General features: G+C 39.3%; 6 protein-coding genes across 14 annotated transcripts; 1 reads left to right on the top strand and 5 right to left on the bottom strand.

Moving 5' to 3' along the window:
* The first annotated feature begins 1,491 nt into the window (after window positions 1-1,491).
* LOC131336588 (peptidyl-prolyl cis-trans isomerase CYP40-like) lies at window positions 1,492-12,888 on the top strand. 2 transcript variants are annotated; one of them, XR_009202884.1, is made up of 10 exons: window positions 1,492-1,934; window positions 3,974-4,477; window positions 4,778-4,865; window positions 4,984-5,036; window positions 8,039-8,143; window positions 9,896-9,971; window positions 10,783-10,820; window positions 10,940-11,020; window positions 11,104-11,204; window positions 12,629-12,888. XR_009202884.1 is itself a non-coding variant. In XM_058372483.1 (9 exons), exons 1-8 carry the CDS (start codon window positions 1,764-1,766, stop codon window positions 10,991-10,993), a joined length of 1,089 nt encoding a protein of 362 aa, XP_058228466.1. In that variant the 5' UTR covers window positions 1,547-1,763; the 3' UTR covers window positions 10,994-11,020; window positions 11,104-11,276. The 2 variants fall into 2 exon arrangements, 1 of the variants encoding a protein (XP_058228466.1); XM_058372483.1 differs by lacking the exon at window positions 12,629-12,888 and having other exon boundaries at window positions 1,547-1,934; window positions 11,104-11,276.
* Window positions 12,759-16,040, bottom strand: LOC131336586 (patatin-like protein 2). 2 transcript variants are annotated; one of them, XM_058372477.1, is made up of 7 exons: window positions 15,754-16,040; window positions 15,630-15,714; window positions 15,344-15,525; window positions 14,766-14,958; window positions 14,493-14,654; window positions 14,096-14,398; window positions 12,759-13,804 (listed from the first exon to the last, which is right to left on the bottom strand). In XM_058372477.1, exons 1-7 carry the CDS (start codon window positions 15,780-15,782, stop codon window positions 13,580-13,582), a joined length of 1,179 nt encoding a protein of 392 aa, XP_058228460.1. In that variant the 5' UTR covers window positions 15,783-16,040; the 3' UTR covers window positions 12,759-13,579. The 2 variants fall into 2 exon arrangements, with proteins under 2 accessions (XP_058228460.1, XP_058228459.1); XM_058372476.1 differs by having other exon boundaries at window positions 15,630-16,040.
* Window positions 16,041-17,818: 1,778 nt separating this feature from the next.
* Window positions 17,819-24,010, bottom strand: LOC131336587 (patatin-like protein 2). 5 transcript variants are annotated; one of them, XM_058372479.1, is made up of 7 exons: window positions 23,857-24,010; window positions 20,403-20,506; window positions 20,116-20,297; window positions 19,180-19,372; window positions 18,907-19,068; window positions 18,510-18,812; window positions 17,819-18,263 (listed from the first exon to the last, which is right to left on the bottom strand). In XM_058372479.1, the coding sequence occupies exons 2-7, from the start codon at window positions 20,487-20,489 to the stop codon at window positions 18,039-18,041; spliced, it is 1,152 nt and encodes a 383-aa protein (XP_058228462.1). In that variant the 5' UTR covers window positions 20,490-20,506; window positions 23,857-24,010; the 3' UTR covers window positions 17,819-18,038. The 5 variants fall into 5 exon arrangements, with proteins under 5 accessions (XP_058228462.1, XP_058228461.1, XP_058228463.1 ...); XM_058372478.1 differs by having other exon boundaries at window positions 20,403-20,560; window positions 23,857-24,003; XM_058372480.1 differs by having other exon boundaries at window positions 23,698-23,975.
* Window positions 24,011-31,078: 7,068 nt separating this feature from the next.
* On the bottom strand, window positions 31,079-32,473 carry LOC131298545 (uncharacterized). Its single transcript, XM_058324028.1, has 2 exons — window positions 31,633-32,473; window positions 31,079-31,494 (listed from the first exon to the last, which is right to left on the bottom strand). Exons 1-2 carry the CDS (start codon window positions 32,471-32,473, stop codon window positions 31,079-31,081), a joined length of 1,257 nt encoding a protein of 418 aa, XP_058180011.1.
* Window positions 32,474-34,380: 1,907 nt separating this feature from the next.
* Window positions 34,381-36,012, bottom strand: LOC131298543 (uncharacterized). The gene has a single exon (XM_058324027.1). It carries the CDS (start codon window positions 36,010-36,012, stop codon window positions 34,381-34,383), a length of 1,632 nt encoding a protein of 543 aa, XP_058180010.1.
* A 3,093-nt stretch (window positions 36,013-39,105) lies between these two features.
* LOC131336583 (patatin-like protein 2) lies at window positions 39,106-41,849 on the bottom strand. 3 transcript variants are annotated; one of them, XM_058372474.1, is made up of 6 exons: window positions 41,514-41,845; window positions 41,219-41,400; window positions 40,658-40,850; window positions 40,377-40,538; window positions 39,980-40,282; window positions 39,106-39,701 (listed from the first exon to the last, which is right to left on the bottom strand). In XM_058372474.1, exons 1-6 carry the CDS (start codon window positions 41,691-41,693, stop codon window positions 39,645-39,647), a joined length of 1,077 nt encoding a protein of 358 aa, XP_058228457.1. In that variant the 5' UTR covers window positions 41,694-41,845; the 3' UTR covers window positions 39,106-39,644. The 3 variants fall into 3 exon arrangements, with proteins under 3 accessions (XP_058228457.1, XP_058228456.1, XP_058228458.1); XM_058372473.1 differs by having other exon boundaries at window positions 39,106-39,735; window positions 41,514-41,843; XM_058372475.1 differs by lacking the exon at window positions 39,980-40,282 and having other exon boundaries at window positions 39,106-39,735; window positions 41,514-41,849.
* Window positions 41,850-60,948: the final 19,099 nt, after the last annotated feature.

Below are 60,948 nucleotides of genomic sequence, written 5' to 3'. Positions count from 1 at the left end.
GCTGGCACAAATTGTTCCATAAATATTATCCATTGCCTCCATTGTCTCGGCTATCCAAAATATTTGGTACTTTTTTAATGATTTTGAATCATTTACTTTTAATGTTACTAATAAAAAAGTTTGGAGTCCATTATTGTCCTATGAAAATTGAAGTTGGATACTATTTGTAAGAGTGGGGCGCACATGCATCTTTTTATTGAATATCGTGGGTCCCATTTTCTAGTGTAGTATTCTATTGTAGATCCACAAAATAACAAGAACAAAAAATAAAGGTTAAAGAAAAATCAAGGCAAAGTAAAAAACTTTTGATCGGCAAAAATAACATTTTATTTAGAAGAAAGAGAAAAGGAATTCCAATCAAGGGTTAAAAAGTATAGCCAGTTGGGACAAAGCCCAAACACATCTAAAAGGCCGAACACCTGATGATCTAAAAGTCCAAATATTACAATAAGCACAATACAAAAAACATAATACACCAAAGTGGATTAGGCCCAACCCAAGAAAACTCAAAACAAAAACCCTAATACTTTGAGAGCCTTTTGCCCTTGTTGCCCCACCACCGCCGACCAACAATCAGATTGCAATAACCAACCACCACCGCACAGTCTCCTTCAGCATCCATCACACCGCCATTAGCCACCCTAGTAGAAAAGATAGTCTGATACATCCGACCACAGCCGTGGGAGCTCACACTAGTATATGAATTTAACGAATGATAGCTAGTTACTGAATTTTATGTTTATATATTTTTTCCCTAGATTAATGATGCTGGTTTTTCTCTATGGCTTTCAATTAGCCCTTTTATTTTGAAACTTAAAAATGAGCTTTAACTTAAGCTTAAAAGCTCAAAACTTTACGAGCTTAAGCCCATGCTTGAAAGCTTGAGACTGGCTTGTATATTTCATGAGTCAAGTCAAATTTATCAAGAACAAAAAACTTCAAGCTCGAGCCAAGCTTAAACAATTAATCTCAAAAAGTTCTCAAACTTGAGCTAAGCTTGAACATATATACTAAAGAGTCAAGCTAAGCCAAGCCTAAGCAATATTGTGTTTGGCTTGATTAACAGCCCTAATGTAATCATGTACTTCTATTTTTGTTCCAACTCAAATATCAATCACTACTGCATGGTGCGCACGACGTCAGTACCGGACGGTACCAATGGATACCAGATAGTACTAGACTACTTTAACTTTATTTTTCTCTTTCTATACTTGGAGGTTAATACCTGTCGATATCGGTTCAGTAACCTTCTTCTTTGCTGTTAAATTCCTACCGGACCAATACTGCCATTAGTCAAGATGTGGCTCTTAACCCATTTAATTGTACTTCTTTTACCATGCATTCTTGCAAGAGAGAGGTGGGGGGTTTGGTGGGGGTTGAGTTTTATATCGAGAGACATTGAATGACAAACACCCTTGATTTTTACTAACACGTTAATTTTCAGCTAACCCACCGATGTGTACAATATTGGAGAAAGGAAAGACAAAAAACACTGCCACCAGTCAACTCTGAACGGAGAATGTCGTCGTTTTCCATTTCTCTCTCTCACTGTGTCCAAACCAGTAGCCCAGTACCCTACGCCTTCTGTCTGTTGTTATTGTGGAGTACAAAACAAAACAAAAAACAAATGCGCACTGCGTATCTTAGCATCAGCCCCTGCGATTCGTATCCCAGGCCTTTTCATTTCAAAACGGAAACAGGGGTTTAGGGTTTTACACTGTTTTCGTTGCTTCATCCTTTATCGAGAGAGAGAGAGAGAGAGAATGGTGAACCCGAGGTGCTTCCTGGACATAAGCATTGGAGGAGAGGTGGAAGGGAGGATAGTGGTGGAGCTTTACAAAGATGTCGTCCCCAAAACGGCCGAGAACTTCAGGGCTCTCTGTACCGGTGAGAAGGGCATTGGCCCTAACACCGCCGCTCCCCTCCATTTCAAGGTCCCCTTTCTTTCTCCTTCCTCTAGATATACGTGCATTGTGTCCTAGGTATCCACGTATGCGTAATGTATTTGTGTTTGCTCGTGTTTGATTTCTTTCGCTTAGAATGTATTCCTGTGTTTGCGTCTGTGCTTTTTTTTGCTCTCGCTCTTGCTTTCTGGACTGATACTGTCAAATCAAGTGTTGTAATCTTGTTTGAACTCTATAAAAGAACTTTGATTCAGTCAGTGAGTGACGTTTTTGCATGTATAATTAGTCACTTTAGTAGAAGGGAAAAGTAATTAGTCTTGGTAATGCCCATTGTCACGAGTGTAAACAGTGGAAGCAGGATTTGTGTCTAGCTGGGGCTCAAATCACATGTATTTTCATATTGATAATAAAATAGATACTATTTTATAAGTACATATTGCTACTCGCAAGGTCCAAAGAATAGATGATAAAATGAGTATGTGCGCATGTAACCTAAAAAATGTTTGATAACTTGAAATTTTGGGGACTTTTACCCCACACATATAGAAATATAAAGAAATGTTTTTCACTCAAAGGACTTGCAGGAGCTAATCCATAGAATTTTTACTAGTTAAGCTAAAGATTAGTATAATGCGCAAGATAATTTGGAGCTGTACAGGGCCGGGTCCCCCCTTGGAACTGCCCCAGAGTGTAAACGTAGTATAAATCCTGAAGTGGCACGGGGAGAAAGAACAAGAATCCGGCAATGCTGATTTTTTTGTGATACAGAAAGAGGAGAAGAAGACTATAGGAATCCAAAACAAACTCCCTAATAGTTACACCAAGGCAAGTTTGCACATAGTATCTTATAGACTAAAGCATAAGATATTTTTGGTACTTTGGAATAAAGCTAGGATGGAGTGTTCCTTCCCTTCAAATGCTCGATTAAATGCTTGGTTTGCTAAAGAGGAATTACATTTCAAATGGTTATTGTCATTCAGGAATTTAGGTAAATAGCAATCTATTGGTGGCTAAGAAATTACCATCCATTCCTTTCTGGAATCATTCTAGCGAGTCAAACTTTAGCCAGGTATTAATAGCTAGATTCTAGGAATCCCTTGCCCTAGAAATTGCCTGAGCAAGATATGCACAAAATATCACATTAAACTTCAAGTTTCTCGAACAAATTCCCAAAATAGTATGTTGAATTGAATACAAGGATTCTAGTTGTGTTCTAAGGTTTCTGCTTCTCCCTTTCTTTGAACATATAGTGAGAGGCATTGTTAGGCCTGTAGCATCACTGCTTTTGGAGTCGGACCTACTTTTCTTGTCTAATGCAGGTCCATATACGGCAACAATGCACTCTATTCAGGCATCTCTGTGCATACGTAGGTCTATACTTAGGGCGATGTTCCTTCCTGCAGAAAATTGTTTATTCAACTTGTATTTCTAGTAAGCTCTCAACTTTGCATATTGTGAGTGTTAAATGACATGATTCCTCTAAATGATGGGCCACAGCCCAAAAGACATCTTCATGATCTTTTTAAGTTAGAAAAAATGAATTTCTTATTTTCAAAAGCGTTATGCATCCTATCATGACTCCCGATATTATGTTTGGTGCTATGGTGCACCCTTGTGTATCCATAACGGGAGGGAGTGCATATTCTGCCAAAGGGATGGAGTCCACAAATCATATTTTCCCACACTCATCCATTGTATGTGCAATGAGATATGACGCCTGAACAAGTGCATGTTTCTTGGTTCATCTTTGCTTATTGTCCTATTTGGCTGCTGCTCTTCTCCCACTTCCGTTCCTTTCCAAGATGCACAAAATTGGGAGTTTTCTTTGCAGACACGAAACAGGTTATGTGTTTGACTACATGGAATGCTCCATAAATACTGCTGCTCTCGATAATGTAGATTCATTATTTCTAGCTCCTGAAATTGTTAGATCCTTTTTTACTTCAGTTGTAGCTAATTACCTTGTTTCATTGGAGCAAAACTTTAATACTGCATTACTGCTAAATTATATTTGTCTTGCTGAGCTTTCTGTTTGCTAAATGCTAAGCATAGCTCAGTATTCCTTGCAGGGTTCCTGTTTTCATCGCATCATAAAAGGCTTCATGATACATGGTGGAGACATATCTGCTGGGAATGGCACCGGTGGAGAATCCATCTATGGCCTGAAATTTGAAGATGAAAATTTTGAGCTAAAGCATGAAAGAAAAGGAATGCTCTCAATGGCTAATGATGACAGTCCAAATACCAATGGATCTCAGTTTTTTATTACTACCACTCGAACTTCTCATTTGGATGGAAAGCATGTTGTTTTTGGGAAGGTAATCAAAGGGATGGGGGTGGTTCGTTTGATTGAGCATGTAACTACGGGTGAATATTATTATCCAACTCTTGACGTTGTAATAGCGAATTGTGGAGAAATTGCTGAGGGGGCGGATGATGGGATCTCTAACTTCTTTAAAGATGGTGATGTGTACCCTGATTGGCCAGCTGACCTTGATGTCAAGACAGATAAAATTTCTTGGTGGATGACTGCTGTAGACTCCATTAAAGCTTTTGGAAATGAACATTTCAAGGTAGATGTCAAAAACGTTTTATTAATGATTTAATGTGAACTTTTTCTTCTCTCTTCCTCTCTTCAAAACAGGAGAAAATCCCCAATGCATGTGTTGGCAATGACTCATGAGCTCACTCCAGTAAAGTATACAATTGATGTGTGTAACAGTAATACATTTCTGCGAGTGACATTCCAAATTATTAGTCTTCGCTTTTTTCCTCTTCTTGATATGGATACCAGTGTTAAATGCTTATCCAATTCTTTTGTATGGTGATTCCATTTGTCAATGGATACTATTCTAACTGTTTTTCATATGCAGAAACAAGATTATAAAATGGCTCTTAGGAAGTATCGTAAGGCTCTGAACTTCTTAGATGTATGCTGGGATATGGAAGACATGGATCAAGGTTATCCGTATACTTTATTCATATGATCTTTTACTTTGTAATTCTTTCAACTAGTATTACTGATGCTGATACATACCTTTTAATCTTCTCTCTAATGAAAGTCTTGATGATTGTATAGAGAAAAGCTCATCTTTGAGGAAGACAAAGTCTCAGATATTTACAAATAGCTCTGTAAGTTTCATAAACTCTTTCAATTCATGAAGGTAGTGCGGATTCCGTTAAAGGAACATATTAATATTGGGGGCAGCTTTCTTATCTCAACGTTTTCATCATTGTTTGATATGCTTTCATGATAACAGATATAATACTTTTGGACCATAGTCCATACAGGCTCTTTTTTTTTTGGTCCATCTTCACCATTAAGTCAGAGGGTAATGTCTTAACAAGTTTGTACTCATCTACTTCATCGGGGAAACTGTGTACTTATCCAATCTGACTGTCTTGTGAGTTAACTGGTACTGCCCACCTTGACTTCTGTTATCCTGCCCTTAAATTTGTGCAAGTTTTCTCACTTTGATTTGCTTGAGAATCCAAAAGTTTGTCTCTGGCTCCAATTTGACCCAATGCATACTGGATGAGAAAATCCCTTTCTAACTTTTTAGTAAAGCCTAAACATCCTTATTGAAACCTAAATCACTAACGTTTTCAGGAGGAAATCAACTTTCTTGAGTGGTTCATTCTTGTTGTGTTTGGACCATTTGTGATTATGCTTTCAACTTTGTAACTCTCTTAATACTAAGTAGAGAGGCCATTATTGGTGCAATGTAAAAGCTTGGACTCTCAAACATGTGGAAGGTCCAGTCTTCGCAAAGCTCCTCTCAGTGTTCTAAATGGCGGCCTCGGCGGCACCTAGGCGCTCGGCGGCAGGTCGGTGCCATGATTTCACCCTCAGCAGCTCATTCAGCGGATTTGGAGATTTGGCGGAGCTTGGCAGCTTGGAGAGATTTGGCAGAGCTAGGCAGCGTCTTGGCGGAGGATAATTGCCTTAATAATATTAAAAATATATATTTTGAAAAAAAACACCGAATCGCTCGGCGGAGCCTAGGCGCTTGGTGGCGGGTCGCCGCCCGACAATCGCCATTTAGAACACTTGCTCCTCTACCATCTACCACGGTGGCCAGCTTTGGGGGCGCCGGCTAACCTCATTGGCAGAACTAATACTAGTAAAATACTTTTCCTGTTCATCTGTAATTGAACAATAATAATAAATGTGACACTTTGGCTATTGAGTTTCTCTCAAATTTCAATGTGACAAGTCTTCCTAAAGGGTTTGGTGGTAAACACATAATACACATTTCATTTGGTCCTGTAGAAGGACACACTTGCATCAATTTTATCAAGGGAAAACTTGGGGTAGGTTAAGCATATAATCATTACTCTTCAAGCCAGTAGGAGCAATGACATGGGATCCATCATAGATTAAATATGATGGTTTATGGAGATTCCTAACTTTCCAGTGTTTTTTTTTTATTCTACGTACATGTACCCCAGCTTGATCAGCTTATTTTGCAGTAACTTGTCATTTAGTAGCCATCATCATTTTCTGCTCTTTTCCTTGTTTGATCCAATGAAGTGGCATTTGGTAAAACTTATTACATGTTAGGTTAATTATCAGCTACGGTGCTGTTCAATTCCGATGTTAACCTATGTTACATGGACTAGGGTGCGAGTATTGGGTGCGGGTGCAAGTTCAAGCGTCGGACCTTCCTAGACTGAAATCTTAGGATACTCGGAGATGTGTCCCCAAATTGAGTATGGGTACGGGGATACATCTTGAACACTTGTTTGTGGTATATATTGCATAATTTTTCTAGGATTATGCACCGAAAGGGGCTTAGAAAAAACCAGAGGATCCGAGTGTACAAAATGGATCCAGGTGTTGGACACATCGATATGGGTACTTGAGCCAAAATGAAGGATCCATGTAACATAGATGTTAACCGGTAGAGTAGTTGTCCCACATTGCTTGGGTGTGCAATGAGAGAGCACTTAATAAAATTTGGGACCTCTCCGCTCATTGCCAATTGGTTGAGTAAGACATAAAGTTTCCATATGATATTAGAGCGGGTCCATTCCATCCCAAATTTTATAATAAAAATAAAATCAAGCCCACACCCCATGATGACGGACCCCAAAAAAAAATTGCACGATGATAGGACCCAAAAAGTGGCCACACAGACTAAAATGCGGCTGCACCTGAGGGGGGTGTTAGAGTAGTTGTCCCAGATTGCTTGGGTATGCAATGGGAGATCACTTAAGAACATTTGGGAGGCATTCGTTGCCAATTGGTTTTGAGTTGGATATAAAATTCCCACATTAACCATATCGATTGGCCTACAAATTTGAAGATATCTTTGGGTAGCATGTCTCTAGCTCTACACTACAGAAAATTGTGCTTTCTTAAGACTTTAGTTTGTGTCTCCTAGATATATGGTTGTAAAAAATCGCTACTATTGTATCACATTTTTGTTGAACCAATATCCTGCCTCCATTGGAAATTGGATCAACAATTAAGCACCCATCAGTACTTTTCCTTTCTGGCGATTGTCATTTCTCCCATATCAATATCAGTAAGGAGTTATTATCATTAAGTCTTGTTATATCTTGTTTAGCAAAGTTAATCTCCATGAACTCATTTTTTATTTTGTCATTTCTTTTATTATCTCTTCAGTTCTTTTTCGCTTAGTAGCATTTAAAACGGATTAGAACCAGATATAAGAGAAGCTCCCCATGGTTCCTATGTAGCAATTATAATAGGAGTATTTTTTTAGTACCATCCATGTGGAGCTTAATAAATCAATTAAGCACACTTTTAGAAGCTTTCCTATAGAGATTTTGTAAGCTAAGCATTTCTCTTGTTTTGAATCTGCAATTTTACCCTTTGATTCTTAGTAGCTTGCAGGCTTACTGAAGAATTCAAAAGGTGGCTGAACCTGTAATTATGCATTAGGGATGTCGTTATTTGTTCCGTATTATCAACCCTTGAAGTTTGTGTTTGAGTACATGCTGTTGTTTTAACAAAAAGAAAAAAGGTGGAAATTGGTCTTAGTTGCTTCCTGCATTTTGTCTTCTAGTGTGCTTTCCTTGAGTAATCACTTGTCACTAATTCACTGCCTATTATCGATGTGGTGTTTCCTTTGTCTACCTAATGATGCATTACATTCCTGCTTCAGGCCTGCAAATTGAAATTAGGAGATTTAGAAGGAGCATTATTGGACACGGACTTCGCATTGCGTGATGCAGATGATAATGTGAAAGCTTTGTTCCGCCAAGGCCAGGTTGGTATTCTCGATAAATAAGAATTATAAACGACCGCAGACCCATCTTTACAGCTAAATTTACAAACGAACAATTTCCATTTCAAAAATCTTGTGTGTTTTTCATTCCCTCTTAGCCTCTGTTTGTTTCACGAGTTTTGTACTGCCTTCATGACTGCAGTTTGCTAGTATACTAAATACAGTAGCACCCGCATAGGTATTCGCATATACTATGTTCAACATTTAAAACTAGGTATTACTACTGAATTAAGCAGGTTTTTGGAGTGGGAATTACCCAAGCATGTACAGTTGAATAATCCTCCATGCACGAAATTAAATAATCTTCAATAAGTGGTGGGCATGTTGAAGAAATGTTGGATTCTTGTGCTGTGAGTAATAGCAGTGCATGTCATGTTAATGCTATTTGTGAAGTTACTTTAAACATGTGTTATGTGTTGTTGGTCATCCCTTTATCAACAAACTAATTACTTTCTAAACAGTGATCTTGAACAAATCAGCTTATTAATCCAAAAGTGCATATATCTTTTTTGAAGTTTTTATATTATTGCTAACTTGCACCTACATTTCATTTATTATTTTCTGGTAACTCCAGTTCCCTTTTTTTCTTTTTCTTTTTTCCGGTCAAACAGAAATTCTCCAGTTCCCCTTATTGCCTCTTAAGAAATGTTGCAAACCTTTGTTGTGGGTTCTTTTGGATTATTCTACCCATCAAATCGTTTGAAATGCCTCCTGTAGACCACTAGCCAAGTAACTTGTGGAATCTAAAACCATCGCCCAAAATGCTTGAGCCCAAGTTATAGTAGCTTACAAGGTTGATTTTATTTTCAAGATCACCCATGTAGACTTCCAATGGGATGGGATGTTACAAACTCCCCACGTTTATACTCGCATCCCCGCAAGGTTGAGCACTAGAGTCTCCCAACTTTACCCGGGTCTTTTCAGACTGGCCATAGTCACCATAGCCTAACCTGAGCCTTATCCATGGGCTTCACCTTGGTCTCCCCACAGCTGCCAGGCTATGGAACTTCCTTGAACCCACATCCTTGTGTAGAGTAGATCACTAGCCCACTAACTCGCTGGGGCTTAACAACATGGCCCCAAATGTTGTCGCCCAAGTTATTAGTAGAGTAGCTTACATGGTTGATTATATTTCCAAGATCACCCATGTAGACTTCTGATGTGGGACGGAGTGTTACATTATCTCGATACGTTGGTGTGCATCGCCAAATTTTCTGTTTGAAGTGGATAGCTTTGCTAACATTTTGGAATACAGCTCTTTTTAAGCAGTTTCGTACAGCACTGACTGCATAAATCTGAAGCATGCTGAAATATTGTTCAAGGACGGTATCATCTTTCCTTTATCTATTTGTTAGTGTGAGAATACAACAACAGAACCCATGTTGAAACTTTGAAACTTGAACCCAAAATTTAACAGTTGCAGTATAACCGGTAACATTTGAAACTTTGCGTCACTAGGTGCATACTATCTCATTATTCCATCTTAAATTGTACTGATTTTGTCCATCTTGAAATATATTATTTGTCACCTTTTAGTCCTAGACCCAGTGTAAGTTTCAGCACAGCATTTTATATCTTGTAGTACAGTTTGCCCCTACACCATCCCATCACGCATACCTTTGAGACAAAGGAAAGTATCTATTGCCTCTGTCTGTGCAATCTATGGTAAATTTCTTGGTTGTGTCTTGAAGTTCTTCTTTAATGTTTGATGATTGCATTTCTGCTAATTGTCAGGCATACATGGCACTTAATGATGTGGATGCTGCAGTCGAAAGTTTCAAAAAAGCATTGGAGTTGGAGCCAAATGATGGTAATTCAATTTGTAATCAGGATTATTAATTTATTAGCAACATGTTTTGGATTGCTGGCTTGGGGTTCAGATTACCTAAATAAGGACGGAATTAGCTTGGCGCTGTCTATGGCCTCTTGGATGGATAATAAAAAATACTTGGAACTTTTTTTGTTAAACCGCTTGCGTTTGTTGTGGAGCTCCTGTAATTAGGCCTTGCTAGTTATGTTTTTGAACCTGATGCTTTTAAGATGTGGAGTTTAGGAAAGCTAGAAGAAAAGGAAGAGGGAAGAAAGCAAAATATCTGGTTTCCTATATACTTCCTCTCTCTGATAAACTTTTCTGAAGTTCTGAGGAACTGAAAGCATATGAAGAGAAAGAGATGGAAAAATGGCAACTGGAAAATTAATCTTGTCTCCTCGTACTCTCTTTTGCCCTTCCGTGGTGACCAAACAAGAAAAAGTGTTTTCCTTACATTTCCTTCCCAGTTCCCAAGGCCTTCACGAATAGAAGACCAACTGTACTGTGTTGCAATTAGTGCTCAGGAAACCAGAAGCCTATCTATGTTTTATCCAGCCTTTGCCCCACTATCAACTGCACACCCGATGAAAAATCATGCTGTTGTTGGGCTTTTAGTCAGTTAACTAAGAAGCACATGTAAGGATGTATCCCAACCCACGAACTAAAAGGAAAAAGTAACAACTGTTTTAGGAGTAAAATTCACTCATTCATGTGTAGGCAGGAAAAATAGGGAGAGATATAGGTGAAGACCTCCGATATTGATACAACGTTAGGAATGATTGTGTACTTACTTTCTAATTCTATATTTCAGGTGGTATAAAGAAAGAGCTCACTGCTGCAAAGAAGAGAGTCAGTGACATCCTTTGATATGCAATTCTGTTTCATTCTGTTTTTTTCCTTCATCTTCTGTGCCTGTTTTTCGCTTAGTTTTCTTGAGTCCATTTTGATATTTCGAAAAAATGTCACAGATTGTTGATAGACGTGACCAGGAGAAAAAAGCTTACTCAAAAATGTTTCAGTAGAGTTCATGCAGTAACATGGTATATTGGGTACGTTTTGGTGAGCTTTTATTCCTGTAGGAATCAATTTTGGCTCTCCATTTTTCCTCTTTAACTTCTGGCTGGTCTTGCAGGAATGGTCTAATTTTCAACCTTTAGGTCACATGCTACATCAGATAGGCTCGGCTTCAGGCTTTTTCATATGGAGACTTTGATTGGCTTTAAGAGGCCAAAGGTGTGTACTGGGATCAAACCTCTTGTTAATGAGGTTAAACATTCGTAGATCTTGTGGTGTTTCATTATTTACTAACAGAATGGTTGCCCATAGCTTCAAGTTGAGATTGTTTATATTTTGGTCTCAGTGATTGCAATCTACGAAGCACACAGACAAACACACACTCACGTCATTTTTTATAAAAATTAGGATTATGAAAATTAGGACACAATTACGCTCAATATGAAATAAGGAAAATGCTAAGCACAGCCCTTAATGTGGTGGATAATGTGCAAATAGTGGATCAATGTCCAAGAAAGTGTATGATATCTGTCAACGTATATATTGATGTCGGTGAGATTTGTATTGGAATACGAAATTGTTTGACATTATATGCACATTATCCATTGCCTGGTTGGCGGTGGTTAGCAAGGCCAATGAAATAAAAGAAGTTTCCTATTTCTATTGGTATGGTTATATGTTATAAATGCTTGAAAAGAGAAGAAATATTTCGAAATTGTATTAGGCATATATGACACAATTTATAACCGAAAGATCTTGTAACAACAATGAGTATCAAATACTAAATAGCTACATATGGCAATTTGGACCATGCCTGAACTTTTTAAAATTTCATTTGAACCTCCTAGTGTGTTCTAGCCTACGAAGCTTGGCTACTTCCAAAACCCTATCGCTACACGTACCTATAATGTACCGGGTACCGGTACTTTGCATGGTACTTCTAAACACCTATCGGGTACATGGAACACGTACTGAAAATGTTCTTAATGGCTTTTGTCGTACCCCACTATATATCAAGCCGTACCTAACACAGAGATGAAGCTAAGTTGATAAGACTTTTTTGTTCTATGCTTAGCATAATTATAGGACAAGGATTTTGGTCCATAGGTTCTTTAGTATAATGCCGACCCCAAGTGATTGGGACACAAGGCTCGGTTTGGTTTGGTTTGGTTTTAGGTTCTTTAGTATAATGGTATTAAACTCTGTTTTGAATCTTAAGTTTGGTGGTCAACAATTATTGATGTTGGACTCTTAATCCCCCGACTTTTAGATCTTCCCTTATTTTGAAGTGTAATCATGACGTGTAGTGCGTTGCCCTAAATTATAAAAATGCATTTGTTAGTCATACCCCAACCCTACCCGTACCCTACATTTTTTAGGTTTTGCCTCATTGATGTACCCATACACGTTTCTCAGGTTCTAGCATATCCATAACATGCTCCTTGCCTATCAAACTCGAAACCTATAATGAAAAAGGTTGACGTTATTTGGAGTGTCCAACCGTGTCCTTACTTAGATTGGAATAAGGTGATGATATCAATGCTTATGATAGGAAGTCTCTGGATCATTATATCTGAGCCAAAGATACTCTCTTTGGAGTCTATCTGACTGTTTTTTGTTTTTCCTTTTGTATAATTCCCCAGGTTTTGTTGGAAAGCAAAGAAACCTTATGGCGTTATCAGATAGTTGAACGGCAACTGTGGTAGGCTTAAAGCTCGAATCACATAGTGTCCTGAACATTTTTGTTACTCCTAAAGATAGTTGTAGCACTTCATTAAATTCCATTACAAGCTGAAATTAGTTAATATCTGATTGATTATATCTGTATCATCCAAACAGTCTTGTTATCTACCATACTAGAAAAGTTCAGATGCAAGCAAGAATGGATGGTTTCAAGAAGTAATTTTCGGTTGCTACTTATTGATCTTCTCACTTGTTGTAGGGGGTTACCTTGACTAGAGTCGCTTTTAACATGGCTCGAGCTTTAGGGATATTACGCGACTCACTTGAGCTCCCACCCTTAGCCTTGAATCTTATTCTTTGACATCTTATTGTACATTTCCTACAAATTTCTTTTTCTTTCTTCTTTTCCTTAACATTTTGTCACTCTGATTATTTCAACCTTCTTAGAGCCAATTCTCTACTTGCCTCAACCACGAGCCTTTGTCTCCGCGGACACTGAAACTCACACCATTCCTCGAGTGAAGTCTCCTCTTCGGCTCTTCTTGTTAATGCCAGAATATCATTATGATTTCCCCGCACGTCTCTTTCTTTATAAGAGTTCCACATTCTTGTGTGATGATGGGACTCCATTTGCTAGCTTTTGTTGAAAATCTAACAGCAGATAACTCCTTTCAAAGTTGTCCACGACTTCGGTTCCTGTTCGCATTGTGAAATCTCTCTTTGTGCGGGTGAATCAGCTGGCGATTGGCGATTGGTGGATAAGGTGGTTTAGGTCATCAAACACATTGCATGTATAAGAAAAGAAGCATTGTGGGTGCCTTTCTTGCCCTCTCTTATTGACAAATAATGGGAACCACGCAGATAGATTAAAAACGTTTTCATGGCAAAAGCCTGATCCTGAAATGGCGTTTTTAATTGGCTTGCCGGAGCTTCTTTTCTTCGGAAAGCAGCTTTGCAAAGCGGATAAGAGCTGCTTCATTCGTACCTTCTCCTTGAACCTCATCAAACCTGCCCGTCTCCAAATTCACCCTGGAGACCGGCTTCTTTAACAGGTCGTTTCCGATTTGCACAAGCTTCTGAAGATTCTCTGTGGTAGCAAAATCTACTGAAGATGCATCACCAATTAATGTGTCGTCCTGTCCATCAAACATAAAGACTTTATTAGCATATACTGTTTTGGATATGTGCGTCAAACATTGACATTAGTATGATCTACCGAAGATGTACTCATTCTCTTTTGTTCCGATGCATTTCAACAGTACGATTGTACTTCCAAAATTCAGACTTTGTATATTTTGAGATTCTCGCCACATTGTGTGTACTTCCAAAATTCAGACTTTGTATATTTTGAGATTCTCGCCACATTGTGTTGCTAAAAGCGCGTTGAAACTGAGTTCTGGTGGAATAAGGATTCACAATCATTGTACCTGAATTCGAAGGTAGTTCTTTTTGCAATGGAGCGATTGAAAGAGAGTGGAAACGTGAATATCGACCATATCTGAGCTTGCTTCGCCGTATACATCAAACATTGGCGTCGCGCCATTGTCATAAACCCAACAGAACCGACCCCATTTGGAGGCTTTAGCTGCACTATACTTTCCTGCTAGCTTGGGCGCTCCTGTACCCAATGATAGCACTAACATTCTGCTACTCTCCATGGGTTTCATGTCAACGAACTTAAATTTTCCCATCAGGATTTTTTTGGAAATGTGAGTTATGGCCATTAAAGTCTGTGAGTTTTGTCAGCATCATCTTGTTAGTTACGTTCTAGAAAGCAAATTGGTGATTTTTTAACACTATAAAATCAAGTACTCCTTAACTCACAGGGTTATTTGCTGCTACCCCGCCATCGATAAGATCAAAACTTTGAGTCTTTCCATCTCCATCCTTAGTCTCAAAGTAATGTGCCGGAAGAAATGTGGGAGCTGCAGAAGTGCCGAGGCAAATATCTGATAATAGAGCATTCTTCAAAACATTTTCCTTTCCCTGTCGAGACAACTCAAATTATTTTAGACTATACTAATTTCATAATTGTAGCTTTTGTGAAATTCCAAAGATAATGTACAAAACTTGATTTTTTGGTTACTAGGATCATACATCGTCAGTGGAGAAGATTACTGGTTGAAGCCATTTGATGTCAAAAGCTGGTATGATCACGTCAGTTAGGGTTTGATTTATGGTGATATTGCCAAGTAGCTCCTTTGTCAATGACCTTAGGTACTTCCCGTCATATTTGGGCCCGGTTACCGCACCAAACAAGCTTTTAACCTTGGCAATGAAGTTGTTTCGGCTAATCAATCAAGAAACACCAGTTACTCATTCATTCACCAAAAAACACATGATAACTTGTATTGATTTAGAAAAGGATATCACTTATTACTTAATCAAAAAGGTCATCCATAGACCAGGGATCAGGTCAGTAGGTCACCAAGTTCGATCATAGTCATTGTGGGCTCACTCCGAGCACAACAGTGATCAATAACCATTCATATTTTAGGCCGCCCAAAATAAGTAGTATGTTCCTTTGAAACTAAATTGATCGGACAACAAGCTCAAAACTTGACCAAGCTGGACCCATTAGTGCGAGGAAAATGAAACTTTGCAGGGACAAAGAAACTTTTCAGGAGGAACAATTCATAAATAAATATCTTTAAATACAAAGTTGTTATATTCACCTGCTTTGTGGGAAGATCTTGGGACAGTTCTCCAAGTAGAAGTTGTTGATATCCTTGGCGGCGTACATCGGACGGTTATCCTTGTTTGGAGCAGTAATCATGGTGGTCACTAGACCACCGGTGCTAGTTCCAGCAATTACGTCGAAATAGTTTGCAAGTCTTGCATTGGCTCCATCCAATTCCTAGAAAAAGTCGATTTACAAAAACCGGAAACAGAAACAATTTTGACAAAGTCCATAAAAGAGAAATCAAATTGAGCTACAAATGTTTGATGAACTAATAGTACCTGAAGCTTTGTTTCAAGAAAGCCAAGAATGGTGCCTGGAATCATTCCTCTAATACCCCCTCCATCTATACTTAACACTGTCGCCATTTCTCCTTTAGGAAGCACTGAAGCCATTTGAGCTGCCTTTTTTCCTTTAGCAAGCCCCGAAGCCATTTGAGGTTGTAAGAAAAACTGAAGGGGTACTGCTAGAAAAGTTATTGCAATGAAGAAATTTGTCTGTTGATTATTATGCAATTTTCAAGATGATGGACTGATCAAGAATTTATAGTCAGATAGAATGGAGAAGAAGAGATCTGTAGCCTGTTGACCAATATGGGCCAGTCACCGAAGGGACATCGTGATTTCCGTGTATGTACAAATTTGTGTTTTGGGAAGTACTGTAAGCACACCGTTATTGATCAATTTGGTCCAGCTATCTTTTCTCTTTTTGTAGAATTGACTTGGGAACTTTGTCTGCTATTTCGTGAGTTGTTAGAACAGAAAACATTCCTTGGCTTTTGTTTGAAGTTTAGTGTGAAATGAAGATTGGTTCAACTCTAAAGAATGAGTTTAAAGGTTACAAAAGTTAGTATGGAAGACTACAAAGACTAGAGATTTTTTTTTTGATCCGCTACAAAGACTAGAGATTGACTTTGGCAAATGGAGTACTCGATAAGAGAAAGTATAGTAACACAATAACGGGTAGAATATGCACAACATGCCTATGTGGCAGTGGATCATTGGTACCTCGGTGGATTGCTAGTTTTCAACTACCAAGGAGATACTGTCACATAGACATATTAAGCAAAATGTTGTCCCGCGGACACTGAAACTCACACCATTCCTCGAGTGAAGTCTCCTCTTCGGCTCTTCTTGTTAATGCCAGAATATCATTATGATTTCCCCGCACGTCTCTTTCTTTATAAGAGTTCCTCATTCTTGTGTGATGATAGGACTCCATTTGCTACCTTTTGTTGAAAATCTAACAGCAGATAACTGCTTTCGAAGTTGTCCACGACTTCGGTTCCTGTTCGCATTGCGATCTCTCTCTTTGTTCGGTGGTGTTTAGTTAATGTTAGAGATTTTCAAAATAAAAGAGTCGTCATTTTTGGTTTTGTAAATTTTCTTTGTTTCCTTAGAATGCTTGTTTTCCTCTTTGTGAGCTTTGTCCCACATTAGTTAGCTGAGAGATGTTGGAGTGGTATATATTAGGAAACATTCCTAATATAAGTAACTAATGATCTAGTGTGGTGCAGCCACCATACTGGCAGAGCCGGTACACACACGCGCGCGGCGTGGGTTGTGGCGCTTTAGCGGCGCACTTTGCACGTCAGCGCTAGGCGCCTTGTGGGCGCCATTTCTTATTGCAAGTTGGCAGTAAGGTGACGCTGACTTGGATGCCGCGTGTCACACGCGTGGCAGGTGAGTCACACGAAGCGGTTCCGATCGGGTGCAACTCGAGCCTACGGGTGCGTTGGTTCGTAGAGAATCCGATTGGGTGTGAATGAAACAGTACACCAATTCGGTGTGACTGGTCGATCAAGACCGTAGGATCTGATCCAACGGTCAATCTAGATCGGGTGCATACCCATTCTTAATGGGTACGTAGTAGCCTATAAATAGACCACTACTTGACAGAATTCGTACACACAAAAAGAATCCGAATTTCTTCCACATCTCTTTCTCTATACTTCCTAGCATTCATTCTGCATTTTGTTTGCTGCAGAAAACAGAACGCAGTGGTTCTTGGTTCTCATTTCCGTTCAGCAGATATTCTGTCCGTTTCGTTAGTGCAAACGCAAACGGAAACAACTTCGAGTTCGGGCTTCGATTTATCTTGAAGGCAGATTGCTGTAACCCTTTGCATACCGGTATTGGTGGGGGCAAATACTGTCTTTAGGAAAGCAACATAGTCGTGACTCGAAGCGTATTTCAACATTTGTGAAGGTTTCGCCAACAGTTCAGAATTTGCAGCAGCCAATTTTCCAACAGTTAACATTGAGGTACGTGCCAAGATTGTTCGAACATCCTATCATGATTTATTATGTTCATGCCGCATCGTATAGAAATGCATGTTTCATCCGTTGTTAGACTGGTTCAGATGCCTTTTGAATGGAGAATTTACTGGGTGCTCTTGGGACATTGTTTTGTGGTGTTCAATTTAAACGCCGCTCTATAATTTGTGCTGGTATTTTCTCCATAACGGCGGATGAATCAACTGGCGATTGGTGTATAGCACGCAAATACATTTTTGGAACCCTAAGAAAAATATCCGGATAAGGTGGTTTAGGGCATCAAACACATTACATATATAAGAAAAGATGCATTGTGGGTGCCTTTATTGCCCTCCTCTTATTGACAAATAATGGGAACCACGCAGATAGATTAAAAACGTTTTCATGGCAAAAGCCTAATCCTGAAATGGCGTTTTCAATCGGCTTGCCGGAGCATCTTTTCTTTGGAAAGCAGCTTCGCAAAGCGGATAAGAGCCGCTTCATTCGTACCTTCTCCTTGAACCTCATCAAACCTGCCCGTCTCCAAATTCACCCTGGAGACCGGCTTCTTTAACAGGTCATTTCCAATTTGCACAAGCTTCTGTAGATTCTCCGTGGTAGCAAAATCTACTGAAGATGCATCACCGGTTAATGTGTCGTCCTGTCCATCAAACATGCATAAAGACTTTATTAGCATATAGTGTTTTGGATATGTGCATCAAACATCGACATTAGTATGATCTAACGAAGATGTACTCATTGTCTCTTTTGTTCCAATGCACTTTCATCAGCACGATTGTGCCTCAGAAATTCAGAATTTGCATATTTCGAGACTCTTGCCACATTGTGTTGCTGAAAGCATGTTGAAATTGAGTTCTGGTGGAATAAGGATCCACAATCATTGTACCTGAATTCGAAGGTAGTTAGTTTTGCAGTGGAGCGATTGGAAGAGAGTGGAAATGTGAATATCAACCATATCTGAGCTTGCATCGCCGTATATATCAACCATTGGCGTCGCGCCATTGTCATAAACCCAACTGAGCAGACCCCATTTGGAGGCTTCAGCTGCACTATACTTTTCTGCTAGCTTGGGCGCTCCAGTACCCAATGATAGCACTAACATCCTGCTGCTCTCCATGGGTTTCATGTCAGCAAACTTGAATTTTCCCATCAGGATTTGTTTGGAAATGTGAGTTATGGCCATTAAAGTCTGTGAATTTTGTCAGCATCATCTTGTTAGTTATGTACTAGAAAGCAAATTGGTGATTTTGTAACACTATAAAATCAAGTACTCCTTAACTCACAGGATTATTTGCCGCTACCCCGCCATCGATAAGGTCAAAACTTCGAGTCTTTCCATCTCCATCCTTAGTCTCAAAGTAATGTGCCGGAAGAAACGTGGGAGCTGCAGAAGTGCCGAGGCAAATATCTGATAGCAGAGCATTCTTCAAAATATTTTCCTTTCCCTGTCGAGACATCTCAAATTAATTTGGACTATACTAATTTCATAATTGTAGCTTTCGCAAAATTCCAAAGATCATGTACAAAACTTGTTTTTTTGGTTAATAGGATCATACATCGTGGGTAGAGAAGATTACTGGTTGAAGTCGTTTGATGTCGAAAGTTGGTATGATCACATCAGTTAGGGTTTGATTTATGGTGATGCTGCCTAGTAACTCCTCTGTCAACGACCTCAGGTACTTTCCGTCATATTTGGGCCCGGCTACCGTACCAATTAAGCTTTTAACCTTGGCGATGAAGTTGTTTCGGCTAATCAATCAAGAAACACCAGTGGCTCATTCATTCACCAAAAAACACATGGTAACTTGTATTGATTTAGAAAAGGATATCACTTAGGAGTATTACTTAATCAAACAGGTCATCCATGGACCAGGGATCCGGTCAGTGGGTCACCAAGTTCGATCATAGTCATTGTGGGCTCACTCCGAGCAGACAACGGTAATGAGAACCACTCATATTTTAGGTCGCTCAAGATAACTATGTTCCTTCAAAACTAAATTGATCGGACAATAAGCTCAAAACTTGACCAAGCTGGACCCTCAATTACATGGAGGACTAGGGTCTTCCCTGTTTGATAAACGGGAACAAAACAAAAAAGAAAAACATCAGTGAGAACCTTTTTCCTGTGGTCCTGTGCATCAGTGGGTTACACCCTTTTCTCGCCAAAAAATTAGGAAAATTCCACAACAATAAAAAAAACAAAGATAGAAAGAAAGAAGATAGTTTCATGCAAAATAAAGTACATGTTTGTTATGTTATTGATTGAACTTAGTTTCTTTTTCAAACAAAATAAATTATATATTTTAGTTTAAAATGTAGAATAATGAATAAAAATATTAAAATTTGAGAAAATTCCATGTAGGAGAGATAGTTAAGGTGAAAGCTTTCTTTTATTTTAGGTAACTACATTTTTATAGAATATAGTATTGATAAATATAACTTTTCAGGAGGAACAATTCATAAATTTCTTTAAATACAAAGTTGTTATTCACCTGCTTTGTGGGAAGATCTTGGGACAGTTCTCCAAGTAGAAGTTGTTGATATCCTTGGCGGCGTACATCGGACGGTTGTCCTTGTTTGGAGCAGTAATCATGGTGGTCACTAGACCACCGGTGCTAGTTCCGGCAATCACATCGAAATAGTCTGCAAGTCTTACATTGGCTCCGTCCAATTCCTAGAAAAAGTCGATTAACAAAACATCAGAAACAGAAACAATTTCGACGAAGTCCGTGAAACAAAAATCAAACTGAGCTACAAATGTCTGATGACCTAATAGTACCTGAAGCCTTGATTCAAGAAAGCCAAGAAGGGTGCCTGGAATAATTCCTCTAATACCCCCTCCATCTATACTTAACACTGTCGCCATTTTTCCTTTAGTAAGCCCTGAAGCCATTTGAGGTTGTAAGGAAAACTGAAGGGCTACTGCTAGAAAAGTTGCTGCAATGAAGAAATTTGTCTGTTGCTATTTTTCAAGATGATGGACTGATCAAGTATTTGTAGCAAGATAAAATGGAGAAGATGAGATCTGTAGCCTGTTGATCGGTATTGCCCAGGTTCCAAAGGGAAATCATGATTTCCATGTATGTACAAAATTATGTACCTCTGTATCTGTAGCACTCCACTATTGACCAATTTGGTCCAGTCATCTTTTCACTTATTGCAGAATTGAGTAGGGAACTTTTTCTGCTATTTCGTGAGTTCTTCTCATGAACAGGGGACACGCGTGGATCAAAATTCTTCTAACCAATGACCTTAATTATCTCCTTTCGCAAACTCAATCCTAAAGAATAGAAAACATTCCTTGGCTTTTGTTTGAAGTTTAGTTTGAAATGAAAATTGGTTCCAACTCTAAAGAATGAGTTTAAAGGAAAGAAAAGTTAGTATGGAAGACTACAAAGACTAGAGGTGGAGTTGGCAAATGGAGTACTCGATAAGAGAAATTCTAGTAACACAATAACAGGTAGAATATGCACAACATGCCTATGCTGCAGTGGATCACTGACAATTGGATGGATTGCCAGTTTTCAACTACCAAGGACATACGGTCACATAGACATATTGAGCCAAATGTTGTTCACGTTGTACTTTTTGACATCAACATGTCAGAATATTAATAGTTTGGTATGATGATGAACCCAATGGGTTAGTCTGGTGGTCAAAGTTCAAAACATAATGATTTGTCCCTCCTGTGGTCTCAGGTTCGAAATGTCTCATGAGCTACTAACTCCTTTGAAGTCAGTTCATACAAACTTTGCAAGAGGCTTTAATTGAGCCCCCAAAAGTAGTCGATTAACTCATTAGCTGGCCTAGACACTTGAGCTAGAGGGAGTTTCCCTCTCCCCAACCCACCAGAGCCGCCTCCCCCTCCTTGTCTACCCTCCCCCGGCGGCTCATCACTGTTTCCTTCCCTTTTTTCCCTCTCCTCATTCTCTCCTTCCTCCACGAGTATGGTATGGTAGAGACTGTATTCTTAGGGGGAGAGGATCTCCGGCCCATCATATTTGAACTTCAGGAGCCAGATTTGGAAGACCAAATCTGGATTTTGGCTCTTAAATCTTATCGGTCTTGGTGATGGCCATTTGAGCTTCAGAATACTGACAATGACGGCATACGCATCGGATCCGGCGATGCTCTAGCGATGATCGTTTGGCCTGATCGAGGTAGTGCGGTGGGAACGAGCATGTATGGTGCACAGTACAGACCATAATTTTCCATACCCACCATCTTGAGTAGATTGATGGGTTCGACACCGGTATTGATTTCATGGGGATTTTACCTGTATTTTTGTTTTTGTTTTAGTTGTATTTTACTTTTGTTCTTCTTGTAATTTGTTTTTATTTTGATATAATTGAGATGATCTTTACCGTCGAAAATTTTTTTTTTTTTGAACAGCACCGTCGAAAATATTATGTAATTCGTGCAAAACTTGAAATAATGGATGATGGTAGTCTTGAATGCTTAGTGGGGTCCTGTACTCACGTTTCTGAAATTATGACTGATCAAATAGAATCATGTACCACAAGTACGAGTTACAAGAAAAAAGAGGCAAAACTGTTTACCAAACAGCTGTTTAATCTTGGTGTATATTTAGAGAGGCGGCTCAACAATTAGTCATAAGCTCTCAGGACTTGGGGGTTGGCCGTCCGTCTTAGTAATTAATGATCCAAATTTTAAAAAAAAAAAACTTTTTCAGGGAACAAAATTCGGACCGTCCAATCCGAACAGTCGAAAATACTTTTGTACCGTCAAATTGAGTGCTGCTTTAATGCTGTTGTTTCTAAGGGATAGCAGCCCCCAACGGTCCAAGCTCTCAGCGGTAGGCTGTACTAGGGGTTTCATGTATAAGTAGTAAATTTCATAGTATAAAATAGTCAAATTCTAAATAAAAGAATAAGAAATTATAATGTATACTTATTGAACCCGGAGAGTTCGGTTGAAACTTGAAACCCCTCAATGATTTGCAAGTAGGCATATACTAGTATAGCTCAACAGAATTTAATAAATGGTACAATAAATTTTTAACCAAGTAAGAAACTTGTTTCGTATACAGTTTGGTTCTACAAAAAATTTTTGAACGATTTTGTCCTCTTAATTAGCTAAAATTCTGGAGCTGTCCCTACTTAGCACAAGGTTTGCATCTAGGAAGAACCCATTTTTCAATGTACATTAGACTGATTCTAGAGATGCAAAGGGGAGCTTGATTATCATTTTAATTAGTTTTTTGGTCTATTAGAGAAAATTTAAAATTGAGAAAAAGAAATCGCAAAAAATTTAAATGCATATGAACTGAAAAGGATATAGAGTATTGTATTAACAGTAATTTCACATGAAAATGATATGTTACAAACAAAATGAATACAAAACGTCATTCTCAATTGGAGAACCTAAATAGGGGTCCTTCCATACATAGATACTTTAAGTCCTTATCATAGTAGGTTTAAAAACTTATCTTCCCATCATCAAATTCATATAAATCTTAAACTACCATTTCTCTCTCTTAATCTTCCAATTAATCTTTCTTTCTTCTTATCTTTTCTAATTATCCAAATTCTCTCTCCAATCTTTCAAACCTTTCTCTTATATAATTTTTTTAAGTCTTTCTCTCTCCAATTTTTTTTTCCCATAAAATCTCAAAACAAAATTTAAAAACTAAATACAAAATCATAAAACTATCAAACTATTAAAAAAAACAGAATTAACTGGTTGAATACAATTTATAGATTTTTTTTCCTAATCTAACTTGCTTTATTGAAATATACCATCTATTTCATGGCCTATTTCAACAATTATTCATGACCAATTTAAAAAATTACTTCATAAAAAACAAGATTCAACAAATGTACCATCTACTTTCATGACATGTTCCTAAAAATAATCCAAGAAAACCTATGTTCAACATACAATCCATTACGGCAAAAAAAAGGCAAATAGTTCATTCAAACATACCATCTACCTTCATTGTATATTTTTTGAAATAAACCATGAAAAAGGTATTTTCAACCTACATACAGCACATCAAAAAATTCAGCAAATTAGCCCAGCAAAAATTGAAGTAAATCCTACTCTAATCTTACCCAAAACCCTTAAACTTCACAGATCAACCAAAAATTTAGCTCATCGTCTTTAGGTAGGAGCGAATTGCCGCCGGAGCCGAGCATCAGCCACCTTTTGTATGTGCGTGTCCAAGAGAGAGAGATAGAGAGAGCGGAAAAAAGATAGTGGCGGTGGGTCACCTGACCGGCCGCTGGTACAGCAAGGTGGTGAAGAAGCTGCAAAAACAACCACCTCAATCGGATAGGCCCCAAGGGCCACGCGATTCAACCTCTGTCCAACAATATATTCCTACTAATTGAATTGTATTTGATGTTTGATGTAGTGGTAAAGGCCAACTTTAATTGGTTGGATTTCAAGTGTAGGCATGTGATTCTTGTCGGCAATTTGTGGGGCTTTCCCGAATCGGATTATGCGAATATCGGATATTATTCGATATCGTTTCATACGATTTTGAAATGCATTAAGTTTGGAAAGAAAAAAAAATTTTGTAACATTGGATTGCAACTCATTTGACAAAATTATACGAAGATAAATGCATTTCGATATCATATCAAACGATAACCGATCAACATGATTTTTAGTGTAGTCAATGTTTTCGACGAGTTCTAAAACATGAAAAGTTCCGATTATTATTATGGGCTCAAAAAGGTCCATAAATGATTCAAAATTGGACCAAACTGGTTGGAAGCCGCACTGGACGGAACCTTCTTCATAGGATTCTCAACTTTTTTTCTGTTTGCCCTCGATCTTTGGGCAGTTGGTAGCACACTGTCAATGACAAGAAAAAGTTACAGGGAGAGATGGGATGACTCAAACTTTTACGTACAAAGTGTCACATTCATTTTTTATTTTGGAGAAAAAAAAATTCTAAAATCAACCCAATAGGCTGATAATAATAAGTGTGTGAATGTGTATTAAATGGTATAAAAAATACGTATTTTTTTTATTTTCTAGTGTACTTATCGTCAGTACAGTGTGTTGACAATAGCAAGATCGAAAAAGATTTCCTAAGAGCCATACAAGGGTGGGGTTCTTGTAAACTTAATTTTTTTTCCTCCGTTTGTGTGTTTTGTTTTTTTTTATTTTGGATTCTTGTTAAATTTGCATTATATTTTTTTTGGATTTATTTTTCGCCTTAACAAGAGGAATCTGACTAGTAAAAAATTATACCCAAAATAGAAAAAAAAAAAGTCCACCAAAGAAGGAAAAAGTATATCAAACAGCTTTTTTAATTTAAATTGCCGTCTTATACGAACTTTTTCTAAATATCGGCCCATGTTTTTATACTTTTTTGATTCATCTCATCAAGACGAATGATTAAAAAATACGATAAAAAGCTAAGAAAAAAGTAAAAAAATACCGAAATAAGTTCTGAACAGATTAGTTTACAAGGATGCAGCCTAAGTCCCTTAAAATCTTTCCGTTCAAACTAACGGTCACATCTTTTTTTAGATAAAAGAGACATTTCTCTAATAAAATGTTCATTCAAAAATTAAAAGTTCCACTTCTCAGTAAAAATCATGTCTCCCTAATACTAAAATACTCCATCGTCCCTTACGAAGAAACGTGCAACTTTTGAATAAAAAATAAAGTACTTGTGCTTCAAATTTTGTAAGTTTCTTCGCATCAAATTAAAAAATTATTTTTCAATCCGAAAATTGCACGTTTCTTTTCTTAAAGAACTATTGTTTTAGGACGGGTGAGTATGTTAAAACTTACAAAGTTCCAACAACAGTCACACTTGATCATCATTCAGGAAAGGAGGGGAGCAAATGTTATTATATTGATCAAGTGTACTTTGAATATTGTTGCAATAATCATATCAATAATTTTGTTTAAAACCTCGAGTAGAGATGTATATGTCCTTAGATAGACAGCAACGTAAATGAAAATGACATATCAATCCACGTAGGATGGGCCTGATTCCATGATTAACTTACCTGAAAAGAAATAAAACGTGTTACTAATTTCTACTCCTAATTCATGAGGGGCCCATTTGATTTATTGCATGATGTCTTATCATTGAACTTTATAAGGGAAAAAAAAGATAAGAAAAAGAAAAAGAATTTTTGCACGCTAACTTTTTATAGATGCACTTTATTAGTATTTGGTTTTTCAGTGCGTGTATTACTCTCCCAAGCTTACAGGTTCAAGTACTTCTTGAGACCGCTAGAAGTTTTCCGGTCGTTATCTTGTATGCACGGAAGTTGGCTTGGATATTCGCTTTAAAAAAACAAGGAAAAATCAGAATGAGAGGATTTACAAAAGTGTTGGGTACTGTGGGGGCGTGATTTCTTCGTGATCCTTCTCGTGTAGCTGTTTGCGTGTGAGATAACGCCGGTCTTGATGTACCTGCAGAACCGGAGGGGGTTATTCCTCCGGGAAGAAGCTCCGACGAACTAGTCAGTAGGTGGAGAAGAGAAGAAGAAGTTTAGTCAGAAAATATGCTGGTAGAGAGAAGAATGATGTTGTTCAAGAGTTCAGAATCCCCTCCTTAGTGGTGTTGTCTTTCTATTTATAGGCAAAGGGGGTGGAGTGCTGAACAAGTAGGTCATACTTTCCACGTGTTACGTTCTGCTCGGTTGGCGCCTTGTAGCAGGGTCATTTAATGAACACCACTTTCCAAATCTTACAGAGCCACATGGGTCGGTGTCAGAAAGGTCACATCGTTCAAAGATGTCACTTCGAATATCAGAAAAGACAGCCTACTTATCAGTAGATATTTATGGAAGGTTCCATAATCGCCTGTACTCGGTGGGACCCACTTCTGCCATACGAAATTATCCGAGCGTTTGGTGTCCTTACCGAAGATAAACTTATCCGAACAAATGGGTGTTCTTAACCGTGCGTTTGGTGAGACCCCCGAGCGAACTCAAGTGTACGTATGTTCGGATACAGCTTATGACGTTCGGTGAAGTACTCGTGGTTCCGTCTATCCTTCGGATAAATATTGGCATATCGGGCCGAAGCCCAAACTTATTTCCAGGTGAACTGAGACAGCTTAGATGACGGGTCAAAGAGTGTGCGATCCTTCATTTCCCCTTCTGGACCTTGTGAACCCCTGTGATCCTTCGGATATTTCGGCCCCCTACAATAGCCCCTCAACTTCTTCTTTGCTTGCTCGGAAATGAAGGAGGAGTTGAATAACAGTCTGGCCGAACGTCGACATAAATCCGAAGAACAAATGACTGGACGAACTGTTGAAGTTGAACGGACAAAAAATGTTTGGAACGCTTCGATATGTGTGTGCAGCTTTCATTAAATGCTTCTGTAACTGTCGATTTGAATCGATGCCAGGTATCACGATTTCATTGGGTAGTTGTACGGCACGCTTCATACCTGCCACGTGTCCTTCATCGAGCGGCACATCAGTCTCCCGCCCAAATCCAACGGCCAGGGTTAGAGACTGCTTCGAATTCTGTACTCAATATAAAAGGGGCAAGGGAAGGAGAGAGAAAATCACTTTCTCTCTCATTCCCGATCGTTTTTCTGTTCAAGCACCGTTTCAGACCAAAAATCGCCAGAAATCTGCAGATTTGAAGGTTTTGATCACAGATTTCTCTTGATTTTTCAGGTATGTCTCGAGTTCTTCTATTTCTCGATGCATTTTGATTATTTTCGAATGTTTTTGCCCCCACTAAGTTGGTTTTTCCCTTTTTGTTTCGACTGAAACAATCGCCTGGTTCCCCAGGTGTTCATGTGTTCTTCCGAACATATGAACATCTTCAAATCGTGTTCTTCCGAACACGAGGGCATCTTCAAGTGTGAGTTTTTCCCAAAGGGACAATTCTTAAGAAGCTTAACAAGCCATGTTAAGCTTCTTAATCTCTGTTTCCCCATTGGAAACGCGTAGGGTTCCCCATCGTTTCCCTGAGCGGTAGGAATCCCTTCTTCGGAATTTCTTCCGAAGGGTTATCGTTCGGGAAGTAACCGAGCAGACCTGGGATCTCCCCGAATAACATAGAACACCGAACATAGGCACTTAGATTCCTGGCCATGCAAATCGCTAACGATCTTATCCCGTGCACTGATTTGTTTCTAGGTATGGAGTCTTCGAAGTCAACCTCTTCGGCTGAATCTTATCGGTCGGTGGATTCCGAAGCTTCGAATTTTGGTAGATCTGATCCAGAGTTAGCCGAAGCTATAAGAGATTTCGCCCGGAACTACCGAACGGGGTCAAGAGGCAAGATCCCCGAGGGTGTAGAAGGAATCGACTACCCCGCCATGGTGGCTCCAATCCGAACAGTGGGGCTAGACCCCAACATAATAGACATAGACGAAGACTCATCCGATAGGGAGCCTCCTCATGACGAAGTTGAAGAGGGGGAGGAGGCCGAGGGAGCTGACGAAGCCGAGTCGGAACAAGAAACTCCAATTGCTTGGTCAAGCCGAACGAACGAGGAAGCAAGCGTCGTAGGAGAATCCTCGTCGCAACCTCCGAAGGCGAAGAGAAAAATAGTTCCAATGGATCCCGACGTAATTCTCGACCGAGCGGGGAGGGACCCTTGCCCCTACTTGGAGTGCTTCCAAGACAGGAAGAGCTTAAGTGTTTTTCGAGCTGTATACGACGTCCCCGACGATGTAATTATCACGCCGGTCCAAGGTAACCGAATAAGATACAGTGACGAACACGTCACCGTTCCCCTGATGGCAATCACAGAAGGGGGCCTTCGGTTCCCGATGCACAGAGTTTTGAGAGAGATCCTTCACCGTTTCAATCTCACTCCGTGCCAGCTGAGCGTCAATTCCTACCGCATTATTCACTCGGTAATCATCCTTGCTGAGGTAAAGATGTTCCGACTCGAAGCCTACCATTTTTTTGAAAATTACATGGTGTCGAGAAACGTTCGGTATTCTCGATACTATCTCTGCTCCCAGAGGAAGATGCAAAAGATCATCCCCGAGGGCATGTATGACTCGGAAAAATGGGCCTCCGACTACGTCGAGGTTCGGGGAAATTTCCAATTCCCCGAACCAGAGTACGGCCAATTCGAGATCGCCACACGAAGGGGAACGCCGAGTAAGAATAGTTACTGTTATTTCAATGCCATTCCTTCTATTGCTCTTATTATACTTGTCATAAATTTAATTAACGATTGTGTTTTTCTTCGGCAGATACCACCAAGCTCAACAAGGTACTGTTAAGGGCGGCGAGAGGTTGCGGGCTTGTTGACTCCCTTCTCACCATCCCAGCGGAGGAAAGGGACGCCCCTACAATCCTCAAGTACAAAGCTACCTACGGGGGTCGGATCCGAAGAAAGGTAACCGACGAGCTTGAGCAGGCTCCCAAAGAGATTCCTGAGGAACTTAGACCAAGCTCGGATAAACCTCTCCGAGGGACAATCCGCCTTCCCACCAAACAAGAGCCGTTCAAAGAGCGAGGAGAGATGCCTCCAAGGAATATCAAGGAAGTTCTCCAGAAAAGGCTTGAGGAAAAAGAAAAGGAGAAGGCCCAGCTTCGGAAGGCTAGAGCCCCGGGTGCTTCGGGCTCGGCCCTAAGCAAGAAAACTCCACCTCCTCCACCTTCTAAAAAACGTCCACTGAGCGCCCCCTCTTCCCCGAAGGAACCACTCGCAAGCAAGAAGATAAGAGCGGCCTCGAAGGGAAAGGGCCAGGAAATGGAGCAGCCGAAGGAAGCATTGGCAGAGGGAGAAGGGAGGGAGCCTGCTTCAGACCTTGACACCTCATGGGTGCCGATCTTCATCACCCCAGGCAAGAAACAGGTTCTCAAATCGGACAGCCTGAGGGAGGACCCCTCCCTGGCTTTCATTCTCCACTCGGGGCTGGCTTTACCGAGGGATGTACAGAGTCCCCCCCTCTCTAAAAGCAGCCCTGAGTGAATACTACTATCATGTCGGAAGGGTAAGTAAATTTTTTCGTACTTGCAATGATTTTCTGTACATCTGCCCTATTTCGTCGGAATAACTTTCATTTTGTTGTGTTTGCAGGCCACCCAGTCCATAATGAGTGCCCAACTTCATCTCACCGAACACGACAAGAAGTCGAAACTGCTGAAGCAGTCGGTCGAGTACAACAAGGGCGTGGCCGAGGATTACAAGAAAACCCTGGAGCAGTCCGAGCTCGCGAGACAAGGCCTGGAAGTTCAGGTTACCAACCTGAATGACCTGATTAAGGGACTCGAGAACGCAGTCGAGCGTACAAGAGCCGAGGGGAAGGAGGAAGGCCTAGCTGAGGGTAAAGCCTTCGGGCGAGAAGAAATGAAGAAAGAGATGGAGAGGGAGATGCAGGGGCAGTACGAGAAGGGGTACGCCCAAGCTGAGGAAGATGTGGCTGATCAAATCATTGAAGTGCAGGATGAGATCAATGAAGGCCAACACAAAGAGAGCTTCATGCTAGGATATAACAGGGGTCTTGACGATGCAGGCATTGAGCCTGACGATGATAGGAGGAGTCTGGTGGAAATACCACCCCTCGCCCCTGCCGAAGCTGCAGCAGAAGAGACAACAGCTGACGCTGCCGACTCGACCACCCTACCAGCCCCTGCCAACACTCCAACCCTACCAGCCCCTACTGACGCTCCAACAAATTAAATTGGCTCTCTCTTCTCTCTTTTTGTTTTTTTTGGTTTTGATATGGTTGGCTCCGAACAAAAGGGAACCTTGCCAAACCATTTCGATGTAACTGAAACATGTTGGAGAATTTCTTAGTGAATGATAATCGTCTTGGTTCTTTATTCTAACGAACTTGCAAATTTGTCTTCTTGTTCGGAATGGATTCCTTGTGTTTCCAAGTATAAAAATTTGCGAAGTCTTTATGCTCGGTACACACATCATAAACCAGAAACCAAAAATTTTCCAAGTCTTTTCAGTCGGAAAAAACGCATACGTCATTGGAGTTACTAAGAAACGAACTTGGTTTACCCATATAGTAGCCCCCTGCCTTATTGTATTACCGTGGGAATAGAATAAGACAGTAGAATGGGTAAACAGAGCTAAACATAGGTCGTACAAACGAGTGATGAGTTGAAGGCTTATGCGAGCGTTTCCCGAACAAAGACATCGAGGGCCACGAGAATTGAGCCCGAACGAAAATACCAAGGGCTACGAGAAGTTCACCCGAACAAACAAATTGTTATGGGCTTCGAGATTTTGGCCCGAGCAAACAAATCGTCATGGGCTTCGAGATTTTCACCCGAACAAACAAATTATCATGGGCTTCGAGATTTTCACCCGAACAAACAAATTCTCATGGGCTTCGAGATTTTCACCCGAACAAAGGAAGGGCTAGATGAAATACCCAGTTACATGAAAAATAGAACAGCGACTGAACAATTAAAACAAACTTGCATTAGATACATGATGTTTACAAGCGTATGTGCCGAACAAAAATGTAAATACAAGAGAAGACAAGTTAAAAAAAAGGGGGGGAAGGATGCCAATACTATCCATGGAATTTCCTAAGTTTTTGAGCATTCCACGGATTGACAATTGGCGTCCCATCCATTTCAGCAAGCTTGTAGACACCATGCCCGATCTTCTCCACCACTCGGTAAGGTCCTTCATAGGGATCCTTCAGCTTGGTTAGCTTGGACGCTTCGGTAACCATCCGAAGAACTAAGTCCCCGACGTTAAATGGACGAGCACGAACAGTGCGGTTGTAGCCCCTTGCAACTTTTTGCTGATACGCGGCCTGCCGAAGGTTAGCATTGTCACGTAGTTCTTCGGCGAGGTCTAATTCGGTTCCCACAAGTGCATTGTTGTCCACAGGGTTAAAATTCTCCATTCGGACCGTAGGGAGCATAGTAGACAAAGGGAGGATGGCTTCCATGCCGTAAGCCATAGCAAATGGGGTACTACCTGTGGACCGCCGAGGTGTTGTACGGTAGGCCCATAAGACGTGTGGAAGCTCTTCCACCCACTTACCGAGCTTCCTATCCAGACGGCGCTTCAGCCCCCGAGTGATGGTCTTGTTCTATGCTTCGGCTTGTCCATTACCTTGAGGATAGGCCACCGAGGAATTATGGATGGTGATGTGGCGCTTTGCATAAAAAGCTTTGAAGGCGGACGCAACAAACTGAGAACCATTGTCAGAAAGGATGGCGTATGGTACGCCGAACCTCGAGATGATGTGCTTCCAAATAAAGCGTTCCACGCCGCCAGCGGTGGTCTTGATCATGGGGGAAGCTTCAACCCACTTGGTGAACAAATCCGTGGCAGTGAGCATATACTCAAATCCACCAGGTGGCTTCGGCATCTTGCCTACTATGTCAAAAGCCCAAACCGCGAACGGCCACGGACTAGTGATCATTTTAAGGGGGAAGGCAGGCTGGTGGATGAGAGACGCTTGCTTTTGGCACCGAACACAGAGCTTCACGTATTCTTCGGAATGCTTGACCATCTTCGGCCACCAATAGCCTTGCGTCAGAGCACGCTGTGCAAGGGAACGTCCTCCTGAATGCGCCCCACAGCTTCCCGAATGGAGTTCCTCCAGAACGGCTGGCACAAGGTCGTCGTGGACGACACGCAGATCGGGGCCAGTGAAAGTTCGTCGGTAGAGATTGTCGTTCGGACCCAGGAAAAAATTGGCCGCTCGGCAATGGAGTTTGTACGCTTCGCGCTTGTTCGGTGGCAACACCTGGTTCTTCAAGTAATCAATCACTGGATCCAGTTGACTCGGGCCGAGGGAGATTGCCATGACCTGTTCACACGGCTCTTCGAAGCTCGATTTGGGGACCTCGTCAAAGGTGATAGTGCGACTGCCCGAGGTCTTGTAAACCGAAGCAAGACCTACTAGGGCATCAGCATGTGCATTATGTTCCTGAGCGATCCATTCCATTTCTACTCGGCCAAATCTTCCGAACAGGCCAATACGTGGCTTACGTATGCATTCATACGTTGATCTTTGGCTTGATAATCATCGTTTAAATGACCCACAATGAGTTGAGAGTCACAGAAGACATGAACCGAATCTGCATCCAGCCGAAGAGCAAGTTGGAGGCCTGCAATTAGAGCTTCATATTCCGCCTCGTTGTTTGTCGCCGTGTACCCAATCGAGACCACGCTTTCATGTACAGTCCCGCTCGGTGACACAAGGACGATGCCCGCACCAGCCCCGTGAATATTAGAAGCTCCATCAACGGTCAGTCGCCAAGCGTCGCCGGAGAAGAGCTTCCATTGTCGCTTGGGTTTCTTTCGTCCAAGGGAGTACCGAGCACGGAGTGGCTCCGCAGGACGGCTGGATGGTCTTTTCAAAACCTCTTCTTCCTGAATTCGAGCTTCTTCAGCGGCGGTGGCCAAGGCATTGGCCTCGTCTTGCAAGCCAGGAGTGAGTTCGGCAAAGAAATCGGCCAAGGCCTGCCCTTTGATAGCTGTCTGAGGCTCAAACTGGATGTCGAAGTTAGCCAAGTCTTGAGAGAATCTTAGGATCCGGCTCGACGTGTCCGTCTTCCGAAGGACAACTTTGAGAGGAAACTCAGTGAGGACCACAATCCTATGGGATTGAAAGTAAGGCAAGAGACTCATTTTAGCTGAAACGAGAGCCAATGCCAACTTTTCCATAGGCAGATACCTCGTCTGAGAGTCCGTCATCATTTTGCTGGAATAGAAGATTGGTTGATGCTCCATGCCCTCTTTCCGAACAAGAATTGCGCTCGTTGCATGATCAGAAACAGCGAGGTAAAGATACAGATCTTCATCTGGTAGGGGTTTGACGAGCAAAGGAGCGTGGGACAGGTATTGCTTTAAAGATTGCAAAGCCTGCTCACACTCTTCGGTCCATACGAATCTGCGTCGGCTAGTAGCGATAGCTCGAAAAAACGGACGGCAGAGGTCTCCCGAACGTCGGATGAAGCGGATCAAGGTAGCCACCATTCCTGTAAGTCGTTGTACTTCTTTGATTGTAGTGGGAGCTCGGAGATTTTGCACGGCCTGGATCTGTGTGGGATCTGCTTTGATTCCTCGACGGCTCACTATATGACCGAGGAACTTTCCCGAATTGACACCAAACGCACACTTCTCAGCGTTGAGGCGCAACTTCCGCCGCTTCAGAACAGCAAAGACCTCTCCCAAGTCCCGAAGGTGGTCCCGAGCAAACGTACTTCTGCAAACCAGGTCATCGATATAAGCTTCTACTGTTTTGCTGAGCATTCCGGGAAACATTTTTGTGATTGAGCGTTGGAAGGTTGCTTCGGCATTCTTCAGGCCGAACGGCACGACCTTGTAGCAGTAAGTGCCCCGAGGAGAAATAAAGGCCGTCTTCTCCTGATCTTCCGGATCTAACGCTATTTGGTGATAGCCTCGATAGGCATCCATAAAGCTCAAGCGTTCGCACCCTGCTGTTGCGTCCACCATTTGCTCAATCCGAGGAAGGGGAAATCTATCCATAGGACAAGCGTCGTTAAGGTTTGTGTAGTCAACACAAACCCTTAGCTTCCCGTTTTTCTTCGGCACAACCACTGGATTGGCAAGCCAGGTGGGGTATAGGACTTCCCGAATGACGCCTGCCTCCAACAGTTGATCCACTTCTGTCATTACAGCTTCGATATGTGTGGCGGACGAGCGTCGGACTTTTTACACCACCGGCCGCCTACTTGGATCGACATTCAGTGAGTGCATGGCGAACGAGGGATCCACACCCGGCATGTCTTGTGGAGTCCAAGCAAAAACTTCGATGTTCCGCATGAGGAAGTCATACATTTCCTAGCGTTCGGCCACGCTCAAAGAACTCCCAATTAAAAAATATCGTCATTCGCCCCCAGGGATCGAGAAGCGTATTAACTCCTCGGTAGATCGTCGTTCGGCCGGCACTCCAACATTTTCGATTATAGGAACGGGAGTGACTTCCACGCATTGTACTTCCATACAGCTCTGTTTGTTTGTGACAGTGCTGATGTAGCATTTCTTCGATTGGATTTGATCCCCTCGAAGGCTTTCTTGGCGTCCATTCCATCCAATAAATTTGACCACCTGGTGATAGGTAGAAGCGACTGCCTTCACTTCATGCAACCAGGTTCGGCCGAGTATGACGTTGTATGGACTGGGAGAAGCGATCACCACAAATTCAATTTCGAGAACCCGTGACCCCGCCCGCACAGGAAGAGTGACCAAGCCGAGTGGCCAAACCGGGGCTCCAGTGAAGCTAACAAGGGGAGTGGATGCTGTCCGAAGCTGAGCGGGAGATAATCCGAGGCTCAGGAATGTTGAGTAAAACATCACGTCCGCCAAGCTTCCTTGGTCAATCAATACCCGTTGTACGGTTGATTTTTCAATAGCAACAGTAATGACGAGGGCGTCCGTATGATGGACTTGAACACCTTTCAAGTCGTCGGATGAAAAGGTCATAGTACTGTCGAGGCTTGGATCTTCCCACTTTCGCTTGCCCGAAGCGTCAATGTTGCAAACGGATAAAGAGGAAACGACTCTGTCAATTTCTGAACGAAGCTCGGCCGCCCTTCCTTCTGAAACCAATCCTTGTATAACGCTTACAAGATTGCCGATAAGAGGGGGAGGTGATGGAAGTGGATTTCGCCGAACGTCGATCCACTGATTCAGGTGCCCAACCGCTGCAAGCTCTTCTAGATACCGTTTGAAAGGCGGGCATTGTGTGGTGTAGTGGCCGCGCTCCTTGTGGTACGTGCACATCCCTGGTCCGCTACCGACGGTGCCCAAGAGTACCGTTGGCCAAACAAAGAATGGCAATTTGCCAATGATGTTGAGGAGTTTATAGATAGGTTCGGTGAATACAGTATGCTCGGCAACATACTCGTCTGGCCGCGGCTCCCTCTTCGTTTGTGGCCACGACTGCGGCTGTGGGTGCTGCGGAGGTCGGCCCTTGTTGTTCGGCTTGTTGGTTGCTTGGCCTGAACCGCCTTGGCCTCCTTGCCCCTGGCGAACGTTTGATACTTGTCTCTTTGCCCCTGTTGTCTTGGCAGGTTCGGGAACTTTTGGAGGATTTCGCTCGGCCATGGCTTCTTCGTGGACGCAATCCTTCTCGATTATGGCCATGAGCTCTCCCATTGTTTTTGGTGGATTTCGTGAGAGATCACGGAACATTGCCGAGGCTGGATCCAGCCCGTTCATAAAAGATTCGGCCGCAACTCCTTGATCACAGTTGGGAATAAGATTATAGACTTTCCAGTAGCGCTCGGTATACAGCCGAAGAGTTTCTCCAGCCGCTCTCCGCATGTTCACCAGCGTAGACAACATCTTCGGTTGAATGTTGCTGGTGACGAAGCGTTTACTGAACTCCAACTCCAGCTCGTTGAAGCAAGAAATTGATTTGGGCTTCAACTGGTTGCACCACAACATAATTGGCTCGCTGAGAGTGAGTGGGAAGATCTTGCACATAAGGGCGTCAGAAAAGTTATGGAGGCTCATAGTTTGTCTAAAGCGACAAACGAACGCGACTGCGTCTTCTTTTGCCTCATAACGCTTTCTCTGGCATGACAAACCTGTCCGGCGACCGCTCCTGTTGAATAGCGTCCACGAAGGGGGAAGCCTTTGCCTTCCCGAGCTTCGAATTATCTTCTTGAACTGGGGTTTGCGGGACAATAGGGAGGGGAGCGTCAACGCGCGGTTCTGGAGTCTTTTTTCGTTCTCGTCGATGGTGCTGGTGATGCTCTTCGTTTTCCTTCCATATCCGAGTAACTAGAACCGAAGGCACACGCGCCTCTCCTCTTGAACCAGCCAAGTGTGCATGCCGAGGCTGAAAACCTGGGTCGATGGGTTGGTACACGGTCGGCAGACCCGTGAATTGATCGTACAAGACAATCATATTATTGCGTTCCGAACGGTTTCCTTTGCTGTCTGTTATGTGGCGACTGCCAGAGTTAACCGAACGCTTCACGTCGTGGCGTTCGGATTCATGTCATGATCGCGCCGAATATTCCCGGTTGCTGCTGGTACGTGTGCGCCGAGGTGGATCGTTTAAATCCACAGGCCTCTTCCCACTTCTTGGAGTCATTTGTCGTTCGAAACGGAATTGTGCTCGGGCTGACGCGCCCCCTTTATTGGTGCCGGCAATGGAGCCTGTAGCCGAGGATCGTGAGTTCTTGGTACGAATAACGCTTGTCAGCCGAGGTCTTGGAACTCCTTGGTCAAGACGCTCAAATACAGTTCGTCGCTCGGAAACTGCGGGTTCGGCCGTTTGGGCTGGACGAGACGGTCTGCTTCGTTTGCGGTGTTTGTTCGGTCGACTGGGCTCGGCTGGATGTCCGAGCATAGGAGTTGTGGTCATCCCGCCGTCCCGCTCCTCCAGCCGTTGTTGTAGCATGGCAATAACCGCTGCCTGACGCTTCTGTTCGGCCAAGGCTATATCCAACTCAGTGGGTGGAAAAGAAAGTTGGCGGGCCATGAGGGGAACCGTCCTAGCCGTTTGACAGGGCTCGAGGTTGATAGACCCGTAGCCCTCCAACCCAAGGGTAAAGTTCTCTGGACTCGGTGGTGAGAAGTGTTGAGCCATTTGTTTCGTTTAAACGTGAAGATCAAACAGAATTTGAGATGAAGATCGAATCAGGCTTTCAACTAGTTAAGAACATGAAGAACACAAAGAACACCCTAAAAGTTGTGTCTTCCCCAGCGGAGTCGCCAATTGTGGGGGCGTGATTTCTTCGTGATCCTTCTCGTGTAGCTATTTGCGTGTGAGATAACGCCGGTCTTGATGTACCTGCAGAACCGGAGGGGGTTGTTCCTCAGGGAAGAAGCTCCGACGAACTAGTCAGTAGGTGGAGAAGAGAAGAAGAAGTTTAGTCAGAAAATATGCTGGTAGAGAGAAGAATGCTATTGTTCAAGAGTTCAGAATCCCCTCCTTAGTGGTGTTGCCTTTCTATTTATAGGCAAAGGGGGTGGAGTGCTGAACAAGTAGGTCATACTTTCCACGTGTTACGTTCTGCTCGGTTGGCGCCTTGTAGCAGGGCCATTTAATGAACACCACTTCCCAAATCTTACAGAGCCACATGGGTCGGTGTCAAAAAGGTCACATCGTTCAGAGATGTCACTTCGAATATCAGAAAAGACAGCCTACTTATCAGTAGATATTTATGGAAGGTTCCATAATCGCCTGTACTCGGTGGGACCCACTTCTGCCATACGAAATTATCCGAGCGTTTGGTGTCCTTACCGAAGAGAAACTTATCCAAACAAATGGGTGTTCTTAACCGTGCGTTTGGTGAAACCCCCGAGCGAACTCAAGTGTACGTATGTTCGGATACAGCTTATGACGTTCGGTGAAGTACTCGTGGTTCCGTCTACCCTTCGGATAAATATTGGCATATCGGGCCGAAGCCCAAACTTATTTACAGGTGAACTGAGACAGCTTAGATGACGGGTCAAATAGTGTGCGATCCTTCATTCCCCCTTCTGGACCTTGTGAACCCTGTGATTCTTCGGATATTTCGGCCCCCTACAGGTACCAAAAAAATATACCCCCAAAATTAGCTCGAATAGACTTTTAGAGGTGTTTATGACCATTAATAGATTTTTATTAGCGGTAAAAAATACCTGTTTGGGGTGATTTTGAGATATATTTCTCGAGGTACCTAGCATTGCCCTATGAGTTCATGACGCAATTGCATATAGGTTAATTTGGTAACTTAAAGCTAACTCAAGCTATTGGCTGGCTTTGTTCACTTGTGGTCCTAAGAACCACTCACTTTCTCTGAGCAAGGTTTTCAATAAGTTTTCTCCCCGTTTATTACTAATATCTTTTTATCTATCTCTTTTTATTTATTACCCGAAAATCTCCTCCAAAATTTTTACCAAACAACCTAATGTTTGTGGATTGCTAAAATTTATTGGCAGAACACAACGTACAAGCAAATTGAAATTATGAAAAAAAAAAAAAATACTACTGAGTACTGGAAGTCGGTCCCCCCACCCCATATAAATATATGCCTTTTGGAATTCAATTGAAGTAGTAATTAAGAAGTGATGGCGGCTAGATCCATAGATTTGGGGCATTATTAGCCCACAAACTGTTAAGCTGTGAAACCTGATCGAAACTGAGGTTGCTGAAAATTTTGCGGAATCTCTATTTGTTCGGTGGAAACTCAAATCAGATTAGAAAATCTAACAGCAGATAACTCCTTTCGAAGTTGTCCACGACTTCGGTTCCTGCATGTTCGCATTGCGAAATCTCTATTTGTTCGGTGGAAGTTCCTATATATCAGTGTTCAGTTAACATTGAGGTCCTGTCAAAATTGTTTCGAACATCCTATTATGATTTATTATGTTCATACCGCATCATACAGAAATGCATGTCTCATCCGTCGTTAGACTGGTTCAGGTGTCTTTCGATTGGAGAAGTTATGGGTGCTCTTGGAACATTAATTGTACATGGTGTTCAATTTAAACGCTGGTCTATAATTTTTGTGCTGGTGTTTTGCCCATAACGGCCGATGAATCAACTGGCGATTGGTGTATAGCACGCGAATAAATTTCTGGAACCCTAAGAAAAATGTCCGGATAAGGTGGTTTAGGTCATCAAACACATTACATATATATATAAATAAAAAAAAAGAGGCATTGTGGGTGCCTTTATTGCCCTCTCTTATTGACAAATAATGGGAACCACGCAGATAGATTAAAATCCTCGTACAAGAAACGTTTTTATGGCAATCCTGAAATGGGGTTTTTAATTATTTCTATTTGATTTTCACTTGGTTGGCAGGGTCAGGGCCTTTCTCGCTGGGCGACCGCATCCAATTCAAAAGTCCTTTCCTAAACCCCTTCTCGTTCAGTTGCTGAAAGATAGAGAGAAGCTTTCTAAATGAGAATGAGTTCCATGAATATGCAGGCTAGAAAGATGCCAGTTATTGCGCGCGATCGTCTGAGGTGCTCCCCGCTGGTTGTTGGAACGACCTGAGCGGGATTGGGCCTCAATTCAGCTGGCCGGAGCTTATTTTCTTCAGAAAGCAGCTCTGCGAAGCGGATTAGAGCCGCTTCATTCGTACCTTCTCCTTGAACCTCATCAAACCTGCCTGTCTCCAAATTCACCCTGGAGACCGGCTTCTTTAATAGCTCGTTTCCGATTTGCACAAGCTTCTGTAGATTCTCCGTCGTAGCAATATCTGCTGAAGATGCATCCCCGGTTAATGTGTCGTCCTGTCCATCAAACATAAAGACATTATTAGCATCTAGTGTTTTAAAATTTGTGCATCAAACATTGACATTATATGATCTACCGAAGCTGTACTCATTGTCTATTTTGTTCCAATGCACTTCCATCAGCACGATTGTGCCTCAGAAATTCAGAATTTGTATATTTCGAGATTCTCGCCACATTGTGTTGCTAAAAGTGCGTTGAAACTGAATTCCGGTGGAAATAGGATATCCACAATCATTTTACCTGAATTCGAAGGTAGTTCTTTTCGCTATAGAGCGATTGGAAGAGAGTGGAAACGTGAATATCGACCATATCTGAGCTTGCATCGCTGTATACATCAACAATTGGCGTCGCGCCATTTTCATAAACCCAACTGAGCAGACCCCATTTGGAGGCTTCATCTGCACTATACTTTTCTTCTAGCTTGGGCGTACCAGTACCCAATGATAGCACTAACATCCTGCTGCTCTCCATGGGTTTCATGTCAACGAACTTAAATTTTCCCATCAGGATTTGTTTGGAAATGTGAGTTAAGGCCATTAAAGTCTGTGAATTTTGTCAGCACCATCTTGTTAGTTATGTTCTAGAAAGCAAATTGGTGATTTTGTAACACTATAAAATCATGTACTCCTTAACTCACAGGATTATTTGCTGCTACCCCGCCATCGATAAGATCGAAACTTCGAGTCTTTCCATCTCCATCCTTAGTCTCAAAGTAATGTGCCGGAAGAAACGTGGGAGCTGCAGAAGTGCCGAGGCAAATATCTGATAGTAGAGCATTCTTTGAAACATTTTCCTTTCCCTGTCAAGACATCTCAAATTATTTTAGGCTATACTAATTTCATAATTGTAGCTTTCACGAAATTCCAAAGATAATGTACAAAACTTGAATTTTTTTTTTTTTGGTTACTAGGATCATACATCATTGGTGGAGAAGATTACTGGTTGAAGCCGTTTGATGTCGAAAGCTGGTATGATCACGTCAGTTAGGGTTTGATTTATGGTGATGCTGCCTAGTAGCTCCTCTGTCAATGACTTCAGGTACATCCCGTCATATTTGGGCCCGGTTACCTTACCAAACAAGCTTTTAACCTTGGTGATGAAATCGTTTCGTCTAATCAAGAAACCAGTTACTGATTCATTCACCAAAACACATGGTAACTTGTGTTGATTTAGAAAAGGATATCACTTACTACTAATCAAACAGGTCATCCATAGACCAGGGATCCGGTCAGTGGGTCATGAAGTTCGATCATAGACATTGTGGGCTCACCCCCAACACACAATAGTGACGAAAACCATTCATATTTTAGGTCTTCCAAAATAAGTAGGTTGCTTTAAAACTAAATTGATCGGACAATATGCTCAAAACTTGACCAAGCTGGACGGCACAAGGAAAATGAAACTTTGCAGGGGACAAAGAAACTTTTCAGGAGGAACAATTCATAAATAAATATCTTTAAATACGAAGTTGTTATTCACCTGCTCTGTGGGAAGATCTTGGGACAGTTCTCCAAGTAGAACTTGTTGATATCCTTGGCGGCGTACATCGGACGGTTGTCCTTGTTCGGAGCAGTAATCATGGTGGTCACTAGACCACCGGTGCTAGTTCCAGCAATTACGTCGAAATAGTCTGCAAGTCTTGCATTGGCTCCATCCAATTCCTAGAAAAAGTAATACTGGAGTATTTACAAAAACCGGAAATAGAAACAATTTCGACAAAGTCCATAAAACAGAAATCAAACTGATCTACAAATGTTTGATGAACTAATAGTACCTGAAGCTTTGATTCAAGAAAGCCAAGAATGGTGCCTGGAATAATTCCTCTAACACCCCCTCCATCTATACTTAACACTGTCGCCATTTTTCCTTGCCCTGAAGCCAGTTGAGGTTGTAAGAAGAACTGAAGGGCTACTGCTAGAAAAGTTATTGCGACGAAGAAATTTGTCTGTTGCATTTTTCAAGATGATGGACTGATCAAGTATCTGTAGCAAGATAATTAAAATGGAGAAGATGAGATCTGTAGCCTGTTGATCGGTATTGGCCAGTTACCAAAGGGAAATCATGATTTCCGTATATGTACAAAATTATGTATATATAGTTCTGTATGTGTTTCGGGAAAGTGTGAGCACACCATTATTGATCGAGTGAAAGGAGCTGCTACGCGCAGTTTCAGCCGTCCGTTTCGACAATTAATAGTCCGGATTTAAAAAAAAAACTCTTCCAGAGAAGAGTTCAACTCTTCCGGTAAATAATTTTTTTAAAATTCGAACCGTCCAAAACACTTTTGAATGTGCGAAATTAAGCGCAATATAGTATATTCACGGTAAATAAATTTTTCTCTTGTTGATCTATTTGGTCAAGGTTTTATTTATAGAATTGACTTGGGAACTTAGAATTGACTTGGGAACTTTGTCTGCTATTTCCTGCGTTTTAGTCATGAAGGGGACGTGGATATTTTGCTTGCTGCTCTCTTTCTCTAAAAACCCTCGCTCCCCAATCCCTCTGGACTTCGGTTTTTTTTGTTTTTTTTTTTGTCAAGTGATATACAGCAGAGTTAATAGGGTTGCTAGTGTTAGCACAGGGCACTTAGAGGCTATCCATAGCTCTGGCCCCCAAAGGGTCTGTCCTTGTGAGATTCGAACCCAAAAACTTTCACAAAAAGGAGACAGAGACTCACCAACTGTACTTTTGCATTTTCTAATTGTCATTTTTCCATTTTACCTGTTTGGGAGCCAAACTCATTCTGGCACAATGCATTCACTGATTTGCACAAAAAAAACATAACAGAAAATGAGGTGCGGAGGTACTTTTCCCAGTTTTGCATTTTTCCATTTTACGTTAACTTACCAAAATACCCTAAGCATTCGAACCTTTTTACCAGTTTGCCCTTCCATTTGGTGTTCCAACTAAAGAAAAAGAAGATTTTGGAAAAAGAAAGGTAATTTCAAACCCAAAAATTATGTGTTTACGCAAATAATTTTTCTACCAATATGGATCTTGTTTGATAGATTTCATTGAGATATTTTATACGTGTGTAAGAAAAATCAAAAAATTATTTTTCAATTTCATTATATTTAAGCTTGAAAATTAAAGAAAAAAAACTTTAAGAAAAGAACCTTACCTGGAACACCCCCGGGATCTTCCCCTTATCTACTCCTCACCTGTTCGTTAACACCACCAGAAATACACAACATAGAGATCTGCCCTCCCATTTATTTTCCTTCGGTTCGTACTTTTTTTGTTTGTTTTTTTTTTTTTTTCCTGTGTGTGCGCATTGGTTCGTACTTTTCCAAATAATAAAGGACAAGGGCAATTTGGTAAAAAATCAACCCATAATTCATTTTCATCATTCATCTACCAAACACTATTACTGTTCCAAAATACATTCTGCACATATCTCCCAACCACTCCTACCATACTCAAAAACGCATTTTGATCATAATCCATAAAGCCAAAAAATCAAAAAGCTGAAAATGAAAAGCCAAAAAGTAGACTCCCAAACACCCCTGCACCGCTAGGGTTTTCGAGGAAGGGGACCGCGGTCTTCTCCTCAGCCCTCCTCCCCCTATCCTCCCTTCCCCTCTCCCCTCCTTTATTTCCCTCTCCTCTCCGCAAGGTTTATCTCAGCTCCGTTTTGGTGCTGTCCAAGTGTTGCTAAGCAGCAATCGGGTCTTCGGCTGGCGGTGGGTGTGCTTGGTTTGGTTCGTCTCCTCCTTGACTTCCCAAATGTGATAGATTGAGGCCGGTGGTGAGGTAATAAAGACGAGGTTGGGTTAGTTCATTTTTTCTATTCCGACTGTTATGTTCTATTTTCTCTCGACTGGTTTCTCCAGTCTGGTGACTGTACTAGTATGGTTTCCCTAAATCTGGTGGGTTGTGATGGTGGGCGAATAAGTTCTCTTGTTATGGTTGTGTGGTTTGGTTCTCAAAAGTAGAAATCTGTGGCTGCGTGGGCCGCTGTGCCTTCCCACGCACTGGAGCCTGCCGTGGCAATGGAGGCTTGCCCTACAATGCCGCCCATGCTAGTGACAGCGAAGACGCGCCGATGTTCCGTTGGTGTTGTTTTTCCTCTCAAGAGTTGGCCAACATGCTAGCTTGAGTTTATGTTTCCGATTGATGATTTCATCCATGCTACCCATCCATGGTCTGAGCTAGGGTTTCCTTAAAGATCCTCTCTATTTCTAAGTCGTGGATGGACTCTATGCCGACACCTAATGTTGGTCTGCTTCGGTAGTGTCTTTGAGCTTATTAGCCTAGTGTGCTTTTTGCAGTAACTCATATCTTAGATTTGATAGTTTTGGTCCATTCCTGTTTATTGTTATGAAATCTTTTGCTTTCGGGTATTTGAATGAAATGAATTTCTTCTTCTTGTTTTGATAAAAAAAGAACAGGGGACATGGATCATAATTCTTCTAACGATTGTCCTTAATTATCTTCTCTTGTAAACTCAATCCTAAAGAAAAGAAAACATTCCTTGGCTTTTGTTTGAAGTTAGTGTGAAATGAATATTGATTCAACTCTAAATAATGCGTTTAAAGGTTACAAAAGTTAGTATGGAAGACTACAAAGACTAAAGATGGATTGGCAGCTGGATGGATTGCTAGTTTTCAACTACCAAGTAGAGATATTGTCACACAGATATATTGAGCAAAATGTTTTGCATTTTTTTTTTTTACCTCATCATATCAAAATTTTAATAGTTTGGCATGATGTTAAACTCAAGGGGTTGGCCTGATGGTCAAGGTCCATAACATAATGGTTTGCTCTCTCTTAAGATCTCGCGTTTGAAATGTCTCACATGCTACTAACTCCTTCGAAATTAGTTCATACGGATTTTGCTCGAGGCCTTAATTGAGCCCCCAAAATTAATCGATTTAAGCATAAGCTGGCTCGGACACGTAAACTAGTAATAGAGAGAGTTTCCCTCGCCCCAACCCACCAAAACCGCCTCTTATTGTTAAAAATAAAATTCGTAGAATTAAAGTTAATAACATGATTAGTTAGAGAAAGCCGTACTTTGTTGTGTTTGATTCATTTATTTTTAATGCTTTAAATTATATTCTAAAGTTTATTTTACGAAGTTAAAATGTCATGTTTAATCTTTTTATCTTATATTAGTCACTTATATTAAAAAAATTATTCAAACGAGGCTTCGTTTTAAAATTCACTTCAGATCTCCAAATTATCAGGCCGACCTTGGTCGTTCATTTCAATGACCGAACCACGTAAAGGGACGTGGGGTGCCTACTGCCCTTGTGGCCAAGGCAGGCGCTGCTGCCCCTCACACGGCACCGTTTTGTGCATTAATAACCCACTTCTTTTTTCTTCTTTTGGACTTGGTACTCATTAAATGGGGGAAAAGAGCATTATAAGCGCCTTCATGCAAACGAAAAACTGCTAGAATAAAACATGCACACCTGTACAAATTACAAAAATCTTGGGGCACCCAACATCTTTATCCACTACACTTTTTTGTGGAGCTCAGTATTAAGTATATGGATCCTAAGAAAATATGCGACGGATAAAGGTGTTTGGGTACCACACGTCGATATCTCAAGACCACTGAATAATTACTCATCAATGGTAAATAATTCATCACTCTCAATATAAGTTATCAAGCAATCATTCATTCACTGACTTCCCAACTTTAATTAGTTGGGTTGTTTACATTGCATTGATTTGGGATTTGAATTTTTGTGTGGGATTTAAATATTTTTGTTTGGGTGTTCAAATTTTTTTTGAGTTGGGTGTTCTAGAAGGGCAAAACTAAAATAAAAGTAAAAAAATTATATGTATTCCAACAACAAAAAAATTTTGGGTGCTCAAGTGACCACCTATCATTACATGTAGAGCTGCTAGAGCTAATATTTATTGTTGCACATCCAAGTCAATATTGCGAGGGTGATTGGCAACACGGATGAGATGTAAACCCATGCATCCTAAGTTCAAAACTTGGCGACCTCTTGGGGACAGGTCACAAGAGATTCTAGTCACGGCGTGAATGAGCCTGCCTTTGGCCAGAGAAGAGATTAGTACGTCGAGGTGCAAGTAAGTCATCCTGGACAACCCCTGACAGTTGATAAAAAAAAAATATCCCAAGTAATTTTCAATCTCAGATTATACATACCTCCTTTGTGACTATTCTTATTGATAATTACCGGTGGATACGTATGTAGCATTGTTATGTTTTTAAAAAATCTGAAATTGGTAGTAAACAAAAGGACAAAGAGAAAAAAGGAAAAAAGAAGTGGGTTATTAATGCACAAAATGGTATCGTATGAGGGGCAGCAGTGCCTGCCTAGGCCAAAAGGGCAGTAGGCACCCCGCGTCCCACGTAAAGAGTGTAGGCTTGGAAAGGAGAAAAAGGAACACAGATAAAGCGGAAAAAAGGGTCATGCTTTCTCTGCATAAAGATAAAAAATGCTGACCAATCATTAATCTTTTTCGAATAAAAAATGCTAGGGTCACATCACCCTAACCACATCTCAATCACACCCTCTTAGGGCATCTCCAATCCAACACCCTCTAAATCTCTATTTGAGATGATCAAATTAATTTATTTTATTTGAAAAGTAAATTTAGAGGATTGTACTATTTATCTCAATTCCAACCCCATACTCTATTTCTCAACTCCAACACATATTTGGAGGAGATCCTCTATTTTTTCCTTCATCTTCTATATTTAGAGGATCAAAGTTTATCCTCTCAAATGAAGGAGAGTTTTAGAGGATGGATTGAAAAATATTTTTCCTCCAAAATAAAGAAATGGAGTATGGGTTGGAGATGCTCTTACATACAGACGGGTCCTACTGATGCTAGGGACACATCACCCCTAACCACACCCTCTCACATACAGGCGTGTCTCACATACAGAGATGTCTCACGCCTATATGTGAGAGGGTGTGGTTGATGGTGATGTGCCCCTAGCACTACTCTTTTCGAATGGATGCTAAGGTAAACATGGGCACATGGCCCTCCAAAAACAAATCACACTGAATCGGGTGCTTACTTTGATGCCAAAAAGTAAGTCTCGTAGTGAAGAGGAAAAAGAAGGGAGACTAGGTCAAAAAAAAATTCATATTTACATTTTTTTAGCTCAAGAAAAAACATCTTTTGCAAACAAATATAAGGACAAATATACTTATGAAAGTGTTTAAAATCTTAAAAAAATCTATAAAAGTACCTAAAATTTTAAGATACCTTATGAAAGTGTCTAAACCACTAAAACTCTATAATAGGAAAGTGCACCCTAAAATTCTATGAAAATGTCTAAACATGTTTTGGCCTTATGGTTAAAAAACTCAAAAAGTTAAAGGACCTACACTTAAAACTATTTTGCTCGCGTCCTTCCTCTAAATGAAAACTATATTACCGTTCTTATGGCTAATTTGTGGGTCTAGGAAAAAGGTGCGTTAACAACAAATTTGAGTTTTGTTTCATCTTCGCGCAAGTAATCGAAAAAAAAAAAGAAAAAAAGAAAAAAAAAGAGCCTATTTCCCTAGATCTTAAACATAAGCATAACCCTTTATTTATTTATTTATTTATTTATTAATTTTAAAGCTATACATGCATGGCCCTGAATCTAATTTGGTATGAAAAATAAGGAGTATCATTAATAAAGGGGTAAACTATAGTTAACCCCTTCTAACTAAGTCTCGCGTGCACTTTGCCCCATCTAACTTTTTTTTGGTACTCAACCCCCTCTAACTAATTGAAAATCAAACGGTCATAACTTCAAACGGTCATAACTTCTTCGTCCGAAATCGAAAACATGCAAATTATATATCGATTTTGAGGTCTTGAAATCAGCTTTCCAATGACACCAAAATCACATCACGATTCAAAGCACACAGAAAATTATGATCAAAACGGTCTTTCTGTCTATCAGACCTTATTCTTTTGAAGTGTGCTTTGAATCGTGATGTGATTTTGGTGTCATTAGAAAGCTGGCTTCAAGACCTCGAAATCGATATATAATTTGCATGTTTTTGATTTCGGACGAAGAAGTTATGACCGTTTGAAGTTATGACCGTTTGATTTTCAGTTAGTTAGAGGGGGTTGAGTGCCAAAAAAAAAAGTTAAAGGGGACAAAGTGCACGCGAGGCTTAGTTAGAGGAGGTTAACTATAGTTTACCCTTAATAAAGAGTTTTTCATTTTGAACCCCAACGGAGTGTTTGGATGGCGGAGATGAAAAGCGATACGTGAGCCGGCCGGATTTGTAGTCCTGGTCTCCCTCAAATCTGGTGTTTGGTTGAGTTTTGAAGAAGGCGGAGATAAACACTATAGCAGACTCATCTCCGTTTGGAGGTGAATTTGTGAAGGGGAGGTCAGACTCCAGTGTTGGCAAATCCGGGGGTTTTCAGACTCTTTTACTCTTTTCAAATCCCCCATTGAACCAGAAGAGAGAGAGGAAAAAAAAATTTAAGAATTCGGTTACAGAGAGAGAGAGACAGAAAAGACTACCGCTCGTCGCCGGAGCTGCTCGTTTTTCAATTTGGTTGGTTCTAATTCATAGATTAAGGCTCCAGTTCGGTTGGTTGCTTGATGGAGAGAGAGAGAGAGAGAGAGAAATCTGTGGGTGCTTGTTGTGGTAGTTTTGATCTTGGAATGCAAATTGGGATTTAATCCCATACAATTCTCATCGTTCTTTTTTTGATCAGAGGGCTTTGATTCAATAGGTGGGATGCCACCCCTTCTTTTTTCTTGATCCAACGGGTGGGATGCCACCCATTGATAAATACATTGTTTTCTTTTTCTTCTTTCTTTTTTATTTTTTTTTCTCTATTAAAATTGAACTTTTTTTTATAGTATTCTAGAGTCTTCTCACAAATTTAAAAAAAAAAGAGTTAATGGTATGAAATGAGAATCATATGAATAAAAAATTCCAATAAAAAGAGGTTTAAACATTTTAAAGATTTAATCATTTTATTTTATCCCCCAATTAACGATAAATATGTATTTACTCTAATTACAATGACATGAATCTAATTTCTCTTTATTAAAATAACAAACTGGGGGCAATTAAGTCATTTGATACCTTATCTCATCATATCCACCTTCCAAATCCCCCTTTTCAAAAAATCATTCAAACACCTCATTACAAATCTACCATTCGTAAAAGATGAGACCACCTTTCTTAACATATCACCAATCATTACATATCCACCTTCAAATCCACCATCATTTTATATCCACCCTAAACAAATCATTCATCCAAACGGACCGCAACGGTCTAGGTGGTTGTTGGGTATGCTCCCCGTACAATTGTCCATAATTCAACCATTGGGGTCATACTAGAATAAAATAATTTCTTGTGAATCTTTTAGTCCTGGTGTGGATAATAAGTATGCCTTTGATCAGATAGGGAAGGCGATAGTCGAGGTGAGCTTAAGTTAATTTGGACACACCTAACCGCCATACAAAATAAAAACGAGTTGTTCACATTGTGACCCGCATCGTATAAGAAATTCTGGCTCCGTCCTTGATAAATGTCATAGTATAAAATAGTCAAATTCTATATAAAAAAATACAAAATTATATTGTATACTTATTGAACCCGGAGAGTTGGATTGAAACTTGAAACCCCTCAATGATTTGCAAGTAGATGTATAAGAACTCTCTCTGTCTCAAATTGTTAGTCATTTTTTTTTTTATAGATGTCTCAAATTGAATCTTCTTTTTGAAAATTGAACATAAAAAGTTGTGCAACATTACTTTTTTTCCATTTTTTTCCTTATATTATGTGTCATGTCAAGCATAAAGTATGGTCAAATTGAAAAAGTCATTATCAATTATATTTCTCATCATTTTCTATTCATAAAAACTGGTTTTCCCAAAAATGTCAAGCAAATTAGGACAGAGGAAGTATAGCTCAATGGAATTTAATAAATCAGCTCCAATAAAATTTTAGCCAAATAAGAAACCTGTTTCGCATACTTTGGTACGACCAAAAGTTTTTGCACGATTTTGTCCTCTTAGCTAAAGTGCTGAAGCTATCCCTACTTTTAGTGCAAGGTTCGCATCTGGGAAGACCCCATTTTTCACAGGAAACTTTACTAACTTTATTCTGTTTTGCCTCGATCTTGAGCCAACTGGTAGGGGTAGCTAGTCCACTTTCAATGACAACAGTATTGCCCATACATGAAAAAGTACTGCGTTGTAATAGGGAGAGATGGGAGGACTCAAACTTACAAAGTGTCACGTTCATAAGTTGGAGATACCCTTACAAAACAATGTGGGATAGAACTATGTTTATAGAACTCTAAAAAAATTCCCAAAGAGCCACATATAAGGGTGGATTCTTGTAAACTTAATTTTTTCCCTTTGTTTTGTGTATTTTGTTCGGTTTTTTAATTTTTTTAGATTTTATTTATATTTTTAAATTAATTATTTGTCTCGACGAGAAGATTTTGACAAGTAAAAAATTATAACCAAAATAAATTTAAAAAGTCCACAAAAGATGAAAAAGGTATCAAACTGTTTTTTTTTTTGTCTAAAGTGTTGTCTTATATGAATTTTTTCAACATCGATCCATATTTTTTTATATTTTTCTGATTTTTCTCGTTAAGACGAATGATTAAGCCCAAAAAATATGACAAAAATAACCAAAAATAATGAAAAATAAAAATTCCGAAATAAATTTAGAACAAATTAGTTTAAAAAACACAACCTAAGGCTCCGTTCCGGAACCAAAAATAAGTTTTTATTTTTTAAGAAGGCAATTTCAAGCTCAAAAATTATGGGCTTATTGAAATCTAAAAATATACAATATGGATTTTATTTGGAAGACCTCGATGAGATCTTTTATACGATGCAAAAAAAATTAAAAAATTATTTTTCATTTACTTTATTTTTGAATTTAAAAATATGAAATAAGCTGCTTATTTTTTAAGAAGATTTCTTGAACGGGCGAAGTCCCTTTAAATCTTTCCATTCAAACTAATGGTCACATGCACCTTTTAGGAGAAATTATTCGTTGCCCTTGGGGCAACACACAGGTGGTGCCTTCCACCAATTAGAATTTGGCCATCTAAATTTGTGTTAGACTTCTACTGGTAAGGAGAAATTATTCGTTGCCCAAACGGATTAAAATTTAAACTTGGAACACCGACACACGTTCTTCTCTCCCACTGCACACAGCCTTCTCTCTAAAATTAATTAAGTGTTCCAAATTTCAGGGTGAGAATATTTTATTTTTTTGATCATTTAATTCTAAAAGGTCATAATTAAATTTTGACTATAGGGCTCTCGTTGATTAACCCTAAGAAAGCTGTAGAATCAAATATCTCTTAGAACTAACCAACGAGAGCCCTATAGTCAAAATTTAATTGTGACCCTTTAGAATTAAATGATTAGAAAAATAAAATCTTCTTACCCATTCAAACGGATTGAAATTCGGAGCACTTAATTTTTTAACCATATTTTTTAATATATAAACTGCAAGTTGAAAAATTAAGTGTTCCAAATTTCAATCCGTTTGAATGGGTGAGAAGATTTTATTTTTCTAATCATTTAATTCTAAAGGGTCATAATTAAATTTTGACTATAGGGCTCTCGTTAATTAGTCCTAAGAGATATTTGATTCTACGACTTTCTTAGGGTTAATCAACGAGAGCCCTATAGTCAAAATTTAATTATGACCTTTTAGAATTAAATGATCAAAAAAATAAAATATTCTCACCCATTAAAACGGATTGAAATTTGGAACACTTAATTAATTTTAGAGAAAAGACTGTGTGCAGTGGGAGAGAAGAACGTGTGTCGGTGTTCCAAATTTAAATTTTAATCCGTTTGGGCAACGAATAATTTCTCCTTACCGGCAGAAGTCTGACACAAATTCAATTGGGGGAAGGCACCACCTGTGTTCTCACCTTTTAGATATCTAAAAAGAGACATTTCTCTAATAAAATGTCTTTTCATTCAATACTTAAAGGTCCCACTTGTTGGTAAAAATCATGTCTCCCTTATAAAATACTCCATCGTCGAAAATGATAGTCCCCTCGTAAAGAAATGTACTTCTTCTGCTGTCCGGATTTAATTGTTCCTAATTCTATTCTAATCGGTTAAAAAATAGGTTATATCTTTAAATTCGTAATAAATTTCATATCGAATATAGATCTTATTTGATAGACTTCGATTATATCTATAATAAAATATTTTTGAAATCACGTAAAACATTATATATTAGAAGATATAATTGATTGAAAAATGACACGAACTCTAAAAAAGACTATTTAAATCCATACGGAGAAAGTACAATTTTAGAATAAAAAAGTATTTATGTATACAATTTTTTAAATTCATTAAATTAAAAATTATTTTTCAATCAAAAAATTGCACGTCTCATATCGTAGGGGACTAATCCCTCTGTTAGGATATAATAGTCATTTTTTGGAGTTCATGTCATTTTTCAATCGATTATATCTTATAATTTATAATATTTGATGTAATTTTAAAAATATTTTCTTATAAAATTAATTGAGATCTATTAAACAAGATCTATATTGAATTTATTATCAATTTAAATATATAATTTATTTGTTATCCAGTTAAAATTCAACGATAAACTATTAAATCTAGATAGATGGATTATAATTTTAGGACGAATAAGCAATGTAAAGAATAGTGCTACTGGTACAGATTAAAAATCTGTACTAGCAGGTACAAATCCCGTTTTGGGTCCATTTTGGGTCTCAAAAAAATGATCTGAGTCGCTCATTTTATTTAAAATACTTTGTTTGTGGTCCATACAAAAAATAAGTTTAATCTGGTATCGGTAAGAATATTTACGAAACATCCAAACTTTGCTCTATTGAATTCTAGAGCAAAATTTGGATGTTTCGTAAATACTTTTACCGATACCAGATTAAACTTATTTTTTGTAAGGATTGTAAATAAAATATTTTAAACAAAATGAGCTACTCCAATCATTTTTTAAAAACCCAAAATAAGCTCAAAAAGAAGTTTGTACCCACTGATATAGATTTTTAGTCTGTATCAATAGACTTTCTGATCGTAAAAACTGTACAAAGTTCCAACAACAGTCACACGTACTTGATCATCATTCAGGAATTAAAGGAGTAGGGCAAATGTTATTATATTGATAAAGTGAATTTCGAATATTGTTTATTGCTTGATGTCTTATCATTGAAGTATTAACGTGTTAGTAAAGTTTCTACGCATAATTTATGAGGGGCCCATTTGCTTTATGTCTTATCATTGAACTTTATTGTTTATACGGAGTAGTAAGTAAAAAGATAAGAAAAGAAAAATAATTTTTGCATTCTATTTTTTTATTTTATAAATGCACTTTATTAGTAGTATTTATTAGTATTTTAGTGCTTGTATTACTCTCCAAAGCTCACAGGTTGAACTTCTTAGGACCCCTAGAATTTTTCCGGTCATTTCATTATCTTGCATGCACGTTAGTTGGTTTGGACTAGGGGTGGTAAACGGGCGGGTTTAGGTCAAATTGGGTAAGTTGTTAGTAGGTTGGGTCTTTAATGAGTCATTGACCCATTTAGACCCATTAACTATGGGTCTAATTACCCATACCCACCCCGACCCATTTATTTTAAAGCAAACCCGACCCGCCCATTAACCCAATTACATATATACTAAAAATTATGATCGAAAAATTAGAAAAGTAAAAAAAAATTATGATCGAAACTCATAAATTTTTCCAAAAAGACGCGAATAAGTAATTTTTTTTGTCTTATTGATTTTTTTTTTCTTTATTCAAAAAATTCTAAGTTTCGATCAAATTTTTTTACTTTTCCGATTCCTCTCATCAAAACAAATTAATAAGTTACAAAAAGATGAAAAAAAACAAAAAAAATGAAAAAAAAATTTGAATAAGAACAAAAAAATAAGTCAATTTTTTAATCCAAACCCTTTGCGGGACTACCATGAGAGAAATTTATTCACGGCGGAGCACAATTTCACTGGTCCATTCGCGCAATTAATGGATGAGATGTGTTTTCAATTTTGACTGGTCAAAATAATTGTTACCGGTCACAATTGATTTTTAATTCGGACCAGCGGGGGAGAGAGAGAGAGAGAGAGAGAGAGAGAGAGAAGGGGGGGCGGGGGGGAGAGAGAGAGAGAGAGAGGGAAAAGAGACCAGCGGAAGAGAGAGAGAGAGAGAGAGAGAGAGGGGAGGGGGGGAGAGAGAAAGGGGGGAAAAGAGACCAGCGGGGGGGAGAGAGAGAGGGGGAAAAGAGACCAGCGCGGGGGGGAGAGAGAGAGGGGGGGGGGGGGGGGGGGGGGGTGGGGGGCAGGGGGGAGAGGGAGAGAGGGAAAAGAAACCAATTGATGGGTCTGGGTTTGGAAAAGAGGCTAATTAAGAGATGAAATTTGATGGGTTACTTTCATTGCCCATTGGGTCATTTAAGTTGACCCAATTGATACCCAATTATGACCCAACTAATACTGGGTTAGCTGGGTTTGAACCCATTCTTACCCAACTAATAAATGGGTTGGGTTGGGTTTATTTTCTAATTGATGGGTCTGGATTTGTTAATGGGTCTGGGTTCAATTTGCCACCCCTAGTTTGGACACTCGCTTAAAAAAAAAAAAGAAAGAAAAAGTAAAAGGAGAACAACTAGTTATGTTTATGTTGCAATTGCATATGGGTTAATTTGGTAACTTAAGCTAACTCAAGCTATCGGCTTTGTTCACTTGTAGTTCTAAGAACCATCCACTTTCTCTCAGAAATGTTATCAATAAATTTTCTCTCTATTTATTATTAATATCTTTTTATCTATTTCTTTTCACTTATTACTTAAAAAATCTCCTCCAAAACTTTTACCAAACAACCAAATGTTTGTGGATTGCAAAAATAGTATAAATATGAAAAAGGATAATAACCTCATAATTAAAAATTCTAAAATTTCCGGAAACATTTTCTGTCTTTGATAAATTCTTGAAAAATATTTTATATGACCAGAACACCATGTAAAAGCAAATTAATATTATGACAAAAAATTATACTAAAAGTACTGGAAGTTGTTTTTTCCCCCTTCATATTTATATGCCTTATGGAATTCAATTGAAGTAGTAATTAAGAACTCTGATTGTGATGTGTGATGTGCGATGGCTTATGGTATTTTCAATGCTTCATGGTGAAAGGTCACAAGTCTTTAGAAGGTTCTGATGATTAACCAAGATTGAACGGTCCAATATCCATCAGCAATTAGCAGCTAGCCTTAACTCATTGGCTTTAGATCCATAGATTTGGGCCATTAGCCCACAAAACAAACATTTGAATTTTGACAAGGGCAGAGTTTAATAGCCGTCCACCAACGATCGGTTGGTTGAATGGTGAAAACTCAAACTTGGATGGATAAGGCATAGGTTGAAATCTCCATAGTTCGTATTAGGGCTATTCGTGTTCTCGTCCAGCTTCAAGTTCGAGTATTATTGACGTTTAATAGTTTATCTTTACATTTAGGGTGGATGCAACTTAATTTTAAGTAATGTAGGTTTAGACTTATTTGAATTTGTGGCAGACTTGAAATTTTGGGGTTTTATTTTTCAATTTTTGGGTGTATATAAAAAAATAAATTGCGGGCCCAAATCCGATGAAACTGTCCAAATTGATCCGCCCAAACCGCATCCAAACCGAACCAACCAAACAACACAAAGATGGTTGACGGATGGAGAAAATGACAATCCGTCGCAAGCAGATCAGATTGAGAACTGGACCAATCCACATCAAACTAATCCGCAGGCAGCCCTAGTTCGTATTGGGGCTAAACATACTCCTAACACCACCCTAATACATCACCCACAAGTTAATAAAATTCAAAGATTAATAAAATTCTTTGCCTATAAAAAAAAAAAAATCACCCACAAGTTGTGTGACTTTAGCTTCACACTTGGCATAAGTGTGGTAGGATCCGTGCAGATAGCTAGTGATGTGGTGTGGCGGGCAATACTCCTTGACGGAGGAAACAGAGTATCATACTTGACTCTACTTTTTCTACCAAAAAAAAAGAGTCGCCCCTTCAATTGTCCTTTTCTCTTGTTTATTATGTCTTCCGTCTGATATTGTTTATTTTTAATAAAATAAATAAATAATTGCATGGATAGTTTTTTTAACAATTTTTTTTTCACTAACATAAATAACAAATTGAGATTTGAAAATTGGTGTGGAAAATTTGAAGCATTATACACGAAAATACTTTTTTTTTTTTTGGATCAAAAATACTTTATTTTTCAATCCAAATATAACATTCTTCAAAAAAAAAAATCCAAATATAACATGTTTTTTAAAAGAGACTGATAAATTGGGACGTGGAGGGTACTATAGTTTCTTTATATTCAACCAGAGTCACCAGAAAGAAAAAAAATGAAACCTATGCCATGTGAAACGAGAGGCGGCGGCAAAGGATTCACCTGAATTTCCCTACAATTTCCAAGCTTTAGTTAGGCGAAAAACCTACTTGTTAGGTAAGGAGGACTCTTTTAGGAAAGAACAGAAAAGCTTAAATTAGGTCATCATTGTTTTGTGCATTAATTCCCACAGTTGCAACTTGCAAGGGACACAAACTTTTTCCATGGAGCTGGAGTTGAATAATTTCCATTCCTAGTGTGGCTTTATTTTCCTTTTGTGTTATTATCCCTTGTAACCACTAAAAAAAAGGTTACCTAGGCCATGCAAAAAAGCTCATCTTGAATACAAGATGCCGAGACAAACGTGAGAGAGGTACATTAATTTGGCTAAAAAATGTCCGTGAATAATGAAATTTGACCAAAAAATGGCAATGTTGGTGCAATGCTGTGAAGCTAGTTGTATCCCATATTCAACTGACTTTTATCAAATAACATGCTTCATCTACCTTCAACTACCATTTTCCATCTGCAATTAAAGAGATTGGTGATGGAATGTAATGCTTGGTTGGATTTGGTCACGTAGCATAAATGGCTGGGCCATTTTTGGGGTGAAAATGGTGGACCCATTTATGGTCAGAGAAATGGGTGGCCATTGGAATAGTTTCTTTTTTCTTTATTTTATTTATTTTTACGAATTTCGTCTTTTTTGGGGGAATGACTCGAGCCATATTTTCCACTTTCTTACTTGCTCTAGTATAAGAAGAGCTGGGATTGTGTTCCGATATTCGGAAGAACTTGAGACCAACAAAAGGGAGCTGTTTGTTTGGCAGGATGTCCAGAACAAAGTGGCAAGGGGTTGTTTGGCTAATGACAAATCAACTCATTTTAAGTTAAGTGCAAAAGAATGCAGCCTAAGATCTAGGACTACGCCTAGATATCCAGAAATAAAACAAGAAACAAACAAAGTTCCTCAAAAACCACTTACAAAGTGAAAAATTTGATGGGTAAAAGAGATACATCCCACAAAACTCTAACTCTAATTTTATTAATCAAACACACAAGTTACGAACATACGCTTCACTCATTCTGTAAGTGGAGTGGAGTGCAGTCGGTGCCTCCCTTATACTCCCATGTACATGGGCAGAGTTTGATTCTGTAAGCACCCATCCCCTTAGGATAGAGTAGATTAAGATTTACGCTAACAATGGATGCCGCACATTTACATAACTCCCAACTCCCTCTTCAATTCGCAGACAAGGCTTGGCCCTCGGTCACAAGCATGAATTGCAATGCACTAAATGTGAAAACTTCAAGTCCATCTCAAAATAATTGACAATGAGCGAAGAAGTTCCAAATGTTATTAAGTGATCACTCATTCCACTCTTAAACACTATGAGACTATATTTCCTTAATACTAAAGAGTTTACTTTTTCACCTTTAGGGCTAGTTTGGATGCGGGATTAGGTTTGGAGGTATTATGTAAGAAGGGAAGATTTGATAGTAGGAGGTATTGGTTAATAAGGGATGACCTACGTTGATGTGATGTTTATGGCGGGGTATTAAATCTTACTTGGTTTGGATGGAGAATTAATTTGGGGTATAAGAAAGGGGGATTGATGTAAAATATTATTAAATGACTTTTTTGCCCTTATGCAGTGTTTTTTTACAAAATTTGTTAGTTTCACTATAATTAGAATAAATACGTGTTAGCAAAAAAAAATTAAGTGTTTCAATCCGTTTGAATGGTGGAAAGATTTTATTTTTCTGATCATTTAATTCTAAAGGGTCATAATTAAATTTTGACTATAGTGCTTTTGTTGATTAAATCTAAGAAAGTTATAGAACCAAATATTTTTTAGGGCTAACTAACGAGAGCCTTGGAACCAAAAAATTAATTATGACCCTTTAGGATAAAATGATCAAAGAAATAGGATCTTCGTACCGGTTCAAACGGATTGAAAATTTGAGCACTTAATTTTTTAACAATATTTTTAATATATAAACTGCAGGTTGAAAAATTAACACTCTGTTTGGTTTAACATTTCGAGAGTTATTTTTTAACTCTCAGCACAGTTTTCAATAAATTTTTTTCTCTATCTCTCTCCATTCCAACTCTCAAAAATAATTTTCTAAAATGTAAACCAAACAAAGCCTAAGTGTTCCAAATTTCAATCCGTTTGAATCGGTGGAAAGATTTTAGTTTTTTGATCATTTTATCCTAAATGATCATAATTAAATTTTGACTCTAGGGCTCTTGTTGGTTAGCTCTAAGAGATATTTAATTCTACGACTTTCTTAGGGCTAATCAACAAGAGTCCTATAGTCAAAATTTAATTATGACCCTTTAGAATTAAATGATCAAAAAAATAAAATTTTCCCACCCATTCAAACAGATTGAACTTTAAAACATTTAATTTTTTTTGCTTTTGCTCAAAAAAAGGGTACCTTGGGTTGGGAAGGGGGATTAGGAAGGGTACAATCGTCCGAAACGAAGGGGTTTTAGGAGGGATTCCACAATAATAAGTCAAACCCTACCCATGGCTAACACCCCTTAAGGGGTATTAGGAGGTGTAGTGGAAGAGGGCCGAAAGAGAATACCCCCTCCAAATTAACTTGCCAAACGGGGTCTTGGGGTGGGGTCGGTTACTAAGAGGGGTTATATTACAACACCCTTTCACAACACTCCATTCAAACAAGCCCTTAAGAGGTTGTTTTAGTTTCGATTGTACCCTCCTCTGTTTGTCCTTTTCGAGATTGAGTTGTACCATATCTTCATGTACTTGATCCTGACGCCTGATTTTTTTCATTGATGTTCTTTCTCTGCTTGATTTCATCCTCCTTTTGGATCTGAGGGACTTCTCAATCATTTTGAGCTGAGATTCTAGCTGATGAAAACATAGTCGACTCGGTAACTTGGTTTTTGCATAGTGGCTGAGTCTTGATTGTAGCTTTTCGAGCTCGTCATCTTTGGCTCTTGATTTCCTTAGGTCCCGTACCGAAGACGGAAATAAGTATTTATTTTTTAAGAAGACAATTTCAAACTTAAAAATTATGTGTTTACGTAAATAATTTCCTATCAATATGGATTTTGTTTGATAGATCTCATTGAGATCTTTTATACGGTGAAAAAAATTGAAAAATAATTCTTCATTTATATTATTTTTGAGTTTGAAAATGTAAAATAAGTACTTATTTTTTAAGAAGGTGTTCTGGAACGGAGCTTTAGTATCTTGCAATTCCGACATCTTGATCTCCAGAATATCGTCATGATTTTTCCCTCTTTTTTTCCTTTTCTTTTTTTCTGATTAGATTTTTTTCCCCTTATTTCCTTTTCTTTCTTTCCGATTTGAATCTTTTTTTTTCTTTTGTAATTTTCAATTATTTTCTTTATTTTGTTTCTTTTCTCATTTACCTCCCTTCTTTCTTTTTTTTTTTGTTAACTCAAATTCTATTTTTAATTAAAATTGACTTTATACTTAATAAATTTATATTATTTTAATTAGTTAATTAATTTGTCTTAACAATTAATAATAAAAATAACTTGTAATAAACAATAATAAATTTAAACAAAATTTCATTTTATTATAATTGAGTACATATTGTCAAAACATGAAAATACATAAAAACACAAATTCTAATCAATATTTCCTCCAAGTGCTGCTCCCGGCGCGCTTATACCTATTACTTCGTACCACAATCGCAAACGTGTTCCATAACTAGCAGCCCATTCTGTATCTTCGTCCGATGCATGTTTCAAAAATCTGTTCTTTCTTCCTTTAAGGGAAGTCCAAAACCCCTTTTTTTTTAGATTAATAAGTCGTTAATTTTCACCGAAAATCACATAAGATTTTTTTGAACTTTTCATATTTGGTTCTAGGGGTCTCTTCGGAAGCTCGTTGAAAGTCTTAGAGCTAAAAATTCATTATAATTATTTAAGATAAAAGGATTAGAAAAATAAGATCTTTGTTCCATTCTGTCTGGTCTTTTTTTTTTTTAACTAATAATAGGCCATATTTATTAATTGGCACACAGATCAACATTTTCATCTTTTCAAATTCGGTGATTAAATGGACTGATTTTTGCAGTACTATAATTGTCCTGAGCACATTTTAGACTGTCCAAAATTATCAACGTTGTCCGATCAAGTCCCGAGATATGTCAATTTTCCCATTTCGGGCCGCACATTACAATATTGAGGTTGAAGAGAAAAAAATAAATAGATAGAAAGAGATAATTAAATAGATAAACGAGAAAATAAATAAGAAATGAAATTGCATGAACAATATTAAATACATAAGAAAAAAGAATTAAGAAATTAAATAAAAAAAGAATTTAGTTAAAGGGAGGGGTATTTCGGATAAATAAAAGAGAAAATATATAAAAAAATATTCAATAAATAAAAGAATTAAAAACGCAACACTGGAATCCTTTACATATTAAAAAATATGGTTAAAAAATTAAGTGTTTCAAATTTTAATCCGTTTGAACCAGTGGAAAAATTTTAGAATTTTGATCATTTTATCCTAAATAGTCATAATTAAAATTTGATTCTAGGGCTCTCGTTGATTAGCCCTAAAAAGTCGTAAAATCAAATATCTCTTAGGACTAATCAACGAGAGCCATAGAGTCAAAATTTAATTATGTCCATTTAAGATAAAATGATCAGAAAACTAAAATCTTTCCGCCGATTCAAACGGATTAAATTTTGAACACTTAATTCTTCATTAGTTTTCAAAAAAGTAAAAATAAAAATAAGAAACAGAAAACAAAAAGGTTACCAAACGCCTCCTAACAATGACTTCCAAGAGACCCTCTTCTCGCACCCCCCTGACACCACCCCTTCCCCGGCCCCACTGCTTTTCCCCCCCTTGCC

Source organism: Rhododendron vialii, chromosome 8a, assembly GCF_030253575.1.
Source record: "Rhododendron vialii isolate Sample 1 chromosome 8a, ASM3025357v1".
Lineage (NCBI taxonomy): Eukaryota > Viridiplantae > Streptophyta > Magnoliopsida > Ericales > Ericaceae > Rhododendron > Rhododendron vialii.
The sequence above is the reverse complement of the archived record's forward strand: the minus strand, read 5'-3'. Positions and strand labels throughout refer to the sequence as shown.

Coding starts and splice junctions, on each gene's coding strand:
- LOC131336586 (XM_058372476.1), bottom strand. CDS start 15,782: ATGGCTTCGGGGCTTGCTAAAGGAAAAAAGGCAGCTCAAATGGCTTCA. Junction 14,655..14,765: donor TAATCTTCTCCACTGACGAT/GTATGATCCTAG, acceptor TTGTCTCGACAG/GGAAAGGAAAATGTTTTGAA. Junction 14,399..14,492: donor GGGTAGCAGCAAATAACCCT/GTGAGTTAAGGA, acceptor CAAAACTCACAG/ACTTTAATGGCCATAACTCA.
- LOC131298543 (XM_058324027.1), bottom strand. CDS start 36,012: ATGAGCCTCCATAACTTTTCTGACGCCCTTATGTGCAAGATCTTCCCA.
- LOC131298545 (XM_058324028.1), bottom strand. CDS start 32,473: ATGGAATGGATCGCTCAGGAACATAATGCACATGCTGATGCCCTAGTA. Junction 31,495..31,632: donor CTCGGTGGCCTATCCTCAAG/GTAATGGACAAG, acceptor GGCGGTCCACAG/GTAGTACCCCATTTGCTATG.
- LOC131336587 (XM_058372478.1), bottom strand. CDS start 20,516: ATGGCTTCAGGGCTTACTAAAGGAAAAATGGCGACAGTGTTAAGTATA. Junction 19,069..19,179: donor TAATCTTCTCTACCCACGAT/GTATGATCCTAT, acceptor ATGTCTCGACAG/GGAAAGGAAAATATTTTGAA. Junction 18,813..18,906: donor GGGTAGCGGCAAATAATCCT/GTGAGTTAAGGA, acceptor CAAAATTCACAG/ACTTTAATGGCCATAACTCA.
- LOC131336588 (XM_058372483.1), top strand. CDS start 1,764: ATGGTGAACCCGAGGTGCTTCCTGGACATAAGCATTGGAGGAGAGGTG. Junction 5,037..8,038: donor AGATATTTACAAATAGCTCT/GTAAGTTTCATA, acceptor TTCCTGCTTCAG/GCCTGCAAATTGAAATTAGG. Junction 9,972..10,782: donor GGAGTTGGAGCCAAATGATG/GTAATTCAATTT, acceptor TCTATATTTCAG/GTGGTATAAAGAAAGAGCTC.
- LOC131336583 (XM_058372473.1), bottom strand. CDS start 41,693: ATGCAACAGACAAATTTCTTCGTCGCAATAACTTTTCTAGCAGTAGCC. Junction 41,401..41,513: donor TTCTTGAATCAAAGCTTCAG/GTACTATTAGTT, acceptor TACTTTTTCTAG/GAATTGGATGGAGCCAATGC. Junction 40,283..40,376: donor GGGTAGCAGCAAATAATCCT/GTGAGTTAAGGA, acceptor CAAAATTCACAG/ACTTTAATGGCCTTAACTCA.